The 54,020-nt window shown below is 41.3% G+C and overlaps 3 protein-coding genes across 7 annotated transcripts; 1 reads left to right on the top strand and 2 right to left on the bottom strand.

Annotated features, from left to right (window-relative positions):
- Positions 1-207: 207 nt before the first annotated feature.
- On the bottom strand, positions 208-12,052 carry LOC108707837. Of its 4 annotated transcripts, none has more exons than XM_018245862.2 (10): positions 11,166-12,051; positions 9,883-10,221; positions 8,968-9,174; positions 8,501-8,740; positions 7,988-8,053; positions 5,834-5,951; positions 4,449-4,548; positions 2,488-2,556; positions 2,253-2,318; positions 208-550 (listed from the first exon to the last, which is right to left on the bottom strand). In XM_018245862.2, exons 1-10 carry the CDS (start codon positions 11,287-11,289, stop codon positions 452-454), a joined length of 1,428 nt encoding a protein of 475 aa, XP_018101351.1. In that variant the 5' UTR covers positions 11,290-12,051; the 3' UTR covers positions 208-451. The 4 variants fall into 4 exon arrangements, with proteins under 4 accessions (XP_018101351.1, XP_041437374.1, XP_041437375.1 ...); XM_041581440.1 differs by having other exon boundaries at positions 8,968-9,168; positions 11,166-11,904; XM_041581441.1 differs by lacking the exon at positions 2,253-2,318 and having other exon boundaries at positions 11,166-12,052.
- An 8,908-nt stretch (positions 12,053-20,960) lies between these two features.
- On the bottom strand, positions 20,961-47,981 carry LOC108707836 (nectin-1). Of its 2 annotated transcripts, XM_041581444.1 has the most exons (9): positions 47,635-47,972; positions 46,006-46,344; positions 43,393-43,596; positions 38,930-39,169; positions 29,032-29,097; positions 27,919-28,036; positions 27,146-27,257; positions 24,051-24,119; positions 20,961-21,677 (listed from the first exon to the last, which is right to left on the bottom strand). In XM_041581444.1, the coding sequence occupies exons 1-9, from the start codon at positions 47,717-47,719 to the stop codon at positions 21,573-21,575; spliced, it is 1,338 nt and encodes a 445-aa protein (XP_041437378.1). In that variant the 5' UTR covers positions 47,720-47,972; the 3' UTR covers positions 20,961-21,572. The 2 variants fall into 2 exon arrangements, with proteins under 2 accessions (XP_041437378.1, XP_041437379.1); XM_041581445.1 differs by lacking the exon at positions 27,146-27,257 and having other exon boundaries at positions 21,566-21,677; positions 47,635-47,981.
- LOC121399800 (lamina-associated polypeptide 2-like) lies at positions 31,159-33,526 on the top strand. The gene is made up of 3 exons (XM_041581446.1): positions 31,159-31,848; positions 31,937-31,990; positions 32,066-33,526. Exons 2-3 carry the CDS (start codon positions 31,944-31,946, stop codon positions 33,342-33,344), a joined length of 1,326 nt encoding a protein of 441 aa, XP_041437380.1. The 5' UTR covers positions 31,159-31,848; positions 31,937-31,943; the 3' UTR covers positions 33,345-33,526.
- Positions 47,982-54,020: the final 6,039 nt, after the last annotated feature.

The following is a 54,020-nucleotide window of genomic DNA, read 5'->3' as shown; positions in this document are numbered from 1 at the left end:
ATCTTCTTCCTGCTTTGAACGGCGCATGCGCAGTAGGATCATTTTGTCGGTACGATCTACTGCGCATGCGCGGACTTTTGGCGCATGCGCAGTAGATCCGTACTGGCGAAATGATCCTACTGCGTATGCGCCAAAACGCCGTGCCCAGCGGGATGGGTAGGCCAGGGGGGGAGGGTGGGCAACAAACGGGAGGGGGGGAGGGTTTTTTGCGCCGACTAGGTTTCCTTAGCCTTTAAATACTCTATAGCCATAAGGTTTAACAGAAGATCTCACTATTGATGTAGTGCAGGTAATAAAGCAGCAATTGAATGGAATAAAGGGCTGTACATTTAATTTTATAGTACAGGGTTCTGACATACCCAGTCAAATACAGCCCTTCTTTATCATACACAAAACCCAAGGTTTCCATTTGAAAAGTTTGTTCAGGTGGTTTGGAAAAGTTAGGAAAATATTAAAATTGGAGTTTTCTCTTTGGAGTCTTATTTTCCTTATCAGTTTTTGAATCCAGTCTTGCTTTCGACACAGCAGATATGGGGGTCCATGTGTTCTCCTGTAAAGCAAAAAGTACAGACACATAATGGAACTGCTGTAAAAATGTGGCTGATTCACTGCTGGTTGTAGTAATTTGTAGTAATGTTCTTGTTCATCTGACCATAATGTGTCTATACAGTTGGGAATTTTAAATGGTGTCTTAAAGGGAATGTCAACCTAAAAAATAATTGTTAGCCTAATAAAATAAAACATAAATCTTAGCAACTTTGCAATATATGTTTAGTACAAATTTTCTATGTTTTTGTAAGTTATTTGCATACTGTATGTATTGTTACTGAAAGCAGTGTTTGTCTCTTTCTACTCTTTGATCTGATGATTCAGACTGTTGATACAAAGTAAGAGAAGGCAGCTCATTAACAGACCTGTCTTTGCTGGGGAACTAAGGGGCAAATTTGCTAAAGGGCGAAGTGACTAATACTGGCGAAAATTTGCCAGTGTGATGTCATTTCGGAACTTCGCAGATTTACTAACGGGCACTGGCCTAAATTCCCTAGCGAAGGAGATAGACTCTAGCGCTACTTTGCACTCTAACGCCAGGGGAATTTTCGCTCTGGCGAATGGACGTAATGACGCAAATTCACTAAGATGCGGATTTTACTGAACGTTACCTCTTGCGCCAGACTTTCCTTCGCCACCTCAGACCTGGCGAAGTGTAATAGAGTAGATAGAAGTTCCTCAAGAAATAGTTTGGCGTCTTTTACTTTTAACAGGGTGATAGGCTGAAAAAGATCATAATTTTTTTCTGGGTTCCCTCCTTCCCCCCTATATTTCCTAACATATGGCACATAAACTATACACTAGGCTCATGTGTAGGGCAATATAACAACTCTGTTTTATTAAGTTTCCCTGGCCTTGTGTAGTGTAATGTAGTTACTGCAACATATACGTCCATTGTACGTTAACTTCACGCCATATGCTAATTAGGCATCGCTAGCGTAACTTCGAACTGCTTAACGTATTATTGCTAGCACAACTTCGCAAGCGTTCGGAAAGCCTGGACGCAACTTCGGATTTTCGTTAATTAGCGTTGAATCTACGCCTGGCGAAGTGTATCAAGTGCATCATTGGCGCAATTTCGGAGGTAAGTAAATTTGCCCCTAATACTTTTGCAACATTGTTTAAAAAGTAACAACAGGAGTTAAGCAAATGCTTCTTTTAATAGCAATTGTTTTTGCATTAATGTTGGAAAGTTGCTTAGAATTATGTTTTCTTTTATTAAGCTTTTTTTGGGTTGATTTGCCCTGTAAGTTGCATCTATAAAAGTCCTTAGTGGCAGATTACTCAGCAAGTCCAGTTGTTTTTAGATTGACCTATACTAGATACATTTATCTGATATTTACCAAATGTCCCAGAGGCCCCTAGATCCGTTTATATCAATGGGCACAGCTTTGTGTTGTATCAAATCAGTTCTATCAGTGCATATCATAGAAACCTAAGGGAACCTGAAGCAGAATTTGCCTTGATGGGAAAAAGATATTGATAAATATGCCCCTTACAGTGCAAAGACTTTGCTATTGAGTAACTCCCTATCATTCCTTTTTATTTTATTTCACATTATGAGTAAGAGGAACATACAGTGTGAATACAGGCCATACAGTGTGTATCAGTGACTGCACATGAATAATTGTCCTGAGTGACTGCACAGAGCCGACTGCTGAAATAAAGAACTTGGTGACTGTTGGTTCAAGAGAGGAACTTACTGTATCCTGATTGTGTTTTGTATTCCTTCCCTCTGATGCAGATCCTGGGGTACTGCTGATATGATTCTGCAAAGCACATGAGGACAATTAGTTACCCTATTTTATATTTAAATGCACAGAGCCGACTGCTGAAATAAAGAACTTGGTGACTGTTGGTTCAAGGGAGGAACTGACAAGAGATGGAGCCGGTCCAATGATACTGCTACACACACAACAATCTAAATCTGTCACTTACTGTATCCTGATTGTGTATTATATTATTTCTCTTTGACATTTCAGATCCTGTGGTAGATGTCATTAAAATCTGAAAAGCAAATAAGGACAATTAGTTAATATATATATATATATATATATATATATATATATATATATATATATATATAAAACAAGGGAAAGTTGTGCTCACCACTATTTTTTAAAACCATTAGGCGGGGGTGCAATGAGGGTGTGACCACAAAATACATATAGTCAAATACAAGATTCCTCTGCACTCAACCCATTATCAATATATTTAAGACAGAGACATTTTGTGCTACTGCTACTAAAAAATGCCTTACCCTTTAAACAACACAGGGATTGTTTGTCCATATATTGCAATATATTTAAGCTGAACAACTACGTCAAAGTCATCCCATATCTGGCCAGTCCTACGCTTAATTTTCATCTGATTCATTAAGAATTCAATTGCTTAATTATACATTTTACAAAGGGACTAAGTTTTACCTGCAACTTACTTGCTGCTTTCAAAGTAAAACTCCCAAACTTGGCTGCCCTTTTATTAGACACCAGTGGGATCACCTGACTATAGCTGGGAAGGGTGGGAGCTACAACATGGAGCTGGTCACTGCTCCTGTATAACTATAACAAACAAGGGAAAGTTGTGCTCACCACTATTTTTTAAAACCATTAGGCGGGGGGTGCAATGAGGGTGTGACCACAAAATACATATAGTCAACTACAAGAGTCCTCTGCACTCAACCCATTATCAATATATTTAAGACAGAGACATTTTGTGCTACTGCTACTGAAAAATGCCTTACCCTTTAAACAACACAGGGATTGTTTGTCCATATATTGCAATATATTTAAGCTGAACAACTACGTCACAGTCATCCCATATCTGGCCAGTCCTCCAGCGAGTAAGTTGCAGGTAAAACTTAGTCCCTTTGTAAAATGTATAATTAAGCAATTGAATTCTTAATGAATCAGATGAAAATTAAGCGTAGGACTGGCCAGATATGGGATGACTTTGACGTAGTTGGCCATCTTAAATATATTGCAATATATGGACAAACAATCCCTGTGTTGTTTAAAGGGTAAGGCATTTTTTAGTAGCAGTATGCACAAAATGTCTGTCTTAAATATATTGATAATGGGTTGAGTGCAGAGGACCTCTTGTAGTTGACTATATATATATATATATATATATATATATATATATATATATATATATATATATATATATATATATATATATATATATATATATATATATATATATATATATATATATATATATATATATATATATATATATATATATATATATATATATAGAGCTGACAGGACTGTGGAGAATTGAATGAATGTCAGCCAAACATTCTTTATAGGGAAAACATTGGCCCCCGATTGGCTACTGGTCCCCCCACTCTTGGTGTAGGAGGCCATACTGGGGCACATGCTTGTACATATTCAGTTAGTGTTTTGACTTGCTCTTTAGGTGTATGACATGGGACCATGTGATGCTTATTATGCCCCAACATGGCCACCTACACCAGGAGTGAGCCTCTGATGTTTATCAAACTAAATTAAGTATGTAACTTGTGTAGGCTGTAGCTGGAGGAGTCGGGAGGGTTTGAATTCATGCTCTTGTTTATGTCTCTTGTTTCTATCACTGACTGATCTTCATGGCCCGGGCCTAGGGCGGCACAAATTAAGGGCGACATGCTGCCCAGCTGCTTATTCATTTTTAACCAATATTGTAGAATTTGGCTCATGGGAAATTTAAATCCTGTAACCAGAGGATTGCTCATGCAAACGAGTGGAGGGAGCAGAAGTGTGCCGAGCAGGAGCATGGGGGCAGAGTGCCTGTCCAAGGGGTACTTGGCCTTGGGGCAACTGGCTGACAAATCTGGACCTGATCATCTCAAAGTATTTCATTGCTTCATTTAGGAAGGTCTTAACCACACTACTTACCCTAGTAGTAGTAGGGGTCCTGCAAAGTGTGTTTGGAGTCCCATATGTGTTGGATTTCGATTCAGGTCTAGGCTCATTCACTGGCTGTGCCTTTTGAGCTCTGTTTGGGGGGGAATAGTGAAAGGCTATAATTTCAGTATAACAAGCAATCCATTTATCCTATTATATACACAGGTACTGATACTATTAAGACAGATATCAGCAGCACGCTGTCGATTTGAAGATAATGTAAAGTTTATTGTATCATTCAAAAAAGGGCAATGTTTCAGGCCACCTGGGCCCTTTATCAAGGCTTGTTAAAGGGCCCAGGTGGTCTGAAACGTTGCCCTTTTTTGAATGATACAATAAACTTTACATTATCTTCAAATCGACAAGTGTGTTGCTGATATCTGTCTTAATTGGATTGTCTGACCCTGGAAGCCGGAGCGGGTCCTTCAGCTTAGCATCTGATACCGCAAAGGGTATTTAGTGAGGGATTAAGCTCTCTACCTTTGATATTACAGGTACTGAATCTGTGTAATATGTAAGGCCAAGCTAAAACACATAGTGCCAGTTTCCTAAAACACACATTTCTCTCCATTTCATTAAGGAGCACCTGTTAATATCTGATAAACAATTCTTTCTTCTTGATACCTTTATCTCTATTTCCCCACTATTCCTGAGATTTCTTGAAGGATAAGCAAACCTTTAAAATAAGTGAATGTAAAACTGATGAGGGGGCTATTCTAAGCCCTTTTGTCATTTACATTCATTGTTTATTTTCTTTTTATTCCAAGATATTAAGGGATACATGTACTGTTAATATGAATGAATTGCGTTACAACAGCACCACCTGCTGATCAGTTTCCCACCAGTCTGACCAGAAATAAAAAGGCTGCTTTAATTTTCTTCTGCTTAGGAAAGATGTGAGAAAGGTTTCTAATTTTATTCCTAAGCAGAAGAACATCAGCCTCTTTCTTTCTCCTGACAACTTCCTTGACTACTTGCTGGTCAGACTGGTGGGAAACTGACCAGCAGGTGGCGATGTTGTAACACAATTCATTCATATTAACAGTACATGTATCCCTTAATATCTAGTATCTAAAAGAAAAGTATAATAAAAAGAAAAGAAATTATAAATGTAAATTACAAAAGTGCTTAGAATAGCCCCTCATCAATGTTACACTCACATACAGTATTTTATCCTTTAAAGGGGAACTCTGCACAAACACTATTTTTTTTTTTTTTTAAACAACCAGTGCTTTAGCCTGCCGTGCCAAAGAGCTTGTTCATACAAACACTGTTTTTTATACAGGTATGGGAACTGTTATCCAAAATGCCCAGGACCTGGGGTTTTCTGGATAACAGATTTTTGTGAACAGGTTTCTCAGATGTCTGTTACTTACTGCCAAGCTTTTCTCTTCCAGTTAAGGAAACACACAGGGAGCAGGGCAAATGCAAATGGAACCATTACTATGGCTAATCGGACGTAATGGCTGTCTTGCTTATTAGTTGTTTCTTTATCTAATAGGGAAAAAATAATATAAACAAATTAGTTAACATTAACATATAGTTACAGTATACGGACAAAACTCTCCCTAATTCAGTAACCATAGCATCAAAGAAACAGTTGGTATTTACCAAATTATGGACATTATAATAATGGAAGGAAACCTGGTTGATATAGAGTACTCTGCTGGGACAAATCTTGCCTGAATTTTAATTTATTTATTGTCATTAAAGTCAAATAGTGCTCACATATAGGCTTGCATGTGATCTTATGGTTGGACTGGGGTCAACCGAATCTGTCTGATTTAGTCCTTCATTTGGGTAGAAACATGACTTCACATGACTTGGGGCAGCTTGGAAATTGACAATATGTCTAGCCCCATGTCAGATTTCAAAATTGAATATAAAAAATTAATTTAGGGTCAGGTTTAATGTGACACTATGTGACCTGACTGAATCCAGACTCCTGGACTATTTACAACCCACTCTAATTCATTGTATTATCTCTACAATTGATCTCTATCTATCTGTAACTTCCTAATGTATTACCCATGAATATCTTTCACTGATCTAACAGTATATGTGCTGTGCCTTTCTAGCTTTCATTTGTATTTTGCCTGATGATGGGGCCTTGGTGCTCAAAAAGCTTGCAATCTATTTTTTTTATTGTTGGCCAATATAGGTATCACTTCTACAACACTTTTTTTGTATTTGTTTGTTTTTTTATTAGTTATTTTTGCTACTGGCTAACTCGGTACCACAGTTTTTGTTTTGAGCTAAATATATAAGGGGATAATATAATAATCTCTCTAATGATTTATTTACCAGTAGGTCTTTCCAGCTGACACAAGGTCATCCATTCCGATTAGAAGAAAAGAGGTTCCAGCTAAATATTGGGAAGGGGTTTGTTACAGTGAGAGCTGTGAAGATGTGGAATTGTCTCCCTGAATCAGTGGTACAGGCTGATACATTAGATAGGTATAAGGAAGGGTCGGATGCTTTATTCACCAGTAGCTCCTCCCAGCAGACAGGAGGGGAGCCAATGAGATTAGAGGAGGGAAAGGCGTGTTACAGAGAGAGCTGGGAAGTGAATCAGTGGTACAGGCTGATACATTAGATAGGTACAAGGAAGGGTCGGATGCTTTATTCACCAGTAGCTCCTCCCAGCAGACAGGAGGGAGCCAATGAGATTAGAGGAGGGAAAGGGGTGTTACAGGGAGAGCTGGGAAGTGAATCAGGGGTACAGGCTGATACATTAGATAGGTACAAGGAAGGGTCGGATGCTTTATTCACCAGTAGCTCCTCCCAGCAGACAGGAGGGAGCCAATGAGATTAGAGGAGGGAAAGGGGTGTTACAGGGAGAGCTGGGAAGTGAATCAGTGGTACAGGCTGATACATTAGGTATAAGAAAGGGTTGGATGGGTGGGGAAAGCATTTTACCCTACAAGAATTATTGTCAGATTGTGTCCAGAAAAGTCCTTTTTGGGTTGGGTCCCCCTTTAACTTATAAAAAAAAATACTTTCAGCATGGGGTTGCTTTGTTTAACCCCACAGTTAGTAAACTATAATTCTAGGGGTAAAGCAAGCTTTATATAACACTGTGCACCTTTATGTGGCTGCCCCTTCAGTTAACAAGGGATAGGGCAGACACTTATCATTAATAACATTAATAACTAGAAGCCCAATGACAAAGAGATATAGTAGACTGGCCAGACCCCCCCCCCCCACACACACACACAAGTGCAGCGTAATTTACTGGTGCTATATACATTGTGATAATGATCAGAAGATATAATGTTTACGTGGATATTGGTCAGGATTTACCACAAATTGTATAAAACTTTGTATCTAATTATTATGGGATAGTTGGAGTGGGATATATTGACTGCTGCTGTTTTCCAACTAATGGCAAAATCAATTCACCCTGTGTGGGGTTCTATGTGTAGCATACGCCAGGATCACGGTGCATAATATTTGAGTGCTTTCAAAACCACTTGATTTGGGGGGGTTGCTGGCCCTTTAAAACTTCAATTCATTCTGTGAGCTCTTACCTAAAGAAGTTTGGTGTAGAGTCTGAGAATTCTCCTCTTGAGAAGTACTGGACTCTTTTCTTTCTCCTAAGGGATCAAGTTCCATCAAATAGAATAAATAATACTGCTGTGTATATAGTTGGGATATATATATAATTGCTGGGTGTTGTACTTTTACAGCTTTGACACTTATTGTATAAACAACAGTTACCCAATCAGGCTTTCTGCAGAGCAACATATTCACCAGGGTCATTACCTGACTGGTCATGGCCTCAGCTCTCCTTGCTAACTAACCTAACTACCTCTTACTTCTATGGTGAGATTTAATTTGACTAACCTGATGTCCATCAGATCTTAATTAGGTCATAGAGGCTCTTCCTCTTTCACTTTCCTCTAAGTCAAATCTAAGTTTGGCAAATTATCTAAAAGGTTTATTTTATAATAACCATATTTTTAGACTCAACTGATTACCTATATATCAATAATAATTTAATAGAAATAAATATATATATATAAAATAGGCAAATAACTCACCTATGGCACCAGGGTTGATTGTGATATAACAGATGATTGGTTTATCCTGTGCCAATAGCCAGGCCAGTGAGTACCAGCGAGTACTTGTGACAGTTGTGATATCACCAGTTACTTTTTCTTTATATTCTGTACTGACGGGTTTCCCTTCATTCTCCCATATTATATAAGGTTTTGTTTTGCCAGATGCAGAACAATTTGTAGAGACAATTTCCTCATCGTCATCCAGATCATTATATTGTTCTAAAGGGTAAGGAAAGGGTTTGTTACATCCCGTTCCCCAATGTTCTGTCTGAAGTCTGTACAGCTGGAAAATATCAGTTTATTGGAAAAGAGAACAGTACTGTGGTTTAAGGAAGAAATGGTATTCATGATGGGGTCTGTCTTAATTTTAAATAGCTGAATATATTTATGAATTTCCTTTAAAATTATATACAAGTAGTAAAACAAAAATCTTGTAGAAGATTTACCTGTAAGATCCTGTTTGTGCCTGTCTGTCCTGGGCAACTGGAAAGTACAGGTCACATTCTCTCTTTCTGTAAAGGTGCCTTTCTGTATTGCCCCTGTTATTCCACCTTCTGACTGTGCTGCAGAATCAGTGTTGATATTGGGGGGATTCACAGTGATATTGAGAATATGAGACCCAACAGCAGAGCAAATAAATTCATTGCCTGAAACTGAAGCAAAAATAATTAATTACAGATGTATTGGAATTCACTTTGGTTCAGTTGGAATCATGTTCAGAGCCCTGTCCCCTCGCAGGGGCTTTTCTCAAGATAAACCACCTCCTGCCTTCAGTTTTCCTTATATCTTCCATTTCTTATACAGAGCCTACAGTGGGTGCACAAAGCTTTTGCCATCATTTTAGCATTTTAGGGGATTTTAGATCTAAATAAGCAAAGGGGGCAAGCAGGGCCGCCATCAGGGGGGAACAGGGGGTACTACTGTACTGGGCCTGCGCCAAGAGAGGGGCCCTGATGTTCTGCACCTTTTCGAAATAGCCGGCCCCCTTGACTGCCGAGCTGCATCTGCCGTAGTCCCAAACCGTCGAAGAGCCGAAGCCCTGAAGAGCCGAATTTGAAGTCCGGAAGCTGCGAAAAGAAGCTGAAATTTATGTCCTGGGGGCCCTGGCGCCAACGTTTTTTTTTTTAACTTATTAGGAGGCCCTGACCATCAGTGGCTTTTTATAACTTGTGTTTGTGTGTGGGGGGGAGGGTTTACAGTTTTTATCGCTGATTTCCGTGTGGTCTTTTAACTGTGGTGTGGGGTGGGCGGGATCTGGGGTGGGGCATGTGGGCTGGGCAGGCCCCAATAATTTTGTTGTACGAGGCCCCGTGATTTATAATGGCGGCCCTGGGGGCAAGTAGGGGCTTTATTTAACTTACCCAGGGTGGGGAGACAGACTTGCCCAGTGTAGGCTCCGTGCTGATACACACTAAAGGCACAAATATAACAGGCTTCATCCTCCTTTGTCAGTGCAGAAATCTTCATGGATGACTTTTTTGGGCTTGTGTTGAAAACCTCTACTCTACTGTTAAAGGGGCTCAGTACCTTGACCCCATACTTGTTGCTGTAGGTCGCAATGTTTTCTCGGAAGCCATCTTTACTCCTTTGCCAGGTCACCTGCAGCACCTCAAAGGATCCTGGGAGTTGGCACCTCAGTGTAGCGTTACCCCCTATAATGGCAGGTCCTGAGAATTTGCATTTTACTCCAGGCTCAGATACTGAAAGAAACATTGCACTGATTTAGAGACAGGCATTTAGTTTATTAATGACATTTCCTTTTGACACCAATGTCAGCATTTGGTTTAGAATTTACCTGATTTGCAGAATTTGGATTTGTCATGAACAATTGTAATCTCTAATTTTGCATTACTGTGAAATAATTAATAATAAATTATTCTTAGTCTATTTAGAAAAACATCATAAAACAGAAATGATACATTTATTAAATTTGCTCCAGTAGGGGGTAAATTATCCGAGATATTCCTGTATTACTCAGCCTGCTGCCTTGTGCCTTTATATGGTCACAGAACCCCTCAGTGACTTCTAATATCCTTATCATTTACAGTAGGGGGTACATTATCCCTTTTAATACATGAGTGATACTCAGAGTTCCCTGTATAACTCAGCCTGCAGCCTTGTGCCTTTATATGGTCACAGAACAACCCCTCAGTGACTTCTAATATCCTTATCATTTACAGTAGGGGGTACATTATCCCTTATAATACATGAGTGATACTCAGAGTTCCCTGTATAACTCAGCCTGCAGCCTTGTGCCTTTATATGGTCACAGAACAACCCCTCAGTGACTTCTAATATCCTTATCATTTACAGTAGGGGGTACATTATGCCTTATAATACATGAGTGATACTCAGAGTTCCCTGTATAACTCAGCCTGCAGCCTTGTGCCTTTATATGGTCACAGAACAACCCCTCAGTGACTTCTAATATCCTTATCATTTATAGTAGGGGGTACATTATCCCTTATAATACATGAGTGATAACAGTAGGGACTGATAATCCATTTCTGAGACAAACAAAATTGCCTATTTAATAAAAATCCCTTTTCTCAGGGTACATTGCTGAGAGTACAAGTGCAGGAGGAGACCAGTTGTGGGAATTATATACAGAATACAGTTGTGGGTACGACATACAATTTCTTACCTGCAGTATGAGCCAGACACAGTAATATAACAGAAACCTTCTGGAAGGGAAACTCTCTCCTTAGTGAGATCCAGTGCAGGGACATAATGGACTCCACACGTTTTCCCTCCAACACACAAGTCATGTAGAAAGGTATTTTTTCCCGCCAGAACTATTTTCACTTTCATTTATGAGAAATCTGGTCTGACTGACAATAACTCTGAACTGCACACTGGTCTGGGACTGTACTTACTGAGAGGATTTATTTCTATTTAATAGGAAGAAAATAATTTAATATTGAAGAGCATACAATTATGAAAGAAAATATACTTTGCAATGGTATAGACATAATGAAATGTATATATTATCTATTTATTGGACTGTTTTGTTCAAAATCAAACATATGGAATCTGATCAGCGATGACGATATTGTTACTAAGAGAATCCACTACTAATGACCCTTCTTTTCTTCCCTGGTGAGTCTGACTCTGACGAAGCACATAAATAGTAGTGGGAACGTTTTGACTGAAGGGAACTGTTTTCTGCTATATTATTAAAAGTCAGAACCAGCAGTGCCTACATAGTTTCATCTACAAATAACTTTAAAACCCTTGCTCGTCTGTAGGAAATGCATATTGGGAAGTTGCTTAGAATAACATTGGGGTTTACTTTCCCTTAACGTTAGCTTTTCTGTGACACAGTTTTCAGCATAACTGAATCAGATTGCTGTGTGTTCTGCTAAAGGCAGAGGATTAAGCACATTAAGAATTGTATGTCCCAGCCAGAAATACTTTGTAGTCATAGGTGGATTTTCTATAAGGCTAGGGAAGGCTAAGCCTCCCCAAAACTGTTTTACATTACCGTCTCCTGTTCATGAAGACTTTTATCTCCTTCTCAAACTCCCCCTCCCTCCCAGAAACAAGACATAATGAAATAAAGGTGCACTTGGTAACAGTGTGTGAATTCCAGCCGCACATTAGTTTGTATGTGACACTGAGACGCAGCCATGTTAGCTAAGCATAGAATCAAACTGGAGCAGCACATTCAGTACTCACGTGTCTCAGTGTCACATACAAACTAATGTGGCACCAGTTCTTCCCCATGGCTTATACTTGAGTCAATACATTTTCCCAGTTTTCTTAGGTAAAATTAGGTACCTCGGCTTATACTCGGGTCGGCTTATACTAGAGTATATACAGTATGTGCGTATGTGTGTGTACAATTCTCAAAATTTCGTTATGTGCGTATGTGTGCGGGTACAAGTGTGAGTGCTGTGACCCCCCTCTGATCCCAAAAAATGTATGTGTCTATGTGTTAGTGTGAATGTAAGTGTGTATCAGTGTAATAAGTGTGTGTTTGTGTGTAAGTGTAACACTAACCTGGGGTAACACCATCTGGGGTTGCAGGAGGGGGTCCCACAAAGAGGAGGCAGACGTCTTCGGTGATAATCAAGTTAGTGGGCGGTGCTGTGGGTATATGAAGTGCAGGCAGCAGCAGGACACGTAGAATTCACGTGCCTACTGCTACCTTGGGCCCCCTGGTGATTGCGCCCCAGGGGCCACTGCATCCCCCACTCTGTTGCCTAGAGGTGGGGGAATGAGCAGGGATGGAGCAAGTTGAAGTCAGCCCCCCTCCTCCTGCAGTCACCCCTCCCCCTGCAGCCTGCCCCCCTGCAGCCACCCCTCCTCCTGCAGTCACCCCTCCCCCTGCAGCCACCTCTAGGTGTGATAGAAATATCACACCTAGAAACTGCATGCATCTGATGACTGTCGGATGAAGACGCAACATGCGGCATTCGCATCCGACAGTTGTGTCGTGATGGATGCATGCAGTTTGTAGGTGTGTTATTTCTATTACTTACATTATATTTGGTGCATCCATCTTGTCGCATGTGCTTCCTCTCAGGGTGTCGGATCTGAAGACTTTGCGCTGTATATGTCAACCCCTATGCTGATACATGAATGTGGGGTATATAATGGGGTAAATGCAAGCTTTGTGACGATTTTCAGAAATTTAATAAAAGGCATTATGTTTAGCATAACTTTGCAGTTTGGTAGTTTGCAGTAGAAAGACATATTTACCCATTTCAGATTAGTCTGAATGTGTACTTTCAGAAAATATATGGTTTTCTAGGGTCTCCGCTCTGTTAGGGGGTCTCATGGCGCATAATACACATACTGGGTGCTTGTATTGTAACAGTCATTGGGGGTCATTTATCAACACTGGGCAAATTTGCCAATGAGCAGTTACCCATAGCAACCATTCAGTAATTAGCTTTTTCTAACACCCAAAAATGCTTAAATGTGACATGTTTCTCTACCACTAATGGCACTCTTTGTGTACCATTAGGCTTAATGTTTGAGGGTGTTTGTTTTTTTGTTTTTTGATAAAAGAATTTGTTTATGTATACTTGTATTTTTTTTTTATACTGTGCTACTTATGTTCACTTCACTGTACAGCATAACAATACATTTATTAAGGATGCACCGAATCCAGGATTCGGCCAGGTTTCTGCCTTTTTCAGCAGGATTCGGCCGAATCCTTCTGCCCAGCTGAACTGAATCCGAATCCGAATTTGCATATGCAAATTAGGGGGCGGGTGGAAATCATGTGACTTTTTGTCAGAAAACAAGGAAGTAAAAAATGGTTTCCCCTTCCCACCCCTAATTTGCATATGCAAATCAGGATTTGGTTCGGTATTCGGCTGAATCTTTAGCAACGGATTCGGAGGTTCAGCCGATTCCAAAAAATTTGATTCGGTGCATCCCTAAAATTTATAGTACAATTGGGTCACTACATTTTTTTTTAAAATATTCTAAGTACAATTTAGATTAAGAGCTTAGTGTCAAAGAGACATTTTTGGCATGCCCTATTGATTTTACAATCTGAGTGTATATATACGGTACTATTTCTGTGTTGAACCTTGCCTGATAGTATATTATTGACATGTTTTCTCCACACATTTTGTTTATACAGCAATGTATTACTTTTTTTAATGTGCAGTTTAGCATCAGATATTGTAATCCTTTTTTGGGATCTTTTCTTCCCAAAATAAATTGAGCTTTTTAAGGTACCCCTATAGGGTGTGTGGTGAAAAACAGAAGTTTCTATCCCTTTTTACATTAGAAATGATCTTGCTGTTGCTGACTGAAATTGCTACAGCTAATACAGTCATATACTTCCTTCAGCTTCCATAATTGAGTCCTATTGGGGATGCTTATTGTTCTAATACATGCTCACATTCTTACAAAAAATGTGTACCTTTGGTTATTAATGGGCTTAAAGTCTCATTACATTAAAGGGATACTGTCATGGGGAAAAAAAAATTTTTCAAAATGAATCAGTTAATAGTGCTGCTCCAGCATAATTCTGCACTGAAATCCATTTCTCAAAAGAGCAAACACATTTTTTTATATTCAATTTTGAAATCTGACATGGGGCTAGACATTTTGTCAATTTCCCAGCTGCCCCTGGTCATGTGACTTGTGCCTGCACTTTAGGAGAGAAATGCTTTCTGGCAGGCTGCTGTTTTTCCTTCTCAATATTACTGAATGTGTCTCAGTGGGACATGGATTTTTACTATTGAGTGTTGTCCTTAGATCTACCAGGCAGCTGTTATCTTGTGTTAGGGAGCTGCTATCTGGTTACCTTCCCATTGTTCTTTTGTTTGGCTGCTGGGGGGGGAAAAGGGAGGGTGATATCACTCCAACTTGCAGTACAGCAGTAAAGAGTGATTGAAGTTTATCAGAGCACAAGTCACATGACTTGGGGCAGCCGGGAAATTGACAATATGTCTAGCCCCATGTTAGATTTCAAAATTGAATATAAAAAAATCTGTTTGCCCTTTTGAGAAATGGATTTCATTGCAGAATTCTGCTGGAGCAGCGCTATTAACTGATTCATTTTGAAAAAAACAATTTTCCCCATGACAGTATCCCTTTAAATCAGTACAATATTTACCAATCTCTCTGTCTGTACTTGAGTGGGAGAATGTGCAGACCTGACAGCCTTACTTTTCTCACAAGGCGCTTCCAGAGTAGCAGTTGGTGTGAGGATGTTATTCAGCATGGAGGAGGCGGGGACTTTGCTAGTTGCTAAGTGACATCATAGCTAGTGAGTAGCCACTCCCAGTATTCAGCAGTAGCTTGAACTGTCTCTCAGAGAAAGCATTTTACAAAAAATATGTCATTTTACAAAAAAAGTAAGCGTTTCTGCTAAAGAAATATATTTGAAGATATTATTATTTCCACCTCAACTATCCATTCAGAGAATTTTAATTTCGCGATAGATCCCCTTTAAGTCCCGGTACTACTTCTGAGTAATTCGATTGGCTTGAAGGTTAGCTTTGAACTTCCCTCCAACCAATCCAATTCTCATGCCATAGCCATTGGTTTAAATACATGATAGCTGCTAAAAGGGTAGAGTGATAGGTATGTACAGCAGATTAACATGTATGGGCAAAATAAGGGTTAATGCTGAATGCAGTATTCATTCATCCTGATCTGTGGAGATTATACATGAAATTACCTTATACATGTGCTGAGTCTCTTCTACAAAAAACTGCACTCCATTAACCTATGATTTTACTGAGGTACTTTATACAGATGGCATTAGCATTGGATTTATCCTTCATTGCTTTCTGGTGGCATGATAAATACAACTTGCCCAGCATTTATGTTGCCCAGTGTTCAGGGGGGCATTTTAAATGATATTGGCTACTCATTTACCCTGGATCCATCTAACCCTAATGTTTCTGCATCCATTAGACCAGTGATCCCCAACCAGTAGCTCATGAGTAACATGTTGCTCTCCAACCCCTTGGATGTTGCTCTCAGGGTCCTCAAAGCAGGTGCTTATTTTTGAAATCCAGGCTTGAAAGCAAGTTTTAATTGCATAAAAACTAAGTATAGTGCCAAGTAGAGCCTCTTGTAGGCTGCCAGTCCACATAGGGGCTACCAAATAGCCAATCACAGCCCTTATTTGGCACCCAAGGGACTTTTTCATCCTTGTGTTGCTCCCCAACTCTTTTTACATTTGAATGTAGCTCACAGGTAAAAAAGGTTGGGGACCCCTGCATTAGATAATATGCCTGGTGTACCATTATTCGCTATACTGGGGGGTGTCACTGCCTACTGCCACTCACTATATATAATATGCTTGTTATAGAATTATCCACTGTGATTATTCACTGGATTGGATCAGCTGGTTGGAAAGGCAGTCAGGCAAATTTTAATTATAGAAAAGGTTAAAATGATAGATGTGCCTTTTTTCAACTTTAATGATTGTGCTTCTATACCAGTGCACAAATGTACTTGGCGTGTAAGCACTGCCTCTCAAAGTATGTAATGTACTTGGGCTGCCATTACCCACTTTTTCCAACTCATTTTTCGAGATGTATTATACCCAGAGGCTGCAAAAAGTCTGAAGATATTGTCTGCAGACTTTTCTGGCTTCGGATCCAAAAAAATATGGATTTTTCACATGGCAATCCAAAAAAGATGCTGTTTTTTAGTGCCACAATCCAAAAAAGTAACGGTTTTTGTTGATCTGATATTTCCTTGGTTTATTATTTTTTAAAAGGTATTTATTTTTCAACTTTCATGAGGGTACAAGATATAGTGCATATATAAAGAGATTGTTACAGGCATATTGCATTTTGCATCTCTGAATGCCATTTTTAATTTACAGACCAGGCCCGGACTGATAATCTGTCAGCTCTATCCTGTGATGAAGTGGGCCGGGTGCTGCACTTATCTGCTATTAAAAGTAGATGTGATCTATTTGGATTTTGCCAAAGCGTTTGATACTGTGCCCCACAAACGACTGCTTTCTAAACTAAGGTCTGTTGGGCTTAATGAAGTCGTTTGCACATGGATAGGAAACTGGCTACAGGATCGGGTACAGAGGGGGGTTGTTAATGGGACATTCTCTACTTGGAGTAAGGTTCTTAGTGGGGTCCCCCAGGGCTCGGTATTGGGCCCACTTTTATTTAACTTGTTCATTAATGACTTAGGGGAGGGTGTTGTAAGTAATGTATCAGTGTTTGCAGATGACACAAAACTATCAGCCCAATTAATTCCATCCAGGATGTGGCACTTGCAACAGGATCTTGACTAACTGGCAATCTGGGCAGCTAAGTGGCAAATGAGATTCAATGTTGATAAATGTAAAGTCCTGCACCTGGGATGTAACAATATCCACTTATACCCTTAATGGGACTGCACTAGGCAAATCCATAATGGAGACGGAGCTTGGAGTCCATGTAGATAATAAACTTGGCTTTAGCAAGCAATGCTACAATAGGGCAAATAAGGTATTTGTTGTATTAAAAGGGACAGGAGGGGGTCATTGTTCCACTGTATAGAGCACTGGTAAGGCCCCATCTAGAATATGCCGTACAGTTTTGGTCTCCATCACTCAAACAGGACACTATTGTATTAGAGAGGGTACAGAGAAGGGCAACTAAGCTCGTAAAGGGAAAATCTTAGCTATGAGGAAAGACTGGCCAAATTGGGGATGTTCACTCTGGAGAAGAGGCGCTTAAGGGGAGATATGATAACTATGTATAAATATATAAGGGATCATATAATAATCTCTCTAATGATTTATTTACCAGTAGGTCTTTCCAGCTGACACAAGGTCACCCATTCCGATTAGAAGAAAAGAGGTTCCGCCTAAATATTGGGAAGGGGTTTGTTATAGTGAGAGCTGTGAAGATGTGGAATTGTCTCCCTGAATCAGTGGTACAGGCTGATACATTAGATAGGTACAAGGAAGGGTCGGATGCTTTATTCACCAGTAGCTCCTCCCAGCAGACAGGAGGGGAGCCAATGAGATTAGAGGAGGGAAAGGGGTGTTACAGGGAGAGCTGGGAAGTGAATCAGTGGTACAGGATGATACATTAGATAGGTATAAGAAGGGGTTGGATGGTGTTTAGCAAGTGAGGGAATACAGGGATATGGGAGATAGCTCATAGTACAAGTTGATCCAGGGACTAGTCTGAGCCATTTTGGAGTCAGGAAGGAATTTTTCCCCCTCTGAGGCAAATTGGAGAGGCTTCAGATAGGTTTTTTGCCTTCCTCTGGATCAACTGGCAGTTAGGTAGTTAATAAAAAAAAAAGGTTGAACTCGATGGATGTGTGTCTTTTTTCAACCTTACTTACTATGTTACTATGTTACAGGAAAATATATTTTAGGAGCAAGGAGCGCACAGTTCACATAGTTTGAGTTCGCACGCAGAAGTTATTTCCAGAGGGAGGGGGAGAGAGAGCGAGTGAGGGAGTGAGGAGAAGTCGGCTTTACTGATAAGAGTGTTGCACATCTCTTTCCCTGCCTCTGACTGCTCCGTTTAGGGCAGGGGTGTCCAACCCACAGACCAGGATGGTGATCCATGCGGCCCAGCTTGTGCTGCTCACGTCGCTGGTTGAGTCTGAATGATATGGAGAGAAACTCTGCTGCTGAGCTTTGCTGCTCCACACAGTGACGGCACCCCCCCTCCCCTCTGCAACTTCATGGGCTGGACAGTGCGTGTGCTGAATAAAGTTATTGGAGATGTCACGGCTCTCGTCACAGCCACGTGACTCGTCTCTTTGGAGAGAGAGATTCCCTGCCCCTGCACTCTGCATCATAAATCTGTCAGGTCAGCATGTGAGGTTACATCTGTCCCATTTTGCTTCGTGGAAAAATTTGCAAAATTTGAAAAGACATATTTTCAAATATATTCATTTATTTTTTAGACTATTTTTTTTACTGCACAGGTATTGTAGTTAATTTCTGTGTATTTCCTTTAATTTTAGAAATCAACAGTGTTATGTATTTCATGTGTGGCCCCAGAAAATTCTTCTTCTTTGAATGTGGCCCAGGGAAGCCAAAAGGTTGGACACCCCTGCTGTAAATTATAATTCATAATGTAGCCCCTAATTTATAAAGATATGTATGCTTTTATATGGTCACATAACTCCTCTGTGACTTATAATATCTTTATAAATTACAGTAGGGGGTACATTATCCACTATATAATATATATATGTATATATACATATGAAATATGCGTGTGTGTAAGTAAAAGACCAGCAAGCATATATGTGTGGGCTGCTTTTTACTCCCAGTCCGGCCCTGTTACAGACCTTGGGATCGACAACATAAAGGTAAGTGAAGAATGAAGAAAGAAGTAAGTAAGTAGGAAAGAGAGAGCAGTATGAAGGAAAAAAAAGGGGGGGGGGGAGATTGACCAATCTGCAGAAGGAACATATAATATGATAGCCCAATGTCACATTCTTTGCAAGCCTACCTGGGGAAACAACATATTACAATAAAATATTGCTCTTAATCAAAACCTGCTTTAGGTTAATTTCAAGTATTTGTACAAGCTAGCTAGTTAATAATGCTAGTCGGCTAAGGCCTAGATATGGGCTTCAAGCCAGTCCAAAGGTTGATCCGGTATATTTACTGTTCTGTTTGTATAGGTTTCATTTTGTAACAGCAAAAGGGGCAAATTCACTAAGATGCGAAGTTGCGCCAGGCGCAACTTCGCCGCACTTCGCCAGGCGTAGTTTCGCCAGGGCTCCGCAAATTCACTAAAATCCAAAGTTTCGCTCAGGGGTAGCGTAAGGTTGCGAAGTTGCGCTAGCGTTGATTCGCTATGTAAAGCGAAGTTACGCTAGCGAAGGCTAATTTGCATACGGCGCGAAATTCAAATTTCAATGGAGGAATACGTATCAGCACTACAAATGCCTAAAAAACCTTCAAATCATCAAATAAAAATTTTATTTTGCCCTACACATGTGCCCACTGTCTAGGTAAGTTGCCATGAGTCAGGAAATGTAGGGGGAAAGGAGGGGAGCCCCAAAAATTTTTTCGATCTTTTTCAGCCTATCACCCATAATATAGAAAATACCAGCGTTTTTTGGGACTTAGAAAAAATTTTGACTTTTTTTCAAAAAATCCCTATCTACTCTATTGCGCTTCGCCATGTCTGAGGTGGCGAAGGAAGTCTAGCGTAAAAGGTAGCGTTCAGTACACTGCGCAAGTTAGTGAATTTGCGTAGTTACGTCACTAGCGAAAATTCGCCTGGCGTAAGGGTGCGAAGTAACACTAGCGAAACTACGCCAGCGTTCGTTAGTGAATTTGCGCAGTAACGAAAATGCCAAACGCTAGCGAATTAACGCTAGCGTTCGGCGCTTCGGCGTTTAGTGAATTTGCCCCAAAGTGTCCAAATTTTATTGAATTTTGTAGGACAACCCCTTGCGTAGTAAATTTGTTCCAGGGCTGGTTATGTTTGTTCCACCAGAGCTTTCCAATAACTGAGCGTAGGAGGGTTCTCATCTTTCCATTTTATGGCTATTGCCTGTTTTGCATGGAACAGGAGAAAGGTGAGCAGAGTCCTTTCTGTTCTTGAAGTTGTCCTATCCTGTAGGTAGTTGAACAGTAGCACCTTAGGGTGGAATTCCACTGGCATTGCCGTAAGTTGACTTATATAATCAGCTATTTCTGTCCAGAAGTGTTGGATTTGGGTGCATTCCCAAACCATGTGATAGAAATCTGCATTAGGGCTTTTGCATCTGTTGCACTTGTCCGGGAAAGCCGGGTTCATTTTATGTAGAATATAGGGGGTATAGTAGGCACGGTGTAAGTGCTTGTATTGGATAAGTCGGTCCCTGGATCTTATTAAAGGGGTAAGAGAATCAGCTAGTAAATATGTCCATTGCTCTATTGTAAGATCCGGAATGTTAACAATCCATTTCTGCAGCATTTCCTGCCTTGTGGTTTGGTTTCATGGTTTATTATTGATAAATAAGGGCAAATCATGCATTCTAGTTTAGTCAGACTTTTTTTTTTATTTAAAAAATCCGAAAATTTGGATTTTGATAAATAACTTTATTGTCCGCCCTTCAGTGAGTGCTGCTGCCACTTTATATGCCACTATATACGTTGGGCAACAAAACACCACAAAATATTTTCTGATTTTCTAATACAGTTATTCCAACACAGGTACTAGTAAATAAGAGGGTATTTATAAGGGATGCACCAAATGCACTATTTTGGATCCTTTGGGAAAGATTCGCCCGAATACAGAACCGAATCTGAATCCTAATTTGCATAAGCAAATTAGAGGTGGGGAGGGGAAAACATTTTTCGTTTTGTTTTGTGACAAAAAGTCACACGATTCCCCTCCCTGTCCCTAATTTGCATATGCAAATTATGATTCGGTTCAGCCAGACAGAAGGATTCGGCCGAATCCAAATCCTGCAGAAAAATGCAGAATACTGGATTCGGTGCATCCCATCCTTTATTGGATTAAGCACTTCCCACTGAAGTCAGTGGGAACTGTGAGTGGTTATTGGGTTGATAATTTTTTACAAATCTCATTGTAAGTTAGTCTGTGTATGGTCAACTTTAGCCTCCCCGAATACAAACGTCGCCCTCCGCCTATGAATCTGTCCACAGTTTTCTCTTTGGAGGTATTTTTCCGTCATCAGTTTTTGAATGCAGTCTTGCTTTGGACTTTGCAGATTTGGGGGTCGATGTGTTCTCCTGTAAAGTAAAAGGTACAAACACATAATGGAACTGCTGTAAAAATGTGGGTGATTCACTGCTGGTTGTAGTAATTTGTAGTAATGTGTAGCTCCGTGTTCTTGTTCATCAGACCATAATGTATTTATACAGTGGAACCTCAATTTTACATCCCCTGATTTTAAGTTTTCCCTCATTTTACATTGTTGTTTTGTGGTCCCGCCTATATATTATACATAATACATTTCCCTGATATTACATTTTCCTGGATTTCTACACCATTTTTTCTGGTCCCCTTAAAAAACGTAAAATGGGGGGGTTCTACTGTACACGTTTTTACTACTCATAGTTATTTCCATTGTGGCCAGTTGGGAATTTTAAATTGTGTCTTAAGTTACATCTATAAAAGTTCTGAGTGGCAGATCAACATTTTTCTGATATTTACCAGAAAAAATAAATTCTTATCTTGTGAGCCCAGAGGCCCCTAGATCCGTTTATATCAATGTGTTTTATTAAATCAGTTCTATCAGGGCATTTCATAGAACCCTAAGGGAACCTTAAAGGGGTTGTTCACCTTTCAGTTAACTGTTAGTATAATGTAAAGGATGATTTCCTGAGAAAATTTGCCGTTGGTTTTCATTTTTTATTTGTAGCACACTTAGGGGCAGATTTACATATAGTCTCGATATTCGACTGCCGAATGTAAATCCTTCGACTTCATCGAAGTCGTAGGATTTACCGCAATTAGTTCGATCCAACGAAAAATCATTTGATCGAATGATTAAATCCTTCGAAGGATTTTAATCCATCGATTGAATGATTTTTCTACTACCAAAAAAACATAGGAAAGCCTATGGGGACCTTCCCCATAGGCTAACATTGCACCTCAGTAGGTTTTAGGTGGCGAAGTAGGGGGTCGAAGTTTTTTTTAAAGAGACAGTACTTCGACTATCGAATGGTCGAATAGTCAAACGATTTTTAGTTTGAATAGTTCGATTCGAAGTCGAAGGTCGAAGTAGCCAATTCGATGGTCGAAGTAGCCAAAAAAAACATTCGAAATTCAAAGTTTTTTTTTTATTCTATTCCTTCACTCGAGCAAAGTAAATGTGCCCCTTAATGTTTGTACCTGTGAGACTGCTGGGTAATGTAGTCCCCTGTGACTTCCACTACAGTATAGAGGAGGAGCTAGAGGAGCTTGCAGTATGGAACGCATTTTCGGACATCCTGCAGCGAAATACATGTCCTTCATGCAATGTCCTATGCCTTCAGAATGGCGCATCAGTTGCTTTTATTGTCACTCCTCGTCCAAATCTGCAGTCACACCTCCGTCCTCTACCCTCCCTTCTCAGCCGTCAGTCATACGAACTCAGTCTTCTGCCCTCAGCCTTCCGCCCTCAGCCCTCCATCCTCCTCCCTCAGTCATCTGCCTTCCGCCCTCGCTCACCACTTTAGAAACTTATGGATAAGGCTGTCAGCTGAAAAGAGAGATCTAATGGGGGAGTGCTGAGTAGGGAGGGTGAAGTGAAGAGGGTCGAAGGAAGAGGACTAAAAGGAAGAGGACTGAGGGTGAAAGGCTGAGGACTGAGAGCAGAGGATGGAGGGCGGAAGGCTGAGGGCGGAGTTTGTATGACTGACGGCTGAGAAGGGAGGGTAGAGGACAGAGGTGTGACTGCAGATTTGGACGAGGAGTGACGGTAAAAGCAACTGATGCGCCATTCTGAAGATTTATTCAGCAGCTCTCCAGTTTGCAATTTCTTCAATCTGGTTGCTAGGGTCCATGCACCATGGTAACCATGCACTGATTTGAATAGGAGACTGGAATATGAATAGGAGAGGCCTGAATAGAAAGATGAGTTATAAAAAATACAAAGAAAAATAAATCTTTAGCAGCCTTACAGAGCATTTGTTTTTTAGATGGGGTCAATAAGCCCCTTTTGAAAACTAGAAAGAATCAGAAGAACAAGGCAAATAATTCAGAAACAATAAAAAAAAAAATAATGAAGACCACTTGAAAAGTTGCTTAGAATGGGCCATTCTTTAACATACTAAAAGTTAACTTCACGATAAACCACCCCTTTAAGCAGAATTTGCCTTGACGGGAGAACGATTTTTATAAATGTGCCCATTAGTGTGCACAGACTTTGCTATTGAGTAACTCCCTATCATTCCTTTTCACTGTATTTCACATTATGAGTAAGAGGAACATACAGTATGAATACAGGCCATACAGTGTGTATCAGTGACTGCACATGAATAATTGTCCTGAGTGACTGCACAGAGCCGACTGCTGAAATAAAGAACTTGGTGACTGTTGGTTCAAGAGAGGAACTGACAAGAGATGGAGCTGGTCCAATGATACTGCTACACACACAACAATCTAAATCTGTCACTTACTATATCCTGATTGTGTCTTTTATTATTTCTCTTTGACATTTCAGATCCTGGAGTACTGCTGATATAAACCTGTAAATCAAATAAGGACAATTAGTTATTATATATATGAATATACAGAGCTGACAGGACTGTGGAGACAAACTGGATGAATCCAAGCCAAATATTTTGGATTGGGAAAAGAATGGCCCCAAATTGGCTACTGGTCCCCCCACTCTTGGTGTAGGAGGCCATACTGGGGCACATGCTTGTACATAATCAGTTAGTGTTTTGACTTGCTCAATAGGTGTATGACATGGGACCATGTGATGCTTATTATGCCCCAACATGGCCACCTACACCAGGAGTGAGCCTCTGATGTGGGGGATGGGAGCACACAGTACTTATTTGGGAGCAATTCTTCAATTGCTATTGTTATATTTCCTATTTTAGTGAAGTGCATTGAACAGGACATGATAGGGTTGCTGTGGGCTCCTATGGTGATCCTGCAGGATAATACATTTGGAGGGCAGTATCTTCTCACTCATCCCTCCAAAGATATTTTTTCCCCCAGTATTTCAGTCTCAACGGAATGTTGCGTTCCCCAAAGCTAGAATTGCTGAATTATTGAAAAAGGCCAACTGCTAGCGTCAGTGTCCCTTTAAGGAGCTGCAAGTTGATTTAATACTGAGTTTTCATTCAGCTTCAATCTGTAAAAATCACCTTTCCGCAAAGCAATGCCCCAGGTATTCACCCTGGGGAAGTTCTTGTACAGTATCTTTATAATCCTATTTTAGAATGCTATTTAAAAACCTGCGAAAAGTTATTTATTTGATTTATACAGTATATGCTTTGATCCAGAGGCAGAACAGAGAGAACAGGTGCCCAACACAAGGATACAAATGGGCATATCTATAGTTTTTAAACTATAACAAAGATAAACATTCCATTTAATATTTTCTCATACATTTTCAATAAAAAACATAAAGACCCTGGGCACATGCCTCTTCTGCCTGCCCCTGTTTCTGCCTACGATCCTTAAAGGAGAATATCATTTCTGTTGATTCCAGCAGTGCACAGTAGGTGGCAGTATTTTTGCAGAATATATAAGTGATAAAGTTCCATAGCAGCTAAATACTAGAATAAAAACAAAGAGGGATAAAATCAGTGCCTTTTTATAAGCCGATCTACAGGTACTACTATATGTCAGTTTTGGGATCAACTGAGTAAACATGGTTTACTCAAACAGGTTTTTTGGATTTTGATAAATGTGCCCCTTAGGGGCCTTAGGGAAAACTCGACTTTTAAGAGGAAAAAAAATACTTGAATTTTTAGAGATTTATTATACCCTAAAGCTGCTAAAAATCTGAATCCGAAAATACACCAGCGAAAACCTGTCGAGCTCATGTCGAGCGGAGAGTTTGCTATTTGAGTAACTAACTATCACCCCTTTTTATTGTGTTTCACATTATGAGCAAGAGGAACATACAGTATTAATAGAGGCCATAGAGTGTGTATCAGTGCAAGCTGCGCATAAGCTACAACCCCAGAGTTCTCCAGACTAAAGGGCACCTATTGTAAAAATGTCGTTTCCCCCACTGGAGTTGTGCAGTCTGTATTTTGGAGTGGGGAAGGAACAGATCAAAAGTCCTTAAAGGAACAGTAACACCAAAAAATGAAAGTGTTTTAAAGTAATGAAAATATCATGCACTGTTGCCCTGTTCTGGTAAAACTGAGCTGTTTGCTTCAGAAACACTACTATAGTTCATATAAACAAGCTGCTGTGTAGCAATGGCGGAAATTGAAAAATGGCTACATGGCACAGGTTAACTAATGGATAACAGATAACACCATTAGACAGACAGAGCTTATCTGCTATCTGCTGTGTAACTTGAGCCTTTTCTCCTTTGAATGGCTGCCCCCATTGCTACACAGCAGGTTATTTATATAAACAATAGTAGTGTTTCTTAAGCAAACACAGCAGTTTTACCAGTGCAGGGCAACACTGCATTATATTTTCATTACTTTTTTATTTTTTGACGTTACTGTTCCTTTCATTACACTTTTATTTTTTGACGTTACTGTTCCTTTAAGCATCTCCACTCTATTTCAGTAATCCTAGGGGTGCACAATCAATCCTCAGACATTCAGGAAACTTGAAACCCTAGAACCATGGGGCTTAAATGAAGAGAATGACTTGAGCCCTATTGCTACATGATTTTACCTCTTTTTATTGATTATTTATGTTTTTATCTCTTACAGCTGTACTTATTCTAGACATCTTGTCAAGCATTCACATTAGTATATTGAGCAAATGTTTTTGAGATTGATACGGACACTTGGGGGCACATTTACTATTGGTCGAATATCGAGGGTTAATTAACCCTTGATATTCGACCCTCATAGTAAAATCCTTCGACTTCGAATGTCAAAGTCGAAGGATTTACCGCAAATGCTTAGATCGACCGATTGACGGAAAAATCGTTGGATTGAATGATTAAATCCTTCCAATCGAACGATTCAAAGGATTTTAATCCATCGATCGAAGGATTTTCCCCATAGGCTAACATTGGTGCTCGGTAGATTTTAGGTGGCGAAGTAGGTAGCCAAAGTTTTTTTTAAAGAGGCAGTACTTCGACCATCGAATGGTCGAATAGTCGAACGATTTTTAGTTCGAATCGAAGGTCGATGTACCCAAAAAAAAACTTTGAAATTCGAAGTATTTTTTATTCTAATCCTTCACTCGAGCTTAGTAAATGTGCCCCACGTTGTTAATATGTTACAATTTTTTTGATTTGTGGAAAGGCCACCAAGGCCCGGGCCTAGGGCGGCACAAATTAGGGGGTGACATGCCGCTCGGCGGCTTACATACTTTTATACATTTTTAACCAATATTGTAGAATTTGGCACACAGGAGATTTAAATCCTGTAACCAGAGGGTTGCTCATTTGCAGATGAGTAGGGAAAGCAAAAGTGAGTCGAGCGGGAGCATGGGGGCAGATGGACCATCCAAGGGGTACTTGGCTTTGGGGCACCTGGCTGACAAATCCGGACCTGATCATCTCAAAGTATTTGATTGCTTCCTGTAGGAAGGTCTTACCCACACAAGACATACTTACCTTAGTGGTAGTAGGGGTCCCGTTAAGTTTGTTTGGTGTCCCATATGTGTGGGATTCAGATTCAGATTTACATTCAAGTTTAGCCTCTTTCAGTGGCTGTGCCTTTTGAGCTCTGTTTGGTGGAGATAATGAAAGGCTATAATTTCAGTATCACAAGCAATCCGTTTATCCTATTATATACACAGTGCTCTGGCACAGGTACTGATACTGTGTAATATGTAATAAAGGTGCAGGAGGCCAAGCTGAAACACATAGTGCCAGTTTCCTAAATATCAATTTGCTCTCCATGTCATTTATTTCATGGACTATTTCTTGTGACTAATATTCTGTCGGTGTTGAACAATAAACAGATTTCACTAAGGAGCACCTGTTAATATCTGATCAAAATTCTTCCTTCTTGATACCTTTCCCTCTATTTTTCCACTATTCCTGAGATTTCTTATAGGGAAACTCTGCACAAACACTAGTTTTTATACAGGTATGGGATCTGTTATCCGGGACCTGGGGTTCTCTGGATAACGGATCTTTCTGTAATTTTGATCTTTATACCGTTAGTCTACTAGAAAATCATTTAAACATTAAATAAAGCCAATAGGCTGGTTTTGTCTCCAATAAGGATTAATTATATCTTAGTTGGGATCAAGTACAAGGTACTGAGCAGAAAAAAATGTTAAGCTGGGAAAGTTCACTTATACATATTGTAGTACGAAATATCTCAGAAGAAAAAAATTATTGATTTTTGTGAAAATATGTCGCAGATGTCTGTTACTTACTGCCAAGCTTTTCTTTTCCAGATAAGGAAACACACAGGGAGCAGGACAAATGCAAATGCAACAATTACTATGGCTAATCGGACATAATGGCTGTCTTGCTTTTTAGTTTTTTCGTTATCTAATGGGAAAAAAACTAATGTTAACAAATTGGTTAACATCAACATATAGTTACAGAATATGGACAAAATTCTCCCTAATTCAGTAACCATCGCATCAAAGAAACAGTTGGCATTTACCAAATTATGGAAATCGTAATAATGGAAGGAAATGATTTATTGGTTGATATTTGTTACTCTGCTGGGACAAATCTTAATAGACCTGTATGTGATCCTATGGTTGGACTGGGGTCAGCCAACTCTGCCTGATTTATGCCTTTATTTGGGTGGCAACAATTTGCTCATATATCTTTCATTTGGCAACCCCCACCAAAACAGTGGGTATCCCCATGCATGGTCAGTTTACAAGACCCTGATAAGAATTAGGAGAGGGATGGGGCAAGTATATTGCCCTAAAATAATTATTGCCAGATCTTGTAGAGAAAAGGCCTTTTTGGGTTTGGGTCCCCATTTAGCTTATAAAAAATTACTTTCAGCATGGGGTTGCTTTAGTCAACCCCACAATTAGTAAACTATAATTCTAGGGGTAAAGCAAACTATAGATGACACTGTACTCTGCACCTTTATTTGGCTGCCCCTTGAGTTAACAAGGGATAGGGCAGACACTGATCAATACTATTAATAACTAGAAGCCCAAGGACAAAGAGATATAGTAGACTGGCCAGACCCCCCCCCCACAAGTGCATCGTAATTTACTGATGCTATATATATTTTATGATGAACAGAAGATAAAATGCTTACATGGATATTGGTCAGGATTTACATGCCCCAATGCACTTTGTATCCAATTACTATATGACAGTTGGAGTGGGGATATATTGACTGCTTCTGTTTTCCATCTAATGGCAGAAACAGTTAATTCACCCTGTGTGGGGTTCTACAGTATATGTAGCATACGCCAAGTTCATGGTGAATAATATTTGAGTGCATTCAAAAACCACTTTATTTGGGGGGTTACTGGCCCTTTAAAACTTAAATGAATTCTGTGAGCTTTTACCTAAAGAACGTTTGTGTGGAATCTGAGAATTCTCCTCTTGAGAAGTACTGGACTGTCTTCTTTCACCTAAGGGATCAAGTTCAATCAAATAGAATAAATAATACTGCTGTGTATATAGTTGGAATATATATAATTGCTGGGTGTTGTTGATCTACTTTTACAGCTTTGACAATTATTGTATAAACAACAGTAACCCAATCAGGCTTTCTGCAGAGCAACATATTCACCAGGGTTTATTAACATAGTTATATAGTTAAATTGGTTTGAAAAAAGCCATCAAGTTCAACCCCTCCAAATGAAAACCCAGCCCCATACACACACCCCTCCCTACTTTTAATTAAATTCTATATACGCATATCTATACTAACTATAGAGTTTAGTATCACAATAGCCTTTGATATTATGTCTGTCCAAAAAATCATCCAAGTCCCTCTTATAGTCATTAACTGAATCAGCATCACAACATCACCCGGCAGTGCATTCCCCAACCTCACTGTCCTGACTGTGATGAACCCCCTACTCTGTTCCTTTAAATGAAACTTCTTTTCCTCTAGTCTGAAGGGGAGGCCTCTGGTACGTGATTCTCTTTATGGGTAAAAAGGTCCCCTGCTATTTGTCTATAATGTCCTCTAATGTACTTGTAAAGTGTAATCATGTCCCCTCGCAAGCGCCTTTTTTCCAGAGAAAACAACCCCAACCTTGTCAGTCTCCCCTCATAATTTAACTCTTCCCTCCCTCTAACCAGTTTAGTTGCACTTAGTCTCTGCACTCTCTCCAGCTCATTTATATCCCTCTTAAGGACTGGAGTCCAAAACTGCCCCCATACTCCAGATGAGGCCTCACCAGGGACCTATAAAGAGACATAATTATGTTTCATCCCTTGAGTTAATGCCCTTTTTTATACAAGACAGAACTTTATTTGCTTTAGTAGCCACAGAATGACACTGCCCAGAATTAGACAACGTGTTATCTACAAAGACCCCTAGATCCTTCTCATTTAAGGAAACTCCCAACACACTGCCATTTAGTGTATAACTTGCATTTATATTATTTTTGCCAAAGTGCATAACCTTGTCGGATTTTCAAATAAGATGATTATTAACTATAAGAATATTCAGGTTTATTAATGATAACGTATGATTATTTTACTCAATAGAATACATATTCATGATTGATATTATGCATATTTGATTAATCATATAGTGTTGAGAAATGAATGTTATATTTTGTTTTATATAAATTAATGTTTAGTTGGTAAGAAACTTCGGTTCTGAAAAGGATGTTTTATCAGACTCCTAACACAGGTGTATAACCTTTGTGCTTAAAGCAAATCTCAAAGGTTGTATAATCCTTGGTGTCTGTGTGAATAAGATGAGAACACCTTGAAGGATTTTACAAACTATCCACAGTATAGAGCACACCTGTTTGAGAGGGTAATAATTAATCAAAGACCAGACCAATTTTGAATGGCTAGTGTGTTCACAAGTATATTATATGTACCAAAAGTATTAAGGAATCATAAAGTATTGTTTCAGTCTCAGACAATGTCAACAGTAATGTTTAACACCAGACTAAGGAGGTCAATGATTGACATTTTACAAAATATTTAGATTAGATGGTGATAGTTTAACTTTTGGAGACTACTCTTCAATTCCAATTGGTTAGTTAATTAATCCCAGGGGTTGAGTTTTAGACAGAAAGGAGGGATAAATTAGGAGACACTGGGGTACTGAAAAAAAAGAAAAAAAGAATTAAAAAAGAAAAAGAAACTAAAGAGGATAAGAAAAGGAGGGCTGACTGAAGAAGAAAAACTCTACATCTGAAAGAAAGAGAAGGAAAGAAATCTAAAACTACTTGGAGACTCTCAACTATAAGAAGACTCATTCTTCAACTAAAAAGAAAAGGACCAGTGGATTTTAAAGATCTAGAAAGTGAGATCAGGGTGACATCACAGGCCAGTGAAAACTCTACATCTGGTAAATATAAATTTTTGTTATACTTTTTCTCGATTAAGTTGTATGCTTGGATATTTATTATTCCTATGTGTATTATAGTCATACCCTAAACATTGACTTTCCCAGAATTGCAAACTGGGAATAATCTGTTTAATTTGGGTCCATTTTTTCCCATAGTCACCCATGCCAGCATTCACCAATGGGTTAATTCCCCTGCTGGCCAGCGGACAGGACCTCCCACCAATAGTTCAAAGTTCTCCTTCCTCCCTTACCCTCTTGTCTTTTTTGTCCTGTCCGGGCCAGGGAAGGATCTATTTTTAAGAGATTAAAGAAGATACTAATAGGAGGATGAGAATCGGTGCTGTGAAGCCTAGAAGCTCCCCTTGTAGGGGTCAGCAGGGGCTAACTTACGTAATCAGGGCTCTCCTCCCGTGTTGCGGGTCAGGGAGTTCTGGGCAGCATGGCAGCGACACTGTGGCTCTTGGCGTATCCTCCCGCATGGCGGGTTAGGTGAGTGCCAGAAACGCTGGGGGAAAGAAGCCGGCGCGAAGGAGAGGTAAGCCGTGTGTGCGCATTAGCGCTGAGACGAAGGGCGGATGTGACGTCAACAGAGGAAGTGGCCGGACGGCCATCTTGGTTGAGGGCATTAGCGTCCCTCGTAAGTGAGCGCGACTGGAACCAGAAGTGCGGCTTCTTGCCTGAGGGCAGCGTTTTGACCCGCGTGAGCCTATGTGATAACAAGGGGCAGATAGGAAGATAATATTGTTTTATACAGAGTGCTGCCCCTTGATTTAAACAGCAAACACTTCCTGTGGGTGCCATTTGCTTCTCAGAATCCTGAGCTTTCAAGGCATCGATACAGGTAGGGTGTGTGTGTGAGTTTCAGCGGTTGATTCCTTGTGATATATACAAGAGGAATAAGCTGATGTCATTGTCTGCTCTCTTATTAGTTCACCAATGGAACCTGGTATGACGGGAAAAGCCTCTCACCCCAAAGGGAAAAGGTGAGGTGGATGAGAGAGAGACTATTGCAAGCAGGGGGCGCAGGTAATAACAATGTGTTATTTTGTTTTATGCAGCCTTCCTGCCGCAGACGCTAAAAAAGACAAGTCTCCAGACAAATCAACAGCCTCTGCAGAAAAACAACAGGAGCCTGGAACCTCTCTATTATCACAGGAAAATCAGTTATTTGCAGAATCCTTGGCCTCAGTAATTAAACAGGCAGTCATACAGGGATTTCAGGAGGTATCGAGTTCTAAGAAGAGGACGAGACACTCTCATGGAAGACAAGGGGAGCCTTTGTCTGATATTTCAGAAGGAGATTTGTCAGATGACTCGGATGTGCTGTCTCAAGCAGGGTCGGAAGAGGGAGAAATTGAGTCAGAGGAAGAATCCTCTTTCGATTTAGCAGTAATTGATCCGTTAATTAAGGCAGTTAGGCAAACCCTAACCTTTCCTACAGAATCAGCGAGGGTATCGGCAGCGGATAAATTATTTCCCTCTTCGAAGAAGCGATCTGTGTGTTTTCCGGTGCACTCGTCTATAAAAGAAATTATCCAGACGGAATGGAAAAAGACAGAGAAAAGGGCTCAGACAGCAGGGAAATTCGGAAAAAAGTATCCCTTTGATGAGCAGGACTCAAAGGCCTGGGAGTCTCCACCAAAGGTCGATGCGGCTGTGGTTAGGTTGGCTAAGAAGACCACCTTACCGGTAGATGATGCGACAGTCTTTAAAGAACCAATGGAGAAGAAGATAGAATTTAATTTAAGAAAAGCCTTTGGATCAGCAGGAGCAGCCTGTAAGCCAGCTGTGGCTTTAACATCTGTATCTAGAGCCTTGAAAGTGTGGCTGTCTGAGCTAGGAGAAGCTATATCATCGAATGTAAAAAGACCTAAACTGCTGGAGATGTTAGCAGACTGCAGAATGGCAACGGAGTTTATTTCGGAAGCTTCAATTGATTTAGTGCATTTTTCAGCTAGATCTATGGCGCTATCCGTAGCAGCCAGGAGGGCACTATGGCTAAAATCTTGGGCAGCAGATACGGCATCAAAAGTAAACCTGTGTCAGTTACCTTTTGAAGGAGAGATGTTATTCGGAGAAAAACTGGATGCTATCATTAAGAAGGTGTCGGGAGGTAAAAGTGTATTTTTACCTCAAGAAAACCAAGCCAAGAAACCCCGCTTTGAGTCAAGCTATAACAAGCCGAAAGATAAGTCTTTTAGGGCCTCCAGACAGTATAAGCCCGGGAGAGAATATTCCAGGCAATCTTCCTGGAGAGCAGGTCGGCCAAGTTCCAGAGGCACATCTAAGAGACCTGGGTTTTTTTCCACCACCCCTTCCACTTCAAATCAACAATGAAGGTGGCAAGGCCCAGATCATGGTGGGGGGCAGACTAGCCGAATTTTCTCATGTCTGGGCCACGACTATTCAGGACGTATGGGTACAGAAAGTGGTTCAGTCAGGATTTCTACTAGAATTCAAATCCGTACCCAGAAACAATTTTTTCATACAATCCGTCGTCAAGGCGACAGAATTGGACAGGAAGAGGGCTCAGGATTATTTGAACCAACTGTTCGATTCAGGGGCAATAGAAATCGTCCCTCCTCTGGAAAGAGGCACAGGATTCTATTCAAAACTGTTCCTGGTAAAGAAAGCTTCGGGAGCGTTAAGACCAGTGTTGGACATGAGAAAGCTGAACAGATTTTTACAAGCAAAAAAATTCAAGATGGAATCATTGACGTCCATCATGCAAGCCGTCTCAGTGGGGGATTGGCTAACGAGTATAGATTTGAAAGACGCTTACTTTCATATACCAATTGCAGAGGTGCACAGAAAATACCTAAGATTCGCATTAGAAGACGTGCATGTGCAATTCAGATGTCTACCTTTTGGCCTAGCACAGTCTCCAAGAGTGTTCACAAAGGTTCTTGTGACACTCATTGCGGAATTAAGAAAAGAGGGAGTATCAGTGTACCATTATTTGGACGATATTCTGGTAGTGGCAAGTTCAAGGACAGAGGCCGAAGTTCATACTACCAAGGTAAAAGAGTTTATGCTGAACCATGGATGGGTAGTGAATCAAGAAAAAAGCAATTTACTTCCCACCCAGTCTCTTCAATACTTGGGAGCCCTCTTTCAGACAGAACAGAACATGGTCAGCTTACCTCTAGACAGACAGCGCAAGGTGAGCGAGTTAATAATGGATTTCAAAAGGAAAAGGACAGTCTCTGTGCAACATTGCCTGAGGGTAATAGGTTCTATGGCGGCGACAATTCAAATTGTGAGGTGGGCAAGGTGGCATTTAAGGCCCTTGCAGGTTTTTCTTATAAGAAAGGTAAAGCAGCCTCACTTACATTTGCAAGAAAGAGTGGTGGTTCCACTAGAGGTCAAAGAAACTCTGTCCTGGTGGTGCAAGCAGGAAAATTTAGCAAGAGGAATGCCGCTAGAAGATCCACAGTGGGTGGTAGTGACCACCGATGCGTCAAATGTGGGGTGGGGAGCCCACATAGGCGAAACGTTTATTCAAGGCACTTGGAGGGCAGAGAATGTGTCCTCAAATATTCTCGAATTAAGAGCAATAAGAAAGGCTCTTCGAATCTTCTCTCACCTACTAAAAGACAAACAAGTGAAAGTAAGAACAGACAATACTACGGCAGTCGCTTATATTGCAAAGCAAGGAGGCACCAGGAGCAGAACGTTATTGGAAGAGGTAAAGCCACTATTTCAGTGGGCAGAAGAGTGGCTGGAAGGGTTAACCGCCATTCACCTTCCAGGAAAAGAAAATTGGAAAGCGGACTTCCTCAGCCAGTCAATAATAGATCCGGAGAGTGGAGCTTACACATAGACATTTTCGAAGAAATTGCAGAGAAGTGGGGACATCCAGACATAGATGTCATGGCAACCCTACAGAACAGAAAATGTCTTCGGTTCTTCTCAAGGTTCCCCTGCAGGGATGCAGAGGCAGTAGATGGCCTAAGTCAGAGTTGGTCAAAAGATTTAATTTATGTCTTTCCTCCATTTCCCCTAATTTGGAGAGTTTTAAAAAAGATAAGATTGGACATGGCAGAGGCCATCGCGATAATACCCTTCTGGCCCAGGAGGCCGTGGTTCCCGCTGCTCCAGAAGCTAGCCATAGGAAAGCCGATAACAATTCAGAAGTTCCCAGGCTGGCTGTCGCAGGATTCCATACAGTTTCAGGAGTACAATCATCTGTCTTTGATGGCCTGGCGGTTGAGAGGGAGAGATTAGAACGCCTCTCGCTAAAAGATGAAGTCATAGACTTGTTGCTGAAGTCAAGAAAAAATAGTACTTCGCAACAGTACTACAAAGTTTGGGACAAATTTGTATCATTTGTTGTGGAGAAGGAGAAGGATCCGTTGTCTCCATCATCTACGGTTGTGTTAGAATTTCTGTTCTCTGGATATGAGAGGAAATTACATTATAACACATTAAAAGGTCAGGTGTCGGCAATTTCAGCCCTAACTGGGAAAACATGGGCAGAAGATCCTTTGGTTAAGAGATTCTTCAATGCTTTGATGAGAGTAAGACCTATGAAAAGGGATTGTCGTCCACCATGGGAATTGCCTTTGGTATTAAAGGTTCTCACTGAGTCTCCATTTGAACCATTGGAGGAAACATCATTGTGGAACATGACATTGAAGGTGGTACTCTTAGTGGCAGTAACTTCGGCTTGCAGAGTAGGAGAGTTATCAGCCTTGGCTGCATCGGAGCCACACACAGTAATTTTCGAAGACAAGGTGGTGTTAAAACCTGCTTTCGGATTCCTGCCTAAAGTAATTTCGAAATTCCATATGGATCTGGAAGTTATCTTACCTTCCTTCTTTCCAGATCCACAGTCTGCGCAAGAATCAGTGTGGCACACACTAGATTTGGTGAGAGCTATAAAGATTTATTTGAAAAGAACAGAACTGTGGAGGAAATCTGATCGATTATTCATAGTTCCTAATGGAGCAAGGAAAGGACAAGCGCCAACAAAGAGAACAATTAGTTCCTGGATTGTTGCAGCTATAGCAAAAGCGTATAATGTGGCAGGAAGGAGTGTTCCTAAGGGGTTGAAGGCCCACTCTACCAGGGCATTGGCCAGTTCCTGGGCGGCACAAGCCAGGGGGTCGCCAGAGAACATCTGCAAATCAGCAAGATGGTCGTCCTTTAATACTTTTGTGAAGCATTACAGATTGGACGTGTTGTCCTCTCAAGAAGCTAAATTTGGGAGAAAAGTGTTGCAATCTGTAGTTTTTTCTGATGATTAAAAGTTTTCTGTTAAACGCATATTGTTTCCCGCCCTCTATTTTAAGCTTGGGGATTTCCCATTGGTGAATGCTGGCATGGGTGACTATGGGAAAACAGGAAATTGTTTATACATACCGTAATTTCTGTTTCCTGGTCACTTCCATGACAGCATTCACCGGGGAGTTTCCCACCCTGTATGGGGACAGCTTTCTACTAAGACAAGAGGGTAAGGGAGGAAGGAGAACTTTGAACTATTGGTGGGAGGTCCTGTCCGCTGGCCAGCAGGGGAATTAACCCATTGGTGAATGCTGTCATGGAAGTGACCAGGAAACAGAAATTACGGTATGTATAAACAATTTCCTGTTATTTTTTATTAATATATATATATATATATATATATATATATATATATATATATATATATATATATATATATATATATATATATATATATATATATATATATGCATAGAATGGACCAGCACACCGTTTTCTTCAATCAAACGTGTTTATTCAATACACACTGTGCATCCAACGTTTCGGCCCGCATCCGGGCCTTTATCAAGGATAAAGGGCCGGATGCGGGCCGAAACGTTGGATGCACAGTGTGTATTGAATAAACACGTTTGATTGAAGAAAACGGTGTGCTGGTCCATTCTATGCATGTATAAAGACTTTGACCGAGCACCCGGCCTGGAGAAAAAAGTGGACAGAGTGCAGGTGTTTGTACTATTATATATATATATATATATATATGATATCCAAGTTAACGATTTAATGGGGGAAATAGGAAAATTTAAGGACAGAATTCCTTAGCAAATCAGAATCAGTCACATATTCCTCCTTTGATTCCAATACCTTATTATTAATAAGAGTGTATATTGTCTTGTGGATGCTCGCCATATTAATGATTTTGGTCTTATCAATTAATATCTGTTGATAAATTTTATCTTGTGTTTATATCAAGAAGTATTTGGTGGATTTTAAAAGAAGTGATAATTTGATTTGTTATTATTATATATAAATAAATTAATTTTGTTAAATAGTTGTCCTGATTTTTCACCCTTTGTACCAATTGATTGGAAAGGCTCGATATCGAATTCATAGTTGGGCATATATTATTTAAGACTCCTCCTGTTTATTACTTATAAGGAGCCTTAAATTCTTTTAAATAATTTTATATAATTTCATTAAATATTCGCACAAATAGCCCGACAACCTGCATTTATCAACATTGAACCTCATCTACCAGTTTGCTGCCCAGTTTTCCAACTTAGACAAATCACTGTGCAAAGTGGCAGCATCCTGCATGGAACCTATAGTTCTGCACAATTTAGTATCATCTGCAAATGCCCACTTTCAATGTACTGTCAATGTACTTTCAATGGCCACCTCCAGGTCATTAATAAACAAGTTGAAAAGCAAGGGACCTAGTACAGAGCCCTGCGGTACTCCACTAACAACACTGGTCCATTTAGAACATGTTCCATTTACCACCACTCTTTGTAGTCTATCTTTTAGCCAGTTCTCTATCCAGGTACAAATACTATGTTCCAGGCCAACATTCCTTAATTTAACCAGTAACCTTATGTGTGGCACTGTATCAAATGCTTTAGCAAAGCTAAATAAATCACATCCACTGCCATCCCAGAATCAAGGTCCCTGCTCACATGAAAAGAAATTAAGTTAGTCTGGCACGATCTATTACTCATAAAACCATGCTGGCATACACTCATAGTATTATGATTTGCTATGAAGTCCAGTATGTTATCCTTTATTAACCCTTCGAAAAACTTTCCTGCCACTGACATCAGACAAACTGGCCTATAGTTTTGAGTCTGAGAACAGGATCATATTTTATGAACAGTGGCACTGATTAACTATATATCAGTAATAATTCAACACAAATGAATATATATTTATACAGTGAAACCTCAATTTTAAGTACCATGATTTTACGTTTTCCTGCATTTTACATTTTTTATTTGTGGTCCCACCAATTTACAATGCATTTCAATGGTTGCATTTCCCTGATTTTAAGTAATGTTTTCCCAGATTTTACATCAAAATGTTTTCCTGATGTTCCAAAAACGATTTTTTTTCTCTATGAATGTTATTAGTAGTAAACTAAAGAGGTTTAAAATACTAACCAGATGTATATTTTGCTTTGGTTCTGCCTGTAAATGGTCAATTCCAATTTGTCTGCCCCTTATACAATCCTGCACCAATCACTTATTGCTTTCGTTGTTTATGTGACTGACAGAGAGTCTTGCACAGGCCCCCCATAGTGTAACATTAACGCTGCAATGCTCAACCCTTGTTATTAACAAAGTAAATATTGTATCTGAAAGTAAAACAGACTCCTGTGCTTATATCCTTTCAGTATTTGAAGAAAAAGTTACTTTAACACATTTCCCTGATTTCAAATTTTCCCTGATTTTACATAATTTTTTCTTGGTCCCCTTAAAAAACTACTGTATATATAAATAATAAACTACTGTATATATATATATATATATATATATATATATATATATATATATATATATATATATATATATATATATATATATATATATATATATATATATATATAATAGGTACAGAACTCACCTATGACTTTATTCTTTAACTATATATCAATAAAAATTTAATAGAAATAAATATATATATAAAATAGGTACAGAACTCACCTATGGCACCGGGGTTGATTGTGATATGACAGATGATTGGTTTATCCTGTGCCGATAGCCAGGCCAGTGAGTACCAGCGAGTACTTGTGACAGTTGTGATATCACCAGTTACTTTTTCTTTATATTCTGCACTGACGGGTTTCCCTTCATTCTCCCACATTATATAAGGTTTTGTTTTGCCAGATGCAGAACAATTTGTAGAGACAATTTCCTCATCGTCATCCAGATCATTATGTTGTTCTAAATGGAAAGGAAAGGGTTTGTTACATCCCGTTCCCCAATGTCCTGTCTGAAGTCTGTACAGCTGGAAAATATCAGTTTATTGGAAAAGAGAACAGTACTGTGGTTTGAGGAAGAAGTGGTATTCATGATGGGGTCTGTCTTAAATTTTAAATAGCTGAATATATTTAGCTATTTATTTCCTTTAAAATAATATACAATTTTTCATTATGTTGACTGGCCAATTGCACACACTTACCCAATGGTTTTGGAATCCCCCATGACGCTTAAATTGTTAAGCTGGAATGTTCGTGGCCTTAATAACCCTATTAAGCGTAGGTTAGTGCTCAACTATGTATGGGGCGGATATAATTCTTTTGCAGGAGACCCATTTGGAGGGTAGGAGAATACTCGGACTCAAAAAGCCCTGGGTTGGTTGGCATTATCACGCTACTTACAGCTCCTTCTCATCTGGTGTTGCTACCCTAATTTCCAAGCAGGTTCCCTTCCAACTCCTATCGTTAAAATCCGATCCTAGGGGTAGATTTCTTTTTGTACATGCAAACGTTCATCATAAAGAATTTGTGATTGCCAATTTGTACATCCCTCCGCCATATGACTCATCATGTATTTCCCAACTTACTCAATTCATAGCTCAATTCCCCCATGCCAAGGTGATAGCTGCTGGGGACTTCAACTCCCTGATGGACCCGGCCTTGGATAGATTGCGTATCCGTCCTAGTGACATTACAGACCCTCAATCCAATCTAGCCTCGCTTACTAGCAATGTGGGCCTTGTCGAAGCCTGGAGATTCCTTCACCCTGGTCTTAGACAGTTCTCCTGCTTCTCGTTGTCCCATTCAGTACTTTCCAGGATAGACTTGGCATTTGTCAATGACAAGGCCCTCTCTGACTTACATTTAGTGGAGTACCTTCCTAGGGGTATCACTGACCATGCCCCCCTAGAGATACAACTTAATCTACCAAGTACCCAGAGTAGACCTCGCTGGTCTTTACACCCTCTGTGGCTCTCAATCCTTAACAATGACAAAGAACATGCGGCCACTATACAAGAATTTTTTCAGTTAAATCAGGGCTCCGCTGACATTAACATTGTTTGGGACTCGTTTAAAGCTAACCTTAGGGGGTACTTGAACAAAGAAATCTCCTCTTACAAAAAACAATCCAGACAAGCCCAGCAGGCATTGGAGGGTGAAGTCCAGCGCTTAGAAGCCGCTCTCTCAGATAACCCTTCCCCGGCGTTGGTAGCCAAATTGAAGCTGGCCCAGGGCAACTATGCAAAGGCAATGTGGGAAAAATCCCAATACAAACATTTGTTTGCCAAAGTCCGTATCTTAGAGCAAGGTGAGCGGGCAGGTAGAATGCTGGCCCTGCTCAGCAGAGCGCAGACTACTCCCCCCACAATAGCGAAACTCCCAACGAGCTGACTCTGTTATCACCACAGACCCCACTGAAATTAATCAAATCATGACGACTTTTTACACAGATCTCTATAGTTCTAAACTGCAACGCGGGGAAGAGGGGCTGGACCAATTTCTCGATGGTTTGAGGTTTCCTACCCTAACTGAAGAATTTCGACTGTTCTTAGACCAGCCTTTGTCACTAATTGAAATACAGGAGGCCATTGACTCTTTCCCTGCAGGTAAAGCTGCGGGCTCCGACGGCATTCCGATTGAATTTTATAAAAAGCATGCCCATTTACTAGCACCGAAACTTTTAGAATCCTTCAATAACTCCCTTACAGTCCAAAGGCTTCCTGCCTCCATGTATGAGGCAACGATTGTTCTTTTGCCCAAACCTGGCAAGGATTTAACCTCACCTGAGGCCTATAGGCCAATATCGCTTTTGACAACAGATGTTAAAATCCTTGCGAAGGTCCTGGCCAGGAGACTGAACCAAGTTATCACCCACATAATTACTGAGGACCAAACCGGTTTTATCCCCCACAAAACCACCGCCCACAATATTAGAAGGCTGATGCTTAATTTGTCTGTAGACCACTGTAATATAGGTCAGAGAGCAGTTGCTGCTTTGGACATTGCCAAAGCTTTTGATACAGTTGAATGGGTGTACTTGTGGCGTGTCCTTAAAGCATTTGGTGTTGGCCCTCATTTCACTTCGCTAGTTCAACTTCTCTATAAGACCCCGGTGGCATCCCTAAGACTCAATGCCTCACAAACTGAGAACTTTACTCTAGCTAGGGGTACACGCCAGGGGTGTCCTCTGTCCCCCTTGTTGTTCGCCTTGGCCATCGAGCCTCTTGCTTTAGCAATTAAACAAAATCCACGTATTATTGGCCTACGTCTGGCAAACAGAGAGGAGAAGGTGCAAATGTATGCAGATGACACTTTAGTGTATTTGGGTGACACACACGATTCATTGACGGAACTTCTGATGCTAACTGCAGTCTTTGGACGTATTTCTGGCCTTAAAATCAACCCCTCTAAATCTACACTTTTTCCAATAGACCCCTTAAATGGTCCCCTGAACCCGGATTGTGCAAAATTACATTTGGTTGATAAATTTACATATTTGGGAATTCACATTGCTACCCCTGTATCGTCCTATTATATTCTAAACATTGCGCCTTTACTCTACTGGGCTCAAGCTAAATTTCAGGCATGGGAACTTCTCCCTTTGGGTCCGACTGGGCGCATACAACTTATAAAGATGGTGATTGCCCCGAAAATTCTTTATGTACTGTGGCATGCGCCTATTAAGATTCAAGCCCCCTTTTTTGCCCACTTAACGTCCCTCTTCCGGCAATTTATTTGGGGGAACACCAGATGCAGGCTGTCCATTAAAACATTGCAGCGACCCAAAAATGATGGGGGCATGGCCCTCCCAGACATGTATCTGTATTACCTCGCGGCCCAACTCTCACAAACCCGTACTCTGAAAAGCGCTCTGCCTGAGGACGCCCTATTTCAGCTATGGCAATGTTTATTGAAATCTGATCTCCCCCCTTTCTATGCCATTCTGGCCCTGAACCTGTATAAGACAAAGCAGTTGGTGAGTGATTGCTCTCTGGTAGAATCGCAAAAATTCTGTTTGCAACGGTCTCTCCAACTGGTCCATCCAGTAGTACTAGAACTGCAAACCCCTTTATGGTATAACAGTAAACTTGCTCCTCTAGACAAGCTGTCCTCTCTAAAAGAGTGGATCCAGGCGGGGATTTGGTCTGTAGGCCAGGTTTGGTCCGACAATGGTATGGTTCTCTTTAGTGAGTTAAGGCAGTCCTATTCTCTGCCCAATTCTCAATGGCTAATATACCACAAAGTGAGAGCTGCGCTTTATAGACTGAATGCACCCAAACGTCTGCAATTTGGTACTTCTTCCATAATGGAACTACTGATTTCTGAGAACTCCCGGCACTCTATCACTCTTTTCTACAAAGAACTACAAAATTTGGTTTTGCGGAAAACTTCTATAAAAGCACGGGCGCAATGGGAGCGCTCCATTGATTATATTACTGACGATCAGTGGGTCCAGGTGTTGTTAACCCCTCTGTCTATTTCACCCATATATAAAAACAGAATTTTGCAACTGTACTTGATACATGGGGCGTATTATACCAGATCTCGGTTGCACAGGATCAATCCTGATATTCCGGATACTTGTGTTAGGTGCAATGTGGCGGAGGGAACTTTACTACATACGTTCTGGTCCTGCCCTGTATTACAGGATTATTGGGCCAGGATACAAACCCGTATTACCACTATCCTAGGCTTTGAGATCCCACTTGACCCCAAGTGGTATATCTTAGGTATGGACCCCCCTAACCAGCTGACTCGCCCTGCAAAAAATATACTACATAAAATTCTATTTCAAGCACGTAGACTCATAGCACAAGTTTGGAAATCTCAGCTCCCCCCTCTATATGCGGACTGGGAAAAATCAGTTCAAAACATGTGTAATGTAGAACAACTAATTGCTAGGCGTAACAAAACTTCTGACAAATGTATGGAAATATGGCAGCTGTGGATCCTGGAGAATGTATAAATTCTTATGCTTATTGTATGTTCTGAGACAGGGAGAACTTGTTTTTTCTGTATTGATGTGTCACTGCTGCTCTTTATGACTTGATAACATTGTATGATTCTGTACGGTTTAACATACCTATGTGTGTAATTTCTTTTGACTGTACCAAATAAAATTCTCATCTGAGTTAAAAAAAAAAATAATATACAAGTAGTAAAACAAAAGTCTTGTATAAGATTTACCTGTAATATCCCGTTTTTGTCTGCCTGTCCTGGGCAACTGGAAAGTACAGGTCACATTCTCTTCTGTAAGGGTGCCTTTCCGTATAGACCCTGTTATTCCACCTTCTGACTGTGTTGCAGAATCAGTGTTGATATCGGGGGGATTGAGAGTGATATTGAGAATATGAGACCCAACAGTAGAGCAAATACATTCTCTGCCTGAAACTGAAGCAAAAAAAAAAAAATGTAATTAGAGACTTATTAGAATTCACTTTGGTTCAGTTGGAATCATAGGCGTCAGAACTGGGGACACAGAAAGAAATCATCAGCGCTCAGTCTAACTCACACTGTGGCATTGACCAGCTGCCGTAGACACCACTGTCCCAGTGCTCAGTCTAACCAACATTCTGGAGTTGACCAGCTGCCGAAAATGATAAAAGCCAATATTTGTACACAAAGAAAAAAAGAAACTGGTGAGAACAGAGTTTCTTGCCCCCCCCCCCGGAATTTCTTCCCCCAGTTTTGTTAGCTGTAAGCAATTGGCTGCATATACGGAAACCATTTATGTGTAAGGGTTACAGCGTGGAACCGCTGTGATAGTGGATAGCCATTCCATTGGGAGAGGATATGGCGGAAGCCCAGGGGTGTACCCATAGATGATAAGGGAGGCAGACATGGTGAAAATAAAGCAGGTTTACTTGGAGCTTGCAAATAACACAGGAACAGTTCAAAATAAGGTAATTACCAGGAAGGTGAGGATAAGGAAACAATGCTGGAACAAGGCAACACAGGAGCTTGGAATCCAGGAGCTTGGGATACAGGTAAGGAATCACAGGAACAAGATACAGCGACCAGATACAGGATACGAATACAATTAATGACTCAGCCCTGAGCAAAGCTCAGGGCGGGGTTAATAAAGGGACGGTAATTGGGAATGGGAAACACATGAGGGTAAACGAGGTGGGTGGAGAATGGGGAGGAACACACTAGAAACTGACAGGTACATGAAACACAAGACACACAAGGGTAAGGATCAGCCTCAAAGAGCCGCCAGTGGCTCAAAAGAACACACAATGTCCAGAATCTGGGAAATAAAGGTTTGAGTCCCGGGCTGATCCTTACATTATGAGGGCTAAGGAGGGAGGGCTGGACACAAAGGACTGAAGAGGGGGGGCTGAAAACAAAGGATTGAGGAGGGAGGGCTGAATACAAAGGAATGAGGAGGGAGGGCTGAACACTAAGAATTGAGGAGGGAGGGCTGAACACAAAGGACTGAGGAGGGAGGGCTGAATACAAAGGATTTAGGAGGGAGGGATGAGGAGGGAGGGCTGAACACTAAGAATTGAGGAGGGAGGGCTGAACACAAAGGATTGAGGGGTGAGGGCTGAACATGAAGGATTGAGGAGGGGAGGTTGAACACAAACGATTGAGGAGGGATGGCTGAACATGAAGGATTGAGGAGGGAGGGCTTGGGGCTGAACATGAATGGCTGAGGAGGGGGGTTGAACATTAAGGATTGAAGATTGAGGGCTGAACATGAAAGACTGAAGAGGGAGAGATGAACACAAAGGACTGAGGAGGGAGGGCTGAACAAGAAGGACTGAGGTGAGAGGACTGAGGGGAGGGAGGGCTGAACACGAAGGAATGAGAAGGGAGGGCTGAATGTGAAGGACTGAGGAGGGAGAGCTGAACACAAAGACTGAGAAGGGAGGGGTGAACACAAAGGACTAAGGAGGAAGGGCTGAACACAAAGGACTGAGAAGAGAGGGCTGAACACAAAGGACTGAGGAGGGAAGGCTGAACATGAAGGACTGAGGAGGGAGGACTGAACACGAAGGACTGAGGAGGGAGGGTCGAACAAGAAGGATTGAGGAGGGAGGGTCGAACAAGAAGGATTGAGGAGGGAGGGTTGAACACGAAGGATTGAGAGGAGGCCAGAGGAGGGAGGGATGAACATGAAGGAATGAGGAGGGAGGGCTGAACACAAAGGATTGAGTAGAGAGGGCTGAACACAAAAGACTGAGGAGGGAGGGTTGAATGCGAAGGAGTGAGGAGGGAGGGCTGCACTGATGGTGTCTGTTTCCTGTCACAGCTACTCTGCAGATTCCCTCCTCCCGGAACTGATAAGTGCAGCAGTATAAAGGTAAGTGGTTTTTTTTATTACTTTTACTGCCTGCTGGCACTTCCTGCCTAACTCTTCCCATAACTCATTTCTTACAAACATTTGACTAGTGTTTATCCCACAGTGACTATTAACTCTTTCCTTCTGTGAATCTGTCACTGCTATGACTTCTGGTATTTATACATAATATTGCCACTGTGCCATCTTGCTATGACTTCTGGGGGTATACAGAAAATCCAGGGTTAAAGATCTTAGTACAAGTTGATCCAGAGAAAGGTCCAATTGTATCTTGGAGAGGCTACGAGCACCACTTATGGTTGGAATCATGTTCAGAGCCCTGTCCCCTCGCAAGGACCTTTTCTCCAGATAAACAACCTCCTGCCTTCAGTATTCCTTATAGTTCCGTTCCTTATACAGAGCCTACAGGGGGTGCACAAAGCTTTTGCCATTATTTTAGTGAGACTAATATCTAAATAAGCAAGAGGGGCAAGTGAAGGCTTTATTTAACTTACCCAGGGTGGGGAGACAGACTTGCCCAGTGTAGGCTCCGTGCTGATACACATTGAAGACACAAATATAACAGGCTTCATCCTCCTTTGTCAGTGCAGAAATCATCATGGATGACATTTTTGGGCTTGTGTTGAAAACCTCTACTCGTTTGTTAAAGGGGCTCAGTACCTTGACGCCATACTTGTTGCTGTAGGTCGCAATGTTTTCTCGGAAGCCATCTTTACTCCTTTGCCAGGTCACCTGCAGCACCTCAAAGGATCCTGGGAGTTGGCACCTCAGTGTAGCGTTACCCCCTATAATGGCAGGTCCTGAGAATTTGCATTTTACTCCAGGCTCAGATACTGAAAGAAATATTGCACTGATTTAGAGACAGGAATTTAAAGATGGTTTAATAACATTTTATTTTAGAGGCACCAATTCCGGTATTTGGTTAAGACTTTCGCTGAATTGCAGGATTTGGATTGACAAATAATAGATAGCACTCTGGAGAACCAGTATCCATATTTAAAAAGTTACTTTATTTAGAAAATGCACAACATGTTTCGGATCTGGGTGATCCTTCCTCAGGTGCTAATATACAAGATACATGAGGTAGGATCACCCAGATCCGAAACATGTTGTGCATTTTCTAAATAAAGTAACTTTTTAACTACGGAAACTGGTTCTCCAGAGTGCTATCTACTATTTGTGGATATTTGGAAGGCCTGGTAGTGCCTTACTCTGAAGTTGAAACCACTGAACAACTCAGGATCAATTCATCCTCAAAGCAGGATTTGGATTGGCATTATCCCTTGTATCCCTGTATAACTCAGCCTGCAGTCTTGTGCCTTTATATGGTCACAGAACAACCCCTGAGTGACTTCTAATATCCTTATCATTTACAGTAGGGGGTACATTATCCCTTATAATACATGAGTGATACTCAGAGTTCCCTGTATAACTCAGCCTGCAGCCTTGTGCCTTTATATGGTCACAGAACAACCCCTCAGTGACTTCTAATATCCTTATCATTTACAGTAGGGGGTACATTATCCCTTATAATACATGAGTGATACTCAGAGTTCCCTGTATAACTCAGCCTGCAGCCTTGTGCCTTTATATGGTCACAGAACAACCCCTCAGTGACTTCTAATATCCTTATCATTTACAGTAGGGGGTACATTATCCCTTATAATACATGAGTGATACTCAGAGTTCCCTGTATAACTCAGCCTGCAGCCTTGTGCCTTTATATGGTCACAGAACAACCCCTCAGTGACTTCTAATATCCTTATCATTTACAGTAGGGGGTACATTATCCCTTATAATACATGAGTGATACTCAGAGTTCCCTGTATAACTCAGCCTGCAGCCTTGTGCCTTTATATGGTCACAGAACAACCCCTCAGTGACTTCTAATATCCTTATCATTTACAGTAGGGGGTACATTATCCCTTATAATACATGAGTGATAACAGTAGAGACTGATAATCCATTTCTGAGACAAACAAAATTGCCTATTTAATGGAAATCCCTTTTCTCAGGGTACATTGCTGAGAGTACAAGTGCAGGAGGAGACCAGTTGTGGGAATTATATACAGAATATGTGACACCTGCACAGTCAGTTGTGGGTACGACATACAATTTCTTACCTGCAGTATGAGCCAGACACAGTAATATAACAGAAACCTTCTGGAAGGGAAACTCTCTCCTTAGTGAGATCCCGTGGAGGGACATAATGGACTCCACACGTCTTGCCTCATGTAGAAAGAATTTTTCCCGCCAGAACTACTTTCACTTTCATTTATGAGATATCTGGGCTGACTGACATTAACTCTGAACTGCACACTGGTCTGGGACTGTACTTACTGAGAGGATTTATTTCTATTTAATAGGAAGAAAATAATTTAATATTGAAGAACATACAATTATGAAAGAAAATATACTTTCCTGGTCACTCAGCATTACAACGGGGAGGCCCCTCCCATCCCTGCCCCCAGACCAGATAGTCCCTCCCTCTCTAAAAATCTTAAAGGTACTCACGAGACTCACCTACCTCGTCTTTTTCTTTTCTGTTTTTGCTTTTAGACTACTGGAGGGCTGGCTTGCGTTCCCTATACGATTAGATTTTGAAGGTAAACATGGGGCAAAGTGAGGGACCCTTCCTCCTTTCCTTGTATGGCTTGGAGCTTGATATTAGGGGTTTTTCTCCTGACTATTATATAGTTACATAGTTACATAGTTAAATTGGGTTGAAAAAAGACAAAGTCCATCAAGTTCAACCCCACCAAATGAAAACCCAGCCCCATACACACACCCCTCCCTACTTTTAATTAAATTCTATATACCCATATTTATACTAACTATAGAGTTTAGTATCACAATAGCCTTTGATATTATGTCTGTCCAAAAAATCATCCAAGCCATTCTTAAAGGCATTAACTGAATCAGCCATAACAGCCATATTAGTTTAACTATAAGTCAGTACCCACCTGTCCCTAGAGGCGTGTCATGTGAGTGGCCAGGAAGGTTGCTCGTGACACAGAGGATCCGTGTTAGTTGGATGTAACTTAGTCTTAAGCTGGCCATAGACGCAAAGATCTGATCGTACGAATCCTCGATTCGTACGATTTTCGGTGTGTGGAGAGTCCCGACATTTTTCGTCCGGCGGAGATCGGTCGTTTGGTCGATCGGACAGGTTAGAAAATTTCTGTCGGCTGCCGATAATATCTCTGCGTGTATTGCCGATCGTACGATTTTCAGTGGGAGACTGTCACCAGCTTTGGTTGGATATAGATATCGTACGATTGCTGTCAGGGGCAGAACATTGCTGATCTGTTATTTTACTAATCTGACTGGTAAGACTTTGATCTGAATGGTTAGTGGCGGGTCGGGAGATGGGAAAGTCCGATCGTACGATGCTTCGTACGATCGGATCTTTGCATCTATGGCCAGCTTTAGCCTTACCAGCTGGAGTTGATTCATTTTTGTGGCGGCTCCTTTCTTGTCTACCCTCTAGGCGCTTTTGCGCATCGCACCCGACTTCCCAGTCCCTCTGCTCCGCCTTCATAACGCCTCAGGCAGTTGCGCTGTGTGGCTGTGGCTCTCTCCCTCTCCCCTCCTTCAGACGCGTGTCATTCGGCAGCGTCATTATTCTGCAGGGATCCGTAGTAAGCGGAAGCGCACAGGTGTGCGGGGAGAGGGGTGTTTTTTGCCACCTCCAAGATGGCGCGGCGTGATAGTCGGGGAGTCAGGCGGCAGCCATATTGGGGAGGAGCTAGCCATACTAGGTGTTAGAAACAGGTTCCTTGACGTTTTTCGATCTCTAAGGAGACACTGCTTGCTCTTAGCATTCTGGATTGGATTATTAGTTCTACCTTGCAGGTATTTCGGTTTATGCTTGTTTTGGTGGAATATATTATGGTCTCCTAGTCTTTTATTTTGAACTTGTTTTTTCTTGGGGATCTTTTAGACGGTGTTGTTGGGATTGCATTATGGATCCTTTAGCCTCAGGTGCCTCTGCCTTCCAAGCTAGGTAAGTCCCTCCTTTTTTCTGTGGGTGTTTCTTCCTTCTCTCTCTCTCTCTCTCTCTCTCTCTCTCTCTCTCCTCTTTCTTCTGATTTTTTTTTTTTTTTTTTGGTTGGTCTTAGCTTACCTGAAGAGAGTCTTCCTAGAAAACGCAAGACCAAAGGGAACCAATTGAAAGTGCCTGAATGTGTGGGATGCTTTAAGCCACATCTGATGGGCAGAAAATTCTGTGACACCTGCTGGAAGGATTTTTGCAGGTCTGCTTCTGAATCCTCTGGATTGGGCAGGGAGACCTTGGAAGAGGAACAAGGGCCTTCCCTGGAAGCAGGGGAGGTCTATGAGGAATTTTCTGATGAAGAGGGGGGTTCCCAAGGAATCCTTCGACTTTTCATTAGTTCCTCCCCTAATTAAAGCATTAAGACTCACTTTGGGAGTAGAAGAAGAAGTGGAAGATTCTAAGACAATTAAAGTTTTACCTACTCCTTCAAAGAACCGTCAGACTTTTCCTTTGTTTGCGGAGGTCTCAGATCTGGTTAAGACAGAGTGGCAGAAGGCGGCTAAGAAAGTCTACTTTACTTCTCCAGGCTCTAGGTTTGCAAAATTGTACCCATTCAAAGAGACGGATATTAAAGATTGGATGGTTTCTCCATCAGTGGATCCTGCTGTCATTCATCTGGCTAAAAAGACAACACTACCAATTGATGACTGTTCGGCACTAAAAGACCCCATGGACAGAAGAATAGAATCTGAACTTAGAAAGGCGTTTATGATTTCAAGGGCAGCATGCAAACCGGCGGTAGCCTTAATTTCAGTGACCAAGGCTATATCATTTTGGATTGACTCAATCGACAAGGCTGTTATGGAGGGAGCAGATAAAAAAGAGATTTCAGATAGCCTAACGGAACTGAAGATTGCTACAGGTTTCATCTCAGAGGGAGCGATAGATCTTACAAGACTGTCTGCCTGCTCTATGGCTGTTTCGGTGGCGGCTCGACGAGCTCTTTGGCTCAGACCCTCGGCTGCAGATACCTCATCTAAGATGAGTTTATGTACTCTTCCTTTTGAGGGTTCTCGGCTGTTTGGTACAAAGTTAGATGAGGTCATAACGAAAGCCTCAGGAGGAAAGAGTCAGTTTCTGCCACAGGACAAAAAGAAACCAAGATATCAGCCATTCAGGTCTTTTATGTCTCGAGGATCTGCAAGGGCAGGATTCTCTAACTATTCGGCTAGAGGAGCCAGAGACAATTTTCAGTCTTTTCCCTGGAAAAGGGGTCAATCGACCTTTACCAACAGTGATAAGTCCAGACCGACCCAGCAGCCTCTGCTGGCAGAGGAAAAAGTGGGGGCCAGACTAGGGGAGTTCTGTTAGGTTTGGCACACTACCATTTCAGACCAGTGGGTTCTAGACATCCTGAGGAGGGGTTATCGTCTGGAATTTTCCACAGTCCCAGTGGAAGACAGATTTGTGGTATCTCATTACCCAACTTCGGGAGAAAAGAACCCTGGATCAGTATGTGCAATTGCTACTAGAAGTAAGAGCGGTGGTTCCGGTTCCTCCTCAAGAGGTGAACAAGGGAATTTATTCAGTCTTATTTCTGGTAAAAAAAGTCTTCGGGAGGCTGGAGACCAATTCTGAATCTCAAAGAGGTAAACAAGTACCTGAAGTTTCAGAAATTCAAGATGGAGTCCATCTTTTCCATCATTGCAGCAATACTACCAGAAGACTGGCTTCTCTCTATAGACCTTCGAGATGCCTACTTCCATATTCCAGTCATAGAGGCTCATCAGCGCTTCCTCCGCTTTTCCCTGGCGGGAAGGCATTTCCAATTCCTTTGCCTGCCGTTTGGCCTATCAACCTCACCAAGGGTTTTCTCCAAAGTTCTGGTAACCCTGATTGCGGCTCTAAGATTGGAGGGGATCACCATATGGCATTACCTGGACGACATCCTATCGTCAGCAAGGAGTAGGGAAACCCTCATTTGTCATCGAGATCGAGTTTTGAATTTTTTACAAGCTCACGGCTGGATAATAAATTGGGAGAAAAGCCATCTGGTCCCCTCTCAGTCCTTGCAGTACCTGGGAGCCCGGTTCGACACATTGGGGGGGACAGTGTCACTTCCTCCAGAAAGAATTCAGGACCTAATCTGCCAAGCATCAGGGATTCTGGAAAAGTCTCAAGTCCCGGCTCAGGAGTTAATGTCTCTGATAGGCTCCATGGCAGCGACTCTTCCAGTCACCAAATGGGCAAGGTTTCATATGAGACCAGCACAATGGCTCTTTTTGGATCAATGGAACAGAGTGAGGAAAGATTGGAATCAACAGATACAATTGTCACAGACATTCAAGAAGCCTCTCAGTTGGTGGCTTTCAGAGAAGAATCTCAGGACACTTGTCTCGGATGCGTCCCCGTTTGGGTGGGGAGCGCATCTGGACTCGGAATGGGTTCAGGGACAATGGTCTTGCCAGCAGAAGGGAGTTCCATCCAATATATTAGAGATCAGGGCAGCAAAGAATGCTCTGTTTTCTTTTGCCCAAGTTCTCCGGGGCTCCTCAGTCCAGATGTTGATAGACAATACTTCTGTGGTGGCCTATGTCAAGAAGCAGGGGGGGAACCAAGAGCAGATCCTTACTACAGGAAATACAGCCGATTTTGTCTTGGGCAGAGAAAAATCTGAAACTTTTGACAGCGGGTTACCTTCCGGGAGTAGAAAATCAGAAGGCGGATTTTCTGAGTCGGAATATACTGTCAGTTCACGAATGGTCTCTGCATCAGGAAGTATTCCAGATGCTGGTGGAGAGATGGGGGTTACCAGAGGTCGATCTGATGGCTTCGAGTTACAACAACCAATGTCCAGTCTTCTTTTCCTGAAGGTTCTGCCCGAAGGCGAGAGCAGTGGACGCACTTTTACAGAACTGGACAGGTCATCTGCTATATGCTTTTCCTCCATTTCCACTCATTCTTCAAACACTGCAGAAGGTCATTCAAGACGAAGTCGAAATGATATTGATTGCACCAAAGTGGCTGCGCAGACCATGGTATCCGCTTCTATTGAAGCTGGCAATTGCACCACCATGGCCTCTTCCACGGAGAAAAGATCTTCTGAAACAGGGACCTGTGTTACATCCAAACCCAGGGGCCTTGTCTCTTCAGGCGTGGAGACTGAGCGCAAAAGGCTGTTGGCCTTAGGTCTTTCGGAGGCGGTAGTATCTGTTCTCTTAAGATCTAGGAAACCTTCTACTTCTTTGACATATTATAGAATCTGGGAAAGGTTCTTATTATGGAGAGGACAACTTGAGGATTCGGAAGAGATCTCATTATCCCAGGTCTTGGGATTCCTTCAAGAGGGTCTGGAAAAGGGTCTTCAGCACAGGACCCTTAAAGTTCATGTCTCTGCTATTTCGGCATTATCAAATATTTCATGGGCCGGAGAACCTATGATTAAAAGATTTTTGTTGGCTGCTCTTAAATTACGTCCACCAGTTAAGAGGGATGCAGTTGTTTGGAGTCTGCCTTTAGTGCTCAGAGCCTTGTCATTGGTTCCTTTTGAGCCGTTGGAGACTATTTCAGTATGGCTTTTGACTCTTAAAACACTTTTTCTGATAGCAGTGGCTTCCACTTCTAGAGTGGGGGAATTGCAAGCACTTTCATGCAGTCCAGGTCATATCTTGTTTTTGCATGATAAAGTCGTGTTAAAGCCAGATAAGTCATTTCTACCTAAGGTGGTATCTCCATTTCATTTGAAGAAGGAAGTTACTCTCCCTATTTTCAATTCAGGCAACAAGAAAATGGAGGAAATGCATAACATAGATCCAATACGTTGCCTAAATCGCTATCTTGAGGTCACAAGTAACTTTAGGAAGTCGGAGAGACTGTTCGTAGTCCCAGCGGGTTGCCACAAGGGACAGGCGGCTTCATCATCAACTATCAGTAGATGGATCTGCTTATGTATCTCAAAAGCATACCAATCTCAGAGTAAGCTAGCTCCAGAAGGCTTGAGAGCTCATTCTTCTAGGGCGGTTGCTGCATCCTGGGCAGCATTGGCGGAAGTCCCAACATCACAGATTTGTGAAGTAGCTTCCTGGTCTTCAGCAAGAACCTTCATAAAACATTATTCTCTGGATGTTTCGGTCTCCAGTAATCATGCTTTTACGGCAGGGACTCACCTTGCTTTTGTGTCCTAAATTAAATATTTCTTGCATTATATGGGTTTTGGAGAGTTTTTTTTCCCACCCTTAAGTGCTGATGGCTTGGTAGATCCAGTTGTAATGCTGATATGGAGTGACCAGGAAAAGGGAGAATTGTTTTCATACTTACCGTAATTCTCCTTTCCTGGTCACTCTCCATATCAGCATTCCCCGCCCTTTAGTTTTAACTTGGTATTAGACGAGGTAGGTAAGTCTCGTGAGTACCTTTAAGATTTTTAGAGAGGGAGGGACTATCTGGTCTGGGGGCAGGGATGGGAGGGGCCTCCCCGTTGTAATGCTGATATGGAGAGTGACCAGGAAAGGA

This window comes from Xenopus laevis, chromosome 2L (genome assembly GCF_017654675.1).
Source record: "Xenopus laevis strain J_2021 chromosome 2L, Xenopus_laevis_v10.1, whole genome shotgun sequence".
NCBI lineage: Eukaryota > Metazoa > Chordata > Amphibia > Anura > Pipidae > Xenopus > Xenopus laevis.
The sequence above is the reverse complement of the archived record's forward strand: the minus strand, read 5'-3'. Positions and strand labels throughout refer to the sequence as shown.

Coding starts and splice junctions, on each gene's coding strand:
- LOC108707836 (XM_041581444.1), bottom strand. CDS start 47,719: ATGTCCCTCCACGGGATCTCACTAAGGAGAGAGTTTCCCTTCCAGAAG. Junction 29,098..38,929: donor AATCAACCCCGGTGCCATAG/GTGAGTTCTGTA, acceptor TTGATCCCTTAG/GTGAAAGAAGACAGTCCAGT. Junction 21,678..24,050: donor AAAGACACAATCAGGATATA/GTAAGTGACAGA, acceptor TTTACTTTACAG/GAGAACACATCGACCCCCAA.
- LOC108707837 (XM_018245862.2), bottom strand. CDS start 11,289: ATGACTTGTGTGTTGGAGGGAAAACGTGTGGAGTCCATTATGTCCCTG. Junction 8,741..8,967: donor GCACAAACAGGATCTTACAG/GTAAATCTTCTA, acceptor CTTACCCTTTAG/AACAATATAATGATCTGGAT. Junction 4,549..5,833: donor TGGAAGAGAAAAGCTTGGCA/GTAAGTAACAGA, acceptor CCCCCCAAACAG/AGCTCAAAAGGCACAGCCAG.
- LOC121399800 (XM_041581446.1), top strand. CDS start 31,944: ATGGAACCTGGTATGACGGGAAAAGCCTCTCACCCCAAAGGGAAAAG. Junction 31,991..32,065: donor TCTCACCCCAAAGGGAAAAG/GTGAGGTGGATG, acceptor TGTTTTATGCAG/CCTTCCTGCCGCAGACGCTA.